Below are 67,600 nucleotides of genomic sequence, written 5' to 3' on the forward strand. Positions count from 1 at the left end.
CCAGTGCCTGTACCCCCACAACTTGTGTCTGCACTAAGGATGGAGCTCCCTGCCCAACCACTGTTTCCATAAGATTTCTCACTCAGATGAACTCTTGGATGCACATTCAGGAACCCATTTTTATTCCCCAAACTTTGGAGGTTCATTCATTGCTATGCAAGGCAAGTCTATTCCCTACATCCTCCACCCTGCCTGCCCCTTCTTTCCTCCACCGCTCTGGCTGTCCGGGCCTGGGATGTTAAAACGGACTGAATTTTTCACGATGGGGGGAAATAATTAAAAGAAAAGAAAAAAAAAGAAAAGAAAAATCTGGAGGTGGAGGGAGAACCCCCGAGTTGTGACCTCCTCCAAACCCACCGCACCAAATCCACACAAGGAAAACAAAAGGCAGTAAGATTTGCATTTCCAAACAGAGCATAGATGGCCCCAATCTTTGAGCTGTTTATTCTAGGCGTTGATTTTCAATATTTAGGATGATTAGCAAGTGAAAGCCGGCTGTTGCCAGAATGGCTCCATGCCAGCCCCGCACTCAATGGAAGGGAAAGAAAGACACGGCCAGAAAAGGAGAGAAAAGAAGGGCTTATGCGTATATTTTTTTTCTCTCTCTGAGAACGGGAGATTGGTTTAAGGTGTCAATGTTTGCCCATCAGGGAAGGATGATGGATGAGGGGGCAGCTGAGGGAATAGCAGAAATAAATAATAAAGGAATAATTGCCATGTACTTCATAACTGTCTGGGGCTGCGATGGCTGAGCGTGCCGGGAGCTGTTGGAGCTGGATCCCGGACCCGCTTGGGCAGATGCCACCGGCAAAATGCCCCGAAACGCAGCTCCCCTGGGATTTCACTGCACGATGCGCAAAGGGCGCGGGGGACGCCGCCAGCCCGGCGGTCCCCAACCCACCCCCAGCCCCGTGCCGGGCGAGCCGGGGCACCGCGGGGCTGGCCCAGCCCCGGCCAGGGGCTGCAACCCCGCCGCCCCGGCAAGCCCGGGCAGGCCGAGAGCCGCCGGGAGCCGGCGCCGCTCCTGGCACCGCGCTCCGCCCCGCACCCAAGGGCCTCGTGCGGGCAGCAGCCGCTCCCCGGCCCCGCACCCGCGGGACGCGACGCTCCCGACCGGCGGCACCCCCAGCTTGTGCGTCTCCTTGGCTGCTGCTTAAAAAAAATAACTCCCGCACGCCCCAAACCATCCCATCAAAAGGAAAAAAAAAATATCACATCCAAGTTGTTTTTGCTGCTTTGACAACCTGAACAAAACGAGTTTGTTTCAGGCCTCGCCTGGTGCCTCCTTTGTACTCACCCTCTCTCACTTTAAAACCCCAACTGGCTCCATCAGGCTGGAATATGTTTTCCTGGCAATGCTGCATCTTTCTTCAAACCCATAGTAGAGTGGGAGTTCTGGGGGCTTCTCTTTTTTTTCCCGGGGAGTTTAAAAACCGGAATTGCACGGTTGTGCCTGGCAAAACAAAGTAAAGAAGTGAACAGAGGAACGAAGGGGCTGTCAGCTTTTTGCTACCTTATTTTAGGTAGCTGCCTTATTTTAGGGGAGAAGTGAAGAGCAGCTCCGCTGGTATTACCAGCTGTGAGCAGATAGAAGAAGCCAGGACAGGGAATTCCTTGTTGCCTTTTTGTGTTTATGGTCTCCAATGTCCCAGAGCTGAAGAAAGAGCCCAGATCTGCCTCCAGAATTTCTTCCCGGACACATCAAAGCCATCCCCCACGAGGCTAACCCTTCCTCATCCAAAGGGCTACATCCTGCCCTCCCAACACAAAGCACAAACCTGCCAAAGCCAACCCCTGCAGAGAGCCCAGCCCTTATTTTTGGTTGAGATTGGCTGGATTGGGAGCAGCTGTGACCACTGAGCAAACTGATTGACTGCTGCAGTGCACCAGGCACTGGTGCCGATGGAATCCAGTAGATCGCTGGAAAAGCGATCTCACATCTTGGGGAGATAGGAAGAGCTGTGTATCCAGCACAAGAAGAGTGGGACATCCTGGAGTGGGTCCATCCAAGGCACCAACCTGGACAAGCCGCAGGCAGTGTCCAGACAGCAATCTCTGTCCCTGGAGATGCTCAGATGTGGTGGGGAGGACCAGGCAGCCACTGAGCAGGGCCCCCTTCCAGCCTCCTTCTCCCACCATCCCAAGTGGCAGCACTGCCCCATATCCTAGCTTCAGCCAGCTTCTTACCCGGCCCATATTACCAAGCCACCTTCTCCTCCCTATGGGTCTCCCCAGGACCCTTCGTCCCCCATGTTGCCTGCACCAGCAGCTGAGCAAACACTGCTCTTCTTCCCTGCCTTGGCAGAGTCCGACTGCTCCTCAGCATAATTGACCTTGCAAGGGCTCAGCTATTTCTGTGGATTCCATGCAGCTCCTCTTGCCTGTCCTGTACTCAGGAGGGTTCAGAAGCCACTTGTGTTTCTCAGGGCACCTACAGGGATGAGTGGGGATATGAGATAAGCAGAGGGATAGTCCCAGGCACCCATACCATGTCACCCCCAGAGGCTCCCCACAGGATGCCCTAGGGGCTGGGAGCAGCTCCCAGGACACTGGACACCAGGCATGGCCACCCTTATGCTGCAGAGGCAAGATGTAACTACTGCCACGCAGGCAGTAGTTTATGCCTCACTTTCCCCACATGGAATTGCTGTGAGGCTGTGGAGAAGGGTGATAGCACCCATGTACCAGGGTTGGTGAGATGTCCCCTACCTCACAGGGAGAGGGGCAGACAGAGCCAGGCAGGCTGGAGGGAAATAAGGAGGCAAAAGGGCTTTTTCTTCTCCATTTTTAAAATTTATTTTTTATTATTATTACTATTTTGTAAATAACTTTCCATGAAAAAGGTTAAATTGCACACAAATCTCTGCAGTTCTTCAGCATCAGTACAGAAGCCCCAAACCAGGAAAATATAACAAAAACAACAAATAAAAAGAAGCATTGCCAATACAGATAAAAACATCTACAGCAACCCACAAAGCCACCCAGACACATAGCCCTTGCTTCCTGGCCTCAGGACACCATCCCCAGCCATGTAGTGGCATGCCAGGAGACTTCAGATGCTGGCACTTGAGCAAAGCTGCAGACCTGACCCCAGCTCTGCTGCTTGCATGAGCTGAAGGTATCAGTTCTCAGCCCACCCCACACTTTACAAAGGGGATACAGGACTTGGGCCCCCACCTCCGCAGCGCCAACCCTCTCCCCAGATTTGGGTGCATATTACTCCAAGGTTAGTTTATGTATTTTTAAGGCTTGTTTATTGATTCTTACACTACAATTATACTCTCACTAAATTATATTGCTCACATTAAAGGTCCTAAATGCTTTTGTAACCAAAAAAGAAACTCTTTACAATCTTCCACTTTTCAGCAAGTCTGACACACCACTAAAATTACAGCTTCTGCTTACTCCTACCTGATGGCTACTCTACCTCTAATTACCTACAGCAAAGGAGAGGTGAAGAATTCGGTTCTCAAGAGCTTCAAGTTTCAGCGCAGTTTGGCTCTGCTCCTGAAATGCTTCTGAGCTCCTTTGCAGAGATCCTGCCATGTTCTCAGTACATACTGAGACAAAGGGCCAAAACTTCAGTCCATGTCAATCCCAGCTGCTCTCCCAGCTGATGAACCGCTCCCAGCTGGATGGGACTTCATCTCTGCTGCTGTCCTCAAAGCCCGATGCACACATAGTCTTTGGCCTGAGCTTCTGGATGGAGCCGGAATATGGATTTCTTTCCTCTTTGGTCCCACCTAGAAGCATTCGATGTGGAGTGGCCCCATTGCCACCAGCTGATGGCTACACCACGGTGTTTCCTTACAGCTCCCCAAAAAGAGCATCCTTAATTAGGGTCCTGCATTGCCCTGGCAGCCACTTGGAGCCTGATGGATGAGCAACAGAAGTAGAGTGAGACAGTCTTGGACCAAAAAAAGGGAGAGGGGGCCCACATCAACTGGTGAAAGACAGGGAGTGTTTGTGGTGGTCTAGACCCTTCAGCAACCGCAGCAGAGGTTTTGGGTACAAAAGATATGAAAATCAGTTCTGGGAGCACCCTGGTCCCTGCTGCTCATCTCCTGTCAGAGTCAGTTCCTGGATCCATAACAAAACCTGTTGCTGCTGCTGCAGGAATCCTCCCTCATGTGGTCTGGGTTTCCAGAACAATGAGCACAAGCCTTTATAACAGTGAAAATATAAAACAACTCCCAAACTGCATTTCCCCTATCCCCCAGTATTTAGAAATTCTAATGCTAAAAATATAGGTTTCTTTGAATATATAATATATAATAGATTATATAAAAACATTCTAAAGAGGCAGACTTGCCCAATTTATAGACCTTTTCTTCTTCCCTGGGCACAAGTCAGGAGGGAGGTTGAACTCGGAGAATCCAGAAGGGACCTCTATTTACCTGCTAGCTAATTATCACACTGTACCTGCCAACAACCCTAGACAGAAACAGGAAAGAGAGAGGAAATTGCACTGAGTCTACTAAGTCCTAAGCCACTATGAATCTCATGTCTTGGATGGGCTTTAGCAGATGCTCTCCTTTAGCCCTGAAGGAATATACACCAGGTCCATTTCCATGGGGAAAAAACCATGATAATTCACATTTCTTCACTTAAAAGTAAAAAAATAAGTAGTGTTATATTTCTTCTCTTGAGGAAACTCATGGACTAGAGACTTCTGATATGTCCTTTAAAGATATATCAAGCAGTGCCTGTGGTGGTGGTTTTTTTTCTTTTCTCCTCCCCGGTGTTTCTGTGACTAATCTTATGAAGCAGCTGGTAGAAGTCACTGTGGATGTCTCTGTCTCTAGGCCCTTGTAAGTCCCAGCAACACAGGAGGATCATCCTACTAAAGTCTGTGTGAGCTTTGAATGGTGACTGGCCTCTTATAAGAGGGATGCCAGACTGCTCCAGTCACTCACATCTGCTGGCAAAGAGGCATCACTGAGTTCAAACAACTGCTCCACATTGACAGAATTGGAGAGGTAATCATTTGTCCCTTCATCCCAGGGATGCTGAAGGAATGAAGTGGCCATGAAGGTTTCATCAAAGTCCAGATTGTTTTGGCTGGATTCAGTGAGGACCTGCTCCTGCCCCTGAGGACAGTCGATGTGGTGGCCGTGTACTGTCAAGTCCAGGTCACGTGTTATGGGGCTCATTGGAGGCGACATCTCTAGGTCCTCAAAAGTGGAGAAGTCTCCGTTCAGGCTGGTGTCGAAGATGGCTTCCCAGTCAAAGTCACCTTTCAGCGATCCCAGCTCAGTCTGCTCTTCCTGGGTCAGCAAGGCAGAGTTGGAAAGCCGAGACACCTTGGCCGTTCGCTTGGGCAAGGGTTGCTTGCGCTTGTGCCCTGCTTTGCCATCTGCTGGATTCCAGTTCTGGTCACCAGTGACTTCTTCAAACTCTTTCAGTAGCTGCTGTGACTCCATATTGATCTCGAGGACATTATTGAAGGTGCAAGCCAAAGCAGCTGGGCTGGGGATACACCGCGCTTCTTGTTGAGATTTTTTGGTGAAGGCTGGGTGGATCTGCACTGGGGGCATCTTCCGCTTTTTGAAGGCACCATTCTTGAGCCTGTCAGCGTATTGAGGGTCAAGCTTCCAAAACCCACCTTTCCCTGGCTCACCCTTCTCTCGGGGCACCTTGATGAAACACTTGTTCAAGGAGAGGTTGTGCCGGATGGAGTTCTAGACCCAAAAGAAGAAAAAAATACAAGGATGAGTGCTTGTTTACTGCCAAAGCACCTACCTGCATGGGGAGCCTGGTGGAAAAGCACATTTTCAGCAAGGACCTTTGGGAAAAGAAAGCAGAAATGGCAACATCAAGACATCTCAGGCTATGTGCCCAGCAGAAACTCCCCTGTCCCTGAGTCACCAGCAGAGTTTTCTTGCCTTCTCTCTAATTCAGCCAGAGATGGCAGGAGCCAAGAGGTTCCAGGTTGTACTTGCCAACCAATGGGAAGGGTTTGGGCAACTCTCCTTGGCTGTAATCCGGGGCCTTGGGCCTTTGGATTGTACAGAGCACTGGGAGAAACCAGCCAGGCTTGCCCTAGGCATGGAGCTAAGCTGGAGGTGGTCAGGTCTTCCTTTGTGGTTAAGGAGGAAAAGGAGGGTCTTTACACAGATGTGGCCATGGCCCCATTGCAAGTGGAAACACATGGCAGCACCATGGGGGATGGCATCATCAGGGCCTTCTTTGCATCCATTATTTCATCTATACATATTGCTAGTGTTGACAGGAAAAGATTTGGAAAAAAAACAGGCACCACACCTAGGCTGACTCAAAACAGAAGGGCAACACCGGAGAGACACATGGGCTGCAACCCTTGCCCCCACAGCCCTGCATGATTCCAGAGTGCCTCCTGACCTGCAGAAGGTCAGTGTGAAATCACCCCATCTTCATCACCCACCACTCAAACAAACGGGGTTGGGGGGTGTGTGTGTGTAAAACAGGGGGAATAAAGAAAGAGAGGAGTTTCTGCTCCCATTTAGCTGTTCTGAAACCATGAATGTGCCTGGAGTGACGTGAATAATCAGAAAGGAAACTCAGTTATTGGGTAAATAACCCTACATTGGACTCCACAAAGCCAAGGCTGTATTAAGAGATTGGATATGGTAGAGGTTTGGTTTTTTTTAATGTTGCCTGGATATCTTTATGCTTATTCATCCATAATCTGTAGTGGCAAATAGGAAAAACAGGACTTGAATGCTTAGAGCTGTTGAAAAACACGCACGCACATACACTCACACACACACACACACAACAAAACCCTCCTCTGGGCTGAAGCTCCTTGGGTGTGTTGGCTACTCTCCAAAGCACTCAGCTCCCACAGGAATATATCCATCTCCCCCCTCTCCCCGAGTATGGGTGGCATGACCTTTCCAGGCTGTCTTCACGTATGGGAATCAGGATAGGGGATGAGAACACAGGCTCAGAAAGAAAGAAAGAAAAAAAAAAGAAAAAGAAAGCAAGAAAAAAAAAGAAAAAAGAAAAAGGAAAAGAAAAAAAGGAAAAGAAAAAAGAAAAGGAAAAAGAAGAAAGGCACAGCAGGAACACAGATATCCCTGCAAACAATCCAGGCAGTGGTAACTCCAAATTTACAGTTTGACAAAATTTTACAAGTGTCAGAGACTTGAAGGCTGAATTCTCTGCTCCCCATCTCCCCTCTCCGTCCCTAGCTTCATTCAGCCTAGGCCGCTCTCCACCATTACCCGCCCAGTAACATATTTATCATTCCTGCCTGCAACAATCCCATGAACCCCCTGCATCTCTGCAAAGGGGGGTTGAAAAACCTTTCTTTTTTTTTTTATAAACACATTTAATTAAAAACTTGGTCATTATCCAGCTGTGAGTTTGCAGGAGAAAATCAACATGTTGGCACACAGCTCCCCCTCTCAAATCGTTTCCACAGGTCCCTCAGCACAGGGGATACTGGGGAACCCAGGTGGCCCTGGAGATAGACCAGTGGGGTACCCTTCCCTGTGATGGGCTTCAAGAGCTGCTGGAGATCCACCTGTCTGGGGTAAAGGTGGGCAATACCTGGCCAGGGGAGTTGTAGGGGTTTTGCTCAGACCTGCCTGGGTGAGCACTGCTGTCAGGATCACTTGTATGCTGTGGATCTGGGCTGGGAATAACCTGAGTGGAGTGACAAGCCACCCAGGTCCCTACTGTCCTGCCACATCCTAGATAGCCTCACATGCTGGAGGTCCTCTCATGTGACAGAGGAGAGCAGCGAGCCAAGATGACAGGGAAAAGCCCCTATGCTGTCCCCAAAGCTGGCGAGCCTGGGGGCTGTCCCCTACCCCCCAAGGACACCCTGATGCTAGCTGGGGACAGCAGCCCTAACTGACCTCTGTCGAGCTTCCCTCTGAGTCCTCACCAGCTCATCACAACTATGAAGACTCCTTCACCTCTCCAAGGGGACAGGAAACTTGACCTCCGCCCTGCTTGGAAAGCAGCACTATTTCTGCTCTGAACCTCCCGAACAAGGCATTTGTTCGGGAGCATCTCTCCATCCTTCTCCTATGGGTCCTCAGTACCCAGAGATGCTCAGCCCAGCAATTTCATACATGCTGAGCTCTGAGGGACTCAAAATGCCATGAAAGCTCCAGAAAGGTGGAGCTGGGGACAGAGGTATCTTTGCCCCAGAGCCGAGAGGAGCCGCAGGTACCAGCAGCCGAACGGGTACCTCCCCACTCCCAGAATGTCCTGAGCTCTCTCTTACAATGGCTCCTTCCCTCTGCTGTCCTCATGGCTGTGGCATTTCTGCACACCCAAGGTCTTCCTGTCACTGCCCTTCCGCACCAGATGCCAGTGCCAGTCTCCTCATAGTGAGATTCAGCATTTCCATGGGATCTTGCCTTCCATGATGGAGGCTGTGGAAAGACCTCTGCAGCCCTGTAGGGAGAGAGGACAAGGCGAGAGGTCTCCAAATCTCCTACCTGCCAGGTGGGATCAGCATGTTGGAAGTAGCAGAAGTTGTCAGTAATCCACTTGTAGATGGCAGAGAGGGTGATCTGAGGCTTCTTGCTGGCTTCCATTGCCATGCAGATGAGGGTGGCATAGGAGTAGGGTGGCTTGATGTGTGGATTGGTCTTGTAGTCAATGTCCTCTGCAAGCTGGGTGTGCATGGCCATGGCATGGTGCACCGTCCTCAAGGTGGAGGAGGAGATGGGCTTGCAGGGAGTGTGGGGCATGCCCATGCACGCTGGGTCAGCAGCCAAGGGTGAGCATGGGGCAGCAACACTGGGGATTCTATGACAGTCATGGGGGTCTGGACCACTGGGGCAGTAGGAGGACTTGCCCATGCTGGCACTGATGATTGAGAAGTCCTGCAGCCACATGAGGCTGGTCAGGCTGTCGTCCAGGTCGTCTGAGTCTCTCATGCTGCCCTCGTGCCCCCTGTCCCGTCCAGCCTGCAGGTGGCTCAGCCACCCCTCAGCCATGCCTCGACGCATCGGCAGCTCTTGCATTCACTGGACGCAGGTGAAGGGGAGGGAAGGAACAGGCAGACCCTGCAATAAAAAAAAAGGGAGAGGGTTGAGACTCCCCAAGGCGCAGCCACTCTCTCGCACTTGGGCAGGGCTGGGGCTGGGTGCTCTCGGTGATGCTGGGTGAGATCCATCCCTGGAGTGCTGCACACCAGAGCTGCAATACCTCCTGGGGTGCTTCAGCAGCCCTGAACCGTTAGGAAATCCCTTCAACCCCTCACCTGAACCCCAGCGGGGCAGCACTGCCCAGCAAGCCTTCGGCCAAAGAAAGTATTTAAAAAAAACCCAAAACCAAAAATAAAACAAACAAACAAACAAAACCAACAAAAAGACATTCAAGCAACCAAAATCCTCCCCTGCCGGTCCTCAGAGCAAGGATATTTCTCCCACTGGCCACTAGCAGGACAAAATCTCAGGATCCAACACCTCGACAGAATATCTTGAAGTCCCCCCCGCTACCAACTTCCCTCGGTTTCGTCTGTTTTCTGCTCCTTCCTTCACCTCATACCCCTAAACCGATCCGGGCTGGGGGAGCACGGACGCCCCCTCCAAGCACTCCCTGACTCAGAACGAGCCGGAGGGTTCAGGCTTCGGTGACTCCCGGGCTAAGGATACGGCGCCTGCCTTTGCTGCCGGGCTGGGACCCCGCGCCTCCGGGCAGGAGGGCCGGGACCCTGCGCCGGGGCCCCGCCGGGGGCTCTGCCGCGGGGCGAGGCTCCGGGGACCCGGCCCCCGCCGCCACCGCTCAGAGCCCCTGCGAGCTCCTGCGCCCGCGGGACGGGAGGTCCCAGAAATACTCGCGGGGGGGCCGATAAAAATGGCAATAAAAGCAACAATAAAAATAATAGCGAGCGCCGCGCGAGGCCCCGCCCCGCCGGGCCCGGCGCCACCGCCCCTTACCCTGTCCCACCGGCGTCTCCCGACCTCCGAAATTCCCGAGAGAGCAGGAAGCTTCTGGAAAAAAAAAAAAAGAAGGGGGACAAAAAAAAAAGATGAGGGACCCCCGAGCCGCGCTGCGGGGCTGCGGGGGCGCCGCTACCGGGAACGCGCCGGGCCTTGCCCGCCCCGCGCCCTTAAGTAGCGGCTCCGGAGGCTTCTCGCGTTGCCGTGGCGACGCCCCGCCCCGTCAACAGCGTCCGGCCCGGTCATTGGCCCGCGTGTTGCCATGGCAGCCGGGGGCCTGCGGCGCGGGGGCCGGGCCGGGGCGGCCCCGCTCGGAGCGGCCGCGCGGGCGCGAAGCCTGAGCTCACCCCGGGTGCCGCTCCGAGAAGGACCCCGGGGGTGTTGGGGAGGAGTCCCCGTCCCCGGAGGAGTTCGAAACCCGTGTGGACTTCGGGACACGGTCTAGAGGCACGGTGGGGATGGACGGGTTGATCTTGGAGGTCTTTCCCAATCTTAACGACTCTACGATTCTTTCCACCGTGCACCAGCCCCCTCCAATGAAACCAAATTATAACCCTCTTTACCTTCAAGGTATCGGCTCCCAGCACAAGTTTTCTTGCCCAACACTGCAGGGATTTCCCCTGCACAAGCAACCAGCTCCTTCGTGCTCCTTATCTCCAGTCCCCTCTAGGTGCCCTCATCCATCCCAGCACCGCCAGGGGCCATGGAGCCTGTGCCACCCGCCCGGCCACCTGCACCCCACGCCAAGGAGATGATGCTGCCCCGGGCCAGACTGTTCCAGAAGAGGTTTGTTTGCATTTGTACCTTCTTCATCCTGGCAGGGGTTAGAGGAGGCAGGATTTAGGATGGTTGGATAATGTGGGTTGGAAGAGACCTTGAAGCCTCTGGGCTGGATTTTTGGAGGTGCCTGGGTGACAGGTGGGTGGATGCTCCCAGCCAGAAAGGGTTTCCATCCGCCGAGTCTCCAAGACCCCAGATGCCTTTGTCTTGTAACCACAAAATGCCTCTGGAAACTTTGTCAACATAAGATGCCCTTTATTAAACATATTCTTAAAATCCAAAACATGCTCAAAGCAAAGTTGTTCAGCAGCAATCTGGTTTCTTTCCTTAAATCCCTGATGGATGGATCACCGGAACAACAGGCTACCCTGTGAGACCAGAGCCTTTCACTCCACAGTGCCAGCACTGGTAGCTCATGCTCACCCCTTGTTCATTCTGGGTGGCCAAGGATGACACTGGTGTCATCCACACCCAAATCCCACCTCCCCTGTGCCATGGCAAAGGATACTCACACCCATGCAGCAGCACACTGCTCAGCTGCAGCATCCTCCTTCCTCCTCTCCATTACAACGTGCTTGCCAGCAGCCACAGTCCCTCCAAGCAAGGGGCAGGTACCTGCACACAGCTGCCCTGGTCTGCAGCCACCCCGTGAGCTTGCTTGGCCATTCCCTGCAGCCCTGGGAACCCACAGCCTGGAGCAGCTGGAAAACTCTTCCAGTCACCTCCTGAACAAGGACCTGACTATTCTGCCCTGGTCTGCTGGCATTCACAAGCACTATCACAGACCTACGTTGTGATGCCCAGCCAGGCCTGGGGAGCTCTTATTGTTTCCTTTGAAACCACGAGGAAGGGTGGACTTTGGTAGACAAACCACTCCTGGAGCATCAGCCTGATTTCTCCCTCCCCTGCCCATGCCGGAGGGTGGGGGAGAAGCCAGCCTCCTGTGGCCCCCTAGTTTTCTCAGCTCCACGTGAAGGTGAACCCCCAAAGCTCTTCCTGTGCCTAGTGTGGTGCTGCTGGCTCCTCAGGGCCAGGACATCCAAACCTGTGAGTTGCCCCACCACAGCACTGGGCAGTTGTGACCCCATGGGGGGACGCAGCACGTCCCCAAATGGGGTGCTCATCCTCCCGACTCCAGCTGTCCCTGCTGTTAGCAGCTTCCATCCCACAGACAACAGTTTGGAGATGTCACTCCACATCAAGCATCCATGCCTGGCTTTCCAGGGAAGAATTTTGAAGCTGTTGAGCTCACAGGAGACACGGTAGGGTGCCAGCTCAGGAAAGGGAGAAGCATGGCGGCAGGACCCGCACGGGGGCCACGGAGCAAGCAGCTACCACAGCCCTGGCTGTTAGCCAGGCAGAGAAAATATACCCTAGGCCCAAAGAGAGCTTCATCCCCATTTAGGAGCCATAGCGATCAGCACAGCCCGTGTTCCACCGTGGGGATGAGCATTTGCGACCTGCTCCTGGCACACACCCTGCAGCTACTGTGGGACATTGCTTTCACTGGATGAACATCTCTGTCCTAAGGTAACTCTGACACATTTTTCTCCTGCAAGAAGATGGCCTTTACTATCACACCTGTGTTGGGGGCCCTCCCCTGGCTTGTGCTGCTGAGAAAACCAGGAAGGGAAAAGAGGAGGGTCCAGCCTCCCACCCTGGGCTGGCCCAAACAGCTCCAGAGCTTGCTAGATTGGGATGCTGGGTCTGATGCTCTCCAAAATAGCTTCTAACTGGCTCTGATGCTCTTAGAGTGGAGCCTGACCTCTGTCAATGGACCCATCAGGTCCTCACAAGGTCTGCAGCTGCATCCCTACTCCATCAGTATCCCTGTGTCTTTGTCCTCTTGAGCAAAACCCACTTAAGCTGTCAGCCCAGTGCTGGCTGGAAGGATAGAGATGGAGGGATGGGGACGGAGGGGTGAGGTGGCAGCTCCTGCACCCTTATCCACCCCCTGCTACAAAGTGCAATGGACAGGGCAGGAGGGTTGGGACAGAGGGGTGATGCTTTTGGCACTTGTTCCAGAGAGAGGGCACAGCCCAGAGCCCCAAGCTCACAGTGGGGCGGAAGACAGTGAGGTTAAACTAGTGATGCCCTGGGGGATTGTGACAGGAAGAGGACTAGGTTCCTGCCCACAGCTGCCACCCTGCTCCATCCCTGGGGAAAAATGACCTCTTGGACCCAGCCCAAGAGCCCACATGCCACCTGGAAGGAGAGTGGTGACAAGGGGAGCTGCACGGGCACCATCATTGCCAGTGCATTAATGCGCACAGTCCACAGCATGGGGTAGCGACCTCCCATGGCACAGTGGGAACACGCACCAGCAAGCTTAGAGGGGGCCAGCCCCCCATGAAGGTCACCAGTTCATGCACCAAGGTCACAAATGCCAACACTTACCCTTAATGTGCACCCATGGGCACCGTCTTCCCATCATCCCACTCCAGCCACATCCCAGGATGCCCTTTGTGGGGTGATCCCATCCTATCTGCTCTATATAATGGATGAGAGGAGCCTGAGGGTGTGAGATGGCCAGGGGCAGGAGGGGACCCCAACCTGTCCCCCTTGGGGCTGGAAGTTGGGAAGGTGCTCTAAGGTGATACAGTTCTCAGCCCCTCTCTGCACAGAGGAGTCTAGGGAGGAAAAGTCGAAGTTACAGTCTTTTCTTTTGAAAATCAGTCCTGCTACAGTCAAGGGATGGAGGTGGCGATGCCCATGGTGCCCAGACGCCAGAGTCCTTCTGGGCAGGTAGGTGGATGCGTGACCCCACTGAGGCTGAGCCCTCACACGGGCAGAGTGGCCGCTGCCTGTTCCAGGTCTGGAGTGCCACGGGGCTGGTGGGGCCGGAGTGCCTGCCATGAGAGCCCCACATTGTTGTTGGCTGCCTCCAGGCCTGGTGGGAGAAAATGAGGGGTTAGGGTCTCTCAAAGCCCACTACGCAGTTGAGCATCTTTCCAGAGGTGATGCAATTCAATCTCCCCAAGTAACACCCACCTCCCCAGCCCCACTTTGGATTTTGGCTGCAGCAAGGGCTGGTGAGCACCTGCACTTACCTCTCTGAGCTGGGGGAGCCCCTTAAGCCCCTAATTTCTGGGGAATGCTGAGGGGTAAACAGGAAACACCATGCCTGGGCTTTAATAACCCAGATGGAAAGGGGCTACCTCTGCCCCACCATGCCCGGCGAGATGCCACACGTGGATGACCCACAAGGGCTGCAGATTAGGCACTAAGGATGTCACCCTGGCCGGGACAGCGAAGGGACAGCCAGCAATGCCGGGGTGAGGGGTGCCAACCCAGCACCAAATCCCTCAGGTGATGGGGCGCGAGGCGGGTGCAGTCTCTGGGGGTCTCATACCTATTCCTCAATGTTAATGGGGCAGGAGTCCGGCACGGCAGCTGCGTGACAGGAGAGACCAGAAGGCACATGGTGAAGGTGGGAGCGGAGGCAGCACGGGGGCACACATGCGAGCAAGCAGACAGGGCCACTGCACAGGGTGGAGGGTGCTTGCTGCCTCCAGACAGCCTGGAAGCCACCACCAGGTACGGTGCAAGGGAGCTGTCATGTGGTGCCCCCCTCCCCGCCCCGGGTTTCCTGCCAAGGAGAACAAAGGGGTGGGCACACTTGTGGCATTGGGGAGCTGGGTGCCCGCACGCCTCTCCTCAGTCTGCAGGCTCCTAGCTCAGGCAGCACCCTCCAGCCAGGGCTGGGAGATGGGCAGGGCTGGAGACTTGCTTGCCTGTGGCTTTTGTCCCACCACCCAAGTGATCAGGGGCAACATGGTGCCCTTAGGAATGGGGTGCATCCCTAAAGCAAGGCAGCTGCTTCCACCAGCAAGGTTAAGCCCTGTGCCCAGAGGTGGGGGCAGCTCCGAGCTGGGGGGACTGTGTAAGGGAACCCCAAGGCCAAGGGCAAGTGCTGAGGCTTTCCTAGAGAGGGAGCAACAACAACCCGCTGCCTGCTGATTTATGTGAAGTGACAGCTGCTGTTTCAACTGGCTTTTCACAGTAGGCTCAGGCTGGAGACCAAGCCATGTTAAGTCTGCAGATCCCAGAGGGAATGGATAATTAAACAGGACCACACATACACACACAACTATAGACACGTAAGCTAAAATCACATTAAGAGCATGACGTTGCATAAGTCATTGCAGTGCTCTGGTGCAGAGACCCAGCTCAGCTCAGTGCGTCCTTGGGAGGCTACACAGGAGCGGGTCTGGGGACAACAGGATATGGTCCAGCCCCACTGCGGGAACCTAGCCCCTTGCCCACCCACCTCTTCTCCCCTTGGGCTGCATCTGTTAGCAGCCATCAGACCTGTCCTGCAGAGCATCATGGCAAAACTCAACCAGCTTGACTGGCCTGCTGTGATATCATTTACAGCTCAGCTCATTCGCAGGTTTAAACCAGCAAAAACCCTTGGAGGATTTCAGCTCCTCTACCACCTCTGACACAGTAGCTCCCCAGCCCTGCCCACCTTGCTGCCAGGCTTTTTTGGCAGGCACCTTCCCTAGTTTCTTTCCAACACTGCTTCTGGCACTCTGTCCCTGGCAGAGACTGCAGCCAGAAGATGCTTTGAGCCATGGGGACAGCCCCCACAACCTGCTAGACACCATGGGGTGCCATGAGATCCACTTAAAACCTGAAGACATGTGTCCTTATTTAAACCTTGTGTCCTAAAATCCTTGGGATGTGGCCTTTCAACTCCTCTCAAAACCATTTCCCATCGCACTGAAATCTGCAGAGGTGTCACAACAGTGCTGGGTATGAGTGCACACTTTTCCACTTTGATGAACCAAGTCCTGTGCCCTCATCCATTACAGATGGGGAGAAAATGAACCCATGGGTCTGATCATGGCAAAACCTCCCCATGAGAGAAATGGAGGAAGGAATAATAGTAATTTAAAAAATCTCTAGTCGAGGTGATTTTCTTTTAAGCTTTGAAGAAAACAGAACCTGTCCCCAAAGTAAGCCTGCCCTATTCTTGCCAGCCCTATGGATGCAGTTACATCCAGATCCGCGAGAAGCCTCTGCCAAAAAGGATTTTTTCAGTGCATGCAAACCATCCCTGTGACTGCAACCCACCACTGCAAGTATCAAACTGTGCCTCAAATCATCTCCATCACAAAGCCACTGAGTCCAAGTAGCAAGTGGTTGCTGACAGGGAGCAGACAGGGCCAGGGAAGGAAGGAGTTGCCCTTAGCCTAATGACCAAAACCAATATTACAAAACACCAATTGTGACCAGGAAATGAATGAGTCACTACAGCCTTGCAGGCAGCTGTTCCCCACCAGCTCCTCAGGCTCTTCCTAGCACCCCAGGGCAACCCTCCTCTGACCCTGCTAGGGCAGAGCTCAGCATCCCTGGAGTTATTCCCTCCAGCCCCTCCGCCATCCTCGGGGGACTGCAGGCAGCCTCGAAGCACCTGTTCTGCACCTCCTCTGCCCCCAGTGTGAGCAGCAGCCCCTCACTTTTTCCAGCAAATGCTGAGGTCAGACCACCCCTATCATGCGGGTGGCAGCACGGCTCCCTGCCAAGGGCTCCAAGCAGCGCAGCTGCCGGATGCATGGACAGACACAGTGGCCAAAGGATGGAGAGTGCATCCTTGGCTGGGCTCAGCCCAGGGGCCAGATTCTGCACCCTGGACCAGGCAAGGGATGAGACCATCACGGTCCTTGCAGCAGAGCAAGAATTTGGCCCCAAGCCAGGTCCATTTGGGCTGTAAAGCTCCCCCTCCCTCATTGTCCCCCTGGCACAATTGAGAGGAATGTGGGCAGGGGTGGCTCTGGTCAGTGCCATGGCTGGGGGATGCTTTGCTAGGACCACCAGCAAAGGCAGGGGTGCTGCTGGGACACCCACAGCCTCCTCCTCAGCCCCTCTGGGCTGGCAGGGCTCAGCCAGGAGCTGCTGGAGGGTGATGGAGGAGACACAGGGCATTTGTGGCAGGTGCCTTTTCCTCCCCAAGAGCCTCCGCCGAGTTTCTCCAGTGCAGAAACTACCAGGAACAGGTGAGGCAGCAGGAAAGGAAACTTCCCAGGAGGAGAATGGGGGCAGAAAAGACTTTGCCCTCCCAGGGTGGCTAGGCTGGTTTCACTCACCCTCCCAGCTCTCCAGCATCCACTGTGGGTCTAGGACCTGCCACAAATTTAGCAGAAGGGGCAAGACAGGGGTAGAGTTGCTTTCAGCTTGTCCACAAATGTATTGATGGAGACCTAGACCCTCAGAGGGCTTCATCTTGGCTTTCCCCCCAGCTCTTGTTTCTCCCACCCTCCGGGCTGATGGAAAGGAGCCAACAGCATTCGGCAGGGTCTCCAGCCCTCTGACCCCTTGGCTCACACAGGAACCAGGGATCATCAATACATTTGTCACCTTTGGGCAACTCTGGGCAAGGAGGGGACATAAGCGTGGGTTGAGAAAATCGTGTTGGCACAGAGCGAACATGAACTTTCACATGGACAAAGGAGCCTGGGAGGGAACAAAAAGAGATGGAGAGAAGACAGGAGTAAACAGAATAAAAAATGGAAGGAGAGTGGGAGAGAAAGCACAGGGAAATGGAAAAGAGGGATGGACTGCAGGGCTCTGCAGAAGGACAACTAGACCTCATGTGCCTCATCTTCTCAGCCTTGGGGGAAGAAGAAGGGGAGGCAGGCAGACCCTATGGCAAGGCTGAAGCAGCTGTGACACATATTCCAACCGAAAACACTTCCATGCCCACCACAAGTCTGGACGAGGCTTTAGTTGTGCCTTCTCAAGAAGGGCTAGTGCCCCTCTGGGATGCCAGCAGCCCCTGGCTAAGGGACAAAACCTGCCAGCAAAGCAAGCCTGCAAACCCCCCAGGAACATCCCGGTGGGGACAGGTCACCCTGACGTACGGCTGCTGAGTGGTGAGGTGCCTGGTGCTCAGCTCTGCAGGGCGGCAGGTGGTGGGGTGCAGCCGGGACAGCCTGGTGGGGGTGGTACCCCACTGGTGGTAGCAATGATGAGGATGGTGATGGGAGAGGACAGATGCAAAGGGCCAGGGCGATGCAGGGAAGAGCAGAACTGTCCCCCCCACAATCCCAAGTTCATGTTCAGCAGATGGCCACTCACCAGGTAAGCAGGCCTCAGAGCACAGTTTATTGTCCAGCGCTTTCACGTGTGCGATGCCCAAGTCATTGTTATTGTCACACCTCAGACCGAGGAAAGTGCCTGTCCTCGGGCCTGGAAGGGAGTTAAGGCAGTTAACGCCGTGGCTTGGCGCTGGGACTTGCCTTTTTAGCAGTGGGGTGTGGGATTTCTGGGTCTTTTCCTCTCCCCTCCCCACCCTCTTTCAGGAAAAATAAAAAAGATAAAAATGATGTGTCTAGATGAGATTGGGTGAAAAGTGGACAATAACGTCTGAGAACGGTCCCAGCTGATCCCTTCCTTTCAACAGCCACATTGGAGGGCAGCAAACCAGCAACGATACGGTGATGGGCACCAACATGCATGAACCGCAACCTGCTCCCCCACTGTCTGCCTGGGGTTCAACCAAACCTTCCCCATGACATGTCTGAGCACTCCCCGATCAGCAGTCGGGCCACAGTGGCACCTGTCACCTCCCACTGAAGCCTCTCCGGCACTGTCACTGCACGTGCAAGAGCTGCAGGGATGCCAGGAGAAGGCAGCAACTGGATGCATGGGGCAAAAGAAGCTGTAGCCAAGCTTTGCAGGGGAGATGGAGGCTTTCAGGGCTGAGGGAAGTAACTCTGCTTCTCAGCATCACCTGTACAAGAGATCAGCCCCCAGGTTGTTACCTGCATCCATTAGAAACAGGCTGACTAGAGACTTGCAAACATGAAACAGGGCACACCAGAGGCCTCTTTATCACCCAAAAGAAATCCAAGGCAGCTGATGGCTGATGGCACAGGGGTGACTACATCTTTCCTTGACTATTTGAGTGCAAAGGAGGAGACAAGAAGATGCCTCAATGCGCATGTGTTGGCTTGTGAAAGCACATTGAGGACAAAACAAAAAAAAATTAGGAAAGCATTCCAGAGGGAAACGTTTTGCAACACCTTCCTACGGGAACCAGCCCAGATAGGGGTCCCTAAGGTGAAGACTTTCAGAGATTCAAGTAAAGGCCTTCCTGGAGAGGGGAAAAACACAGAGAAGCCTCTTTTGCACTGGCCTGCTGGAAACACTATCAGATCCTGCACACCAGCCATTGCTTGCTCCACACCCTCCTTGCTGGGTTCTCTGTGACTCACGGGCTTCACCTGACCCACTAATGTTCAACCAACTCATGGGTGGCCCTGGTGTGACAGATGCTTTCCCAGCCCTGGTGCCTGCAGTCACCTAGGGCTACTCCCGATGGCAGCTGCAAGGCAGGGGAGCCAGGGCCAGCACAGCATCCGCCACTTGCTCGGCTGCAACTGACCAGTGATACCGAACGAAAACAGGGGGACAACAATGACCAGAGGCCCTTTACCGTCTTCCTGCATGGGAGAGGCATCCTCATCCTCCAGCATGTCGTTGCCCTGTGGCACAGTTGAGAGGCAGCAAGCATTAGCAGCCCTGTGGCATCCTGGCCCCATGACAGGGTCTGTCCCTGGGTCCCTTTGGGGCAACATCCCTAGCCCACCCCAGGGAGTGTCCATAGACCAGGAAGATGAGCCTGGTATGGAGGACACCTCCACCCTCCTAACCGTCCCCAGGCTACCCCTTCCCCATTCCAGCCCTGAGGGGATGTGATGCCGGCTGCGCAGCTTCCCCCTCTACGGGCACCCAGAGCCCGGCACAACCGAGGCCCCTTTCCCATGCCAAGTGGCACTCTGGCTCCCAGCCCTGTGCAGGGTGGTTACAGTTACCTCGGCATCATGCTCCTCTGCGGACATGCTGACAAAGTTTAAATCCGGGGACTCCACAGGTGTTGACTGCAGGAAGGTGGGAAAGATGGAAAAAGAAAAAAAAAAAAAGGAAAGTCTGGTGCCAGTGGCTTCAGAGAAGTCACATCCCACGGGGAAGTTCTTGAACCTGGAGGTTATGGATGCCATCAACAAACACCCCAGCCCCTACCTCTCCGTCAGAGGCCATGGCACTGGCAGCCACGGGTGAGGGAAGCATGTTCCCCTCTTCTTCCTCTTCCTCTTCCGTGCCAGGGGCGACGTAGGAGCCGGACATGGAGGACACTGTGTCGGTACTGAGCTGAGAATGCTGGCTCTGGGAGGAGGCCATGGACATGACGGACTGAGCTAGGCTACTGCTGACGGGCTCTAGAAGAGAGTGAGGGCTGAGTGGGGCCACCAGACCACACCAGCACACCAGTGTGAGTCACAGCACCAGCTAATTAAAAATGGGGCTAACAAGGAGGAGCGAGGCACAGAGCCAGGACACACTACACACCACATATAGCTGTGATGATTGGGAAGCTGCCAGCATTGGGTGCCGGGGGCTAACAGCACCCCATCTCTAGGTCTATGGGTGATGAAGCATGGGTGATCAGCACCCTCGTGCTCTCCATCTTCAGGTCTACGGGTGATGAAACAGAGATAACACCCTGGGGCTTTATGCAGTATCCATGGCAAGGTAGAAAGGGACCAGGAAAACCCTCTCCACACCCGCTTCGCAGCAGGATGGATCTGAAAGCATGATCCCAGTCTCCTGCCTTGCCAGCACCTGTGAACCCTGCTGCACCATACCTTCTGGGGATGAGATGGTGGAAGAGAGGGGGGTCCCAGTGCACGAAGACTGGTCAACGGCTCCTGACGATGACAGGGTGAAGTTTTCACTCTCTGGCGTCACACCGCATTCCTGGAAGAAGAGCCCGTAGGAAGGAAGGGACGAGGGATATTCAGCAAGGATGAATCTGTATCCACTGGGCATCTTTACGCATGAAGGAAGAACCAGGAGGGGCAAACCCTGGCCAGACCCTCTGGTCCCAAGCCACCTCCAAACCTGTCGCACTCTGGTGCCTCAGCTCGTCATCAGCATGTTTTAGCAAGCCCTTACCTCCTCATGCCGGGCAGGGGATCTCCTCCTGGAGACCCTCAGCTCTGACTCGGTGCATGACTTCTCATCCTCTTCTTCGGGCAGGACGGAGGAGTTCTGTGAGACAGACCTGTGCAGAGGTGGGAGAGCAGAGGGCTGCAGCCTCCAGACCTCTTCATACTTCCTTGGGCCCCCACATCAACCTTGGTACTCACTTGGAGAGGCTCTTTTTCAGCCTAAGCCCCGGGGGTCCGCAGTCGGGGAGGCGTTCAAGGGGCGAGAGGGCCCGTAGCGGGGGCAGGGGCCCATCACTGCCATAGGAGAGAAGGGTCCCTGCACCCGGGGGATCTCCCAGCACCCGCAGTGGCAGGGTGGCCGGTGAGGGCGTCAGTGGCCCATTGAGGGCCTCCAGCAGCGACACCACCTCGTAGCCCGGAGGGATGTTCTCTGAGGACTGGGTAGAGGGGGAGACAGGGTGAGGGAGCCCCTGGGCCATGTCACTGCCCTGGCTCATCCCTGCTCCCAACAGGATCAAGATGCCCTGGGGAGAAGCCAGACTGCAGAGAACAGACAAACTCCCTGCACAAATGACAGCCCAAAATTCATGGTCTTTCCACCCAACAGAAAGCCCTTTTTTTGCAATATTAAACCTTGCATTTTTTGCAAGGCCCATTTGCATTAAATAAATAACCCAGGGCTCCAGGAAGCATGTGCATCCCCAAATCATCCTGGTCCCAGCACCACAGAGTGGAGGGGGATAGGGTCCCACAGCTGCCCGGGTAGGTCGGGCTCAAACAGGCACTGACCGAGTGCTCCTCAGAGTCAGAGGTCTGCGAGGCGATGATAGGGTTGAAGCTCGTGGGTGAGAGGGGACCCAGCTTTTTCCTCATGGCTCGTATTTGAAGCAAAGCTCGGAAAGCTGCAGCAGTGAGAAGAAGGGTGGGTCGAAAACTAGGTGTTGTAAGGAGAACTCCTCCAAAATGCCACTCCATTTCTCAGGAGGGGCATCCCCTTACTGCACAGCATCACTGCACATAGGGCTGGAGGAACCCAAAAAGCCAAGGATGGGAGAGGCCAGCCCCTCCCAGTCCTTACGCAGCCTGCAGATGGGGCAGTTGTTGGCCTGGTAGCGCAGAGTGTCAGCGCAGGTGTTGCAGAGGCAGAGGTGGCGGCAAGGCAGGATGAGGGTGTCCCGGACATCCGAGAGGCAGACGACACACTCAGCACTGTTATCGCTTACCTCGTCCTCAGCCACCTGCCCCATGGGAGAGATGGGAATTGCTCAGCCTTGGGGTCCCAAGCTGGCACAGCATGAGGGTGGGTGCCCTAAAATACCTGCTGGTTGCCATGAGAGGTTGCTGCAGGATCCTGTCTGTGTCCCTGGCCTACCTGCTCTTGAAACACAACCCTGGGACCTTATCTCTCCCTTTTTGGAGGCTGGGAGATGGGGCTGCAGCCATCAAGGCACACCACACAGAGATTCATCCTTCACTCCAACTTTAACATATATACATATAGCAGAGGGGGAGGCATGTCCCATGTTTCAAGCCCCACAGTCCCCTCCTAAACCAGCAAGATCCAGTCACCACTATCCCAAAGGACCACAAAGCATGGGGGAAAAAAGGCTCAGTCCTTCAGCTTTCTGCCTCTGGCAACTTTGATGTCCATGCAGAGTACACCCAAACACCTGCACTGTCCTGGCTCCGTGCTGTGCTGCAAACTCTTGCCCTGAGCATGTTTCAGTGGTTGTACCCACGCTAGCAGAACGAGCTAGGGAATAAGAGAAGACCTGCAAGGCGGAGGCTGTGGCATAAAGGCATATACCTTAGAGTCCTGTGTGTTGTACTTGTTCTCAATGCCGTAGATCTCCTGAAGGAGGTAGCTTACACCATCCACCTGCAACCCCATGGGGAAGGAGTGAGAAGCAGAGACATGACTTTCCCAGCCACTACAGCTCCCAGTCCAGCCCTCCTTGCCCATGGTTTCTCTTTGCATTGATACACTCAAAATTGCTGGTGGTCCCCAAGGTCCCTGGGAGGTAGGAGCAGGCCAGGGGCAGGCTGTTACCCACACCGGGGGGTATGCTGCTCCCTGAAAGCTTTGTCACCTTGCACCGCCTCGGGGACGCCCAGACACTCACCACTTGCTTCTGCTTGAGTGGCTTCACGCAGAAGGTGCCGTCGCTGTGCTAGATGGAGGAGAGCACATGGGTAGGCACTGGGGCTGAGCACCTCAGGGACCATCATGCTTGAGCACTCACCCACCCTGTAGCTCTCATCACTCCCACCTCACTCCCAAACCGTCCATTTTACAACAATTCTACTTTTATCCTCACCACCCAGTACCAGGCAGGTGTGGCATGTCACACACATCACAAGGCTGGAGAGTTGATGGAGCAAGGAAGATAGAGTTGAGACCAAATACCTCAAAAATAGGTGCTTAAAATCAAGGATTTGGCTGATATTCCTAGAATTTCAGGAGCAGCTCCAAAATAGCGCCAGATCAACAGCACCATCCTGAACCCCGTGGCACGTCTCCAGGGTCTTGTACCCAGTGGGTGAGGGTGTGGGAGGACTGCCCCAGATTGGCACTTACCTTCTCAAAGGTGGCCAGCAGCACATGGCAGTGCCCAGTGTGCTCTGCAAGACACAAAGGGACAGGCAGGGTTTAAGGGTCACGCAGGGCCATGACGGCAGCAAGGAGAATCAGAAGGCTCTGCTCAGTTGGTGCAAGGGCTGGTACCACACTGCCGGCTACTGGGAAGGCCCGAGTCAGCAAGAAACACTCTCCTTACCCTCTCCTTCATTCACCACCGCGTGCACCACCATGGGGTACACCTCCCGGTCAAGGTCAAAGCCCAGCTGGAGAGAGACAGGAGGAGAGCCTTGGTAAGATGAAGCAGCAATGGAAGCCTCATCCCACAACCGTAACTGTATCCAACCCCACGGTCAGTGCCATGGCCTAGTGGGACTCACCTCCTCCTCACTCCACTCAGAGGGGTCAACAGTGTGGGAGGGCATGCAGAACTGCTGGCACACTCCCCGCTTGTAATGCACTGTCTCTGACTGCAGGCTGTTATCCCTGGGGATGTAGCTGGTTCACACAGAGAGAACAGAGTCAGTGGCACCACGGATATCCCCATGCTCCTCCCAGTCCCCCAGCTCATGGAAATACCAGGAAGATGGGAGAGAGAGGGATCACTCCTTGCCTCCACTCTTGAATGCCTCTTGGGACTGAGGTAAGAAGTCCCATAAATGGCTAAAATAATCCACAGGGATAAAATAACCCCAGAGCACCCAACATGGGACAGGAGGGGACAGGGACAACCCCACAGCCAACCTGGTGGGGACTGGGCGGTGAAGTGATGGGGCTGGCAGGGTTGTGGCAGTGGCATCCAGTGAAGGTGAGGAGCACCCCCTCTAGCCTCAGCACCACCAGCAGCTGCCTCCTGCCCTCAGGAGGGGAGATGCTCTGGGGAGGAGAGGCTCCATAGCTATCAGCAGAGCCTTGCATCTTGGCTGGGAGAACATGCTTGGCTTAGGGGGCACAGGCCAGGTTGGGGAGGGGTGACACACACCAGGCTGGGTGTCCTCACCTCACCACTCCATTATTAAACTCCTCGCTCGCCTGGTAGTAGATGGTTATGGCCACGCGGGCATCCGTGTCAAAGGTGAACTCCACATTGTAGTGCACCTTGGCTTTGCTGACTTCTTCCCCTGGGGTCTTCACTTCCTCCGAGCACCTGGGGAGAAAAATGGGTCTGGGAGACAGGCTCCCTTCAGGGATGCCTCAGAATGCCCCGTGACCATTCCCCTCGCATGTGGCTGGCCCTGGTATCATTTGCCCCGAAACGGATTGCCTTCCTCCACCAGGGGAAACTGAGGCACACCAGGAGGGCCCAAGGTTAAGCCTGCAGTCTGGGAAGTGCTGCAGGCAGGTTTCAGCTGTAATCCCAAACCCCCCATTCCAGACGCAATGCCCAGCCTCCTTTCAACAAAGCCTCTGGAAAGTGGGGAAGGAAGAAAAAGCAAAGCACTTCAAAGGCAGCATTAAGCTCTTTTAATCCTGTGGTGGAGCCAGCACAGCCACTGCCTGCTCTCAGGAAGCTCACCCATGTTCACCCTGCTCATCCCCCTCCATCCACCCGTGCTGAGATAAAAGCACCCCTGTGGTCAGCATCTCCTAGGAGCATCCAGCTGTACTCTTCCCTCCCCATGGCTCATGGTCCTGTCCTTCCCCCTGCAGGACTCACTTGACAAGTCGCAGGGTGTCCTTGCGGATGTTGATTAAGCTCCTGAGGGTCTTCACAGGTTCCTGAGGAGGTGGAGCAGCATAAGGGAACTAGGACAAGAGAGACACTGGTGAAGGTAGACGCACAGGGAGGGAGGGAGAGAGGGTTACAGCAGTCATGGACCTTATCCCCAGATGTCCCAGCCCCAACCTGACCCACTGTACGTAGGGATCTGGGATGGGCTGTGCATACTGATGGGTGCTGAGCACCCACAGCTCAGGCTGGCACTTGGGTACCAGGCAGTGCCATGACAGGGACATCCCTTCACAAAAAGCAAGCCTGAAAGTCCTTGCAGGGGACAGTTTCACTGGCGGGGTAGGGGGCACACAGAGAGCGGCTGTTCTTTGTCCTTTCAGCCAGAGGGATGTGGCGCACAGAGCAGCCAGGCAGGCACTGGTCTATTTTTAGGCCTCTAACGCAGCACAGAGCTGCTGGATGAGGCTGGGCAGGGTAGGGCTGGAGCTTCCTCCCTGCCCACCAGCCAAAGGATGGACACACGTCCCTGTTTTCTCCCAAAGATGGATGCGATTTGGGTAGCACAGTCTCTGCCAGACCCATGCTTGGAGTGGGGAGCCAACAGGACAGCCAGCCAGGCAGGCAGCATCAGTATGAGGGAGGGGCGTCATGCCATCCTCCACGTTGACTTTGTCCTTCCTGTCCACCTGCACAGAGGCTCTACAGGGCTTGCTGGGGAGAAGGGGCATGATGGCAGTGGGCAGACATGCTCTCCTCATCACCACAGCTGCCCACAGGAGACTAAGGACAGTAAGGAAGGGATGTAGTATCCACCTCCCCCTTCTCTGTCTCCCAGGTAGGTAGGGTGAGTGCCAGGAAGGGATCAGCCCCTCCGGGGCAATGAAATAAACATGTGTTGAAGAGACAGAGGCTTATGTCAGAATTAATGCCCAGCTCATTGGTGAGTTGTCACCACATGCAAGGGGACAGCCAGAGCCAGGAGGGCATCAGGTGCCATCAGCAGATGCTCACAAGAGCCAAAGAGCTCAATCGCTGCCTGTGGAGAGGGAATAGGTAACCAAGCCAGACTGCTGGGGTCCCTGTGTGCCCTGTGCCGCCCCCAGCCTGAAGTGGGGTTGGGAGGTCTCAGGGATGGGGAGGCACCTGCTGAACCCTGATATGGAGGGGACAAGATCCAATTGCACATGCCCTGCAGGGAACCAGGTGCCGGTTTCCCATATCCTTGGTGCCCTCGTGTGGGAAAGCCATTATCACCTTCCCCATACCCAAAGGTGTCATCACCTTCCGTGTCCCCAAAAGTGCTGCAGTGCAGGATGGACTGGACTGCACAACTGCCCTGGCTGGTGACCTGTGCAGGGCTCAGTGGGGTGGGATGGGATGGGATGGGATGGGCAGCTGGCAGAACCAGGCCTGCCCCATCCCCCCCATCCGCCAGTTGAGCATCACCCACTGTGTCCAACCACCCCACAGCTCTGGTCCCACAGGTGACATTGAAATGGATGGCATGAGGCCCTTTGAGAATACGTTCACAATATTTTGGAATTGTCACTCTCTCCTACCCTCAAGGAGGAGAAAAAGGCAACTGAGTCATTAATGTGGTATTAATGAGCTTTTTAAGGAGTGACGAGCACTAAACAGACACCTGCAGAATTGCCTGTTGCAGCTGGAAGCAAGTGAGAAAAGGCCGTGGAGCTGAGCTATGTCACAACATGCTCTGCTGTATCGGGATACATCCTCTGCTATTCAAATTAATGAAGCAATCCAATTTTGCTCATTTGTACCATGCCTAGCCAGGACATACCCACATAAGCCTGTCGCAAGCAGCAGAGCTCAGACAGGCACAGCGCCCACGGGTGCAAGCTCTCTCCCACCACAGCACCGAAGGAAGGGCAATGCAGGAGAAAGAAGCAGGCAGCAAAGTCCCCTGGGCGCAGCCCTCCAAGGGGCTGGGCAGGATGGGGAAGTGCCACTGGCAAATTTCTTGCTGCAGAAACCACTTTGCTGTCACCATTTGGCTCTTTCACATCCACTTCTCGGCTGATTTTTGGGGAGAGTCTGGCGTTTTTTTGAATGAAATTTTGCAAGTCAGATTTGCACCTGCTTAATTTAATCAAGCTGAAAAATAATAGAAAAAAAAACTCACTGCAATTGTTAACCATTTAAAAACACTGTCCATGCATCTATAGTGGCATTTGGTCCAAGCTAGCTTGTGTTAAAGCTACAAAAAAAACCTAACAAGCACCACTCAAAAATCTTTTTTTGGGGTTCATCTACAAGCAGACCCAGGCAGGTTTGCATGGGCAGGGAAAACCAGCAGCACATTTCAACAGTCTCTGGCTTTCCTGGAATGCCCCATGCTCTTCAGGCGCTGCAGCCAGCTTCTCTCCTTGTCAGTCCCTGCAGGGATGTCCCAGCACAGTGGCTATTGAAACCTGCAATGGCCTTCACAGCCCCTTAGGAGCCTACCTCAAGCTGGAAAATCCAGATTATCATGTATCCATGGAGGGGAGAGTCCGCACAGGCTCTGGGTGCTCTGCACACCCCCGTGGCAAGCAGCACTGTTAATAGCTCAGCCAAGGCGCTCAGCTGAGAGAGGACTTGGGACACACTTTTTTCCAAAACCTCCTGACCTTTGACAGCCAAGAAATCCAAACTAAATCCCCCTTAAAAAAAGCAGTGGCCATCTCTGACAATTCCAGCCCAGCCAGGGCTCTTACAACAGGTCAGAACGCAAAAGCGTCACAGCCAAGAAGCACCAGGACAGGTCTCAGATGTGGCACCAGAGAGACTTGGACACAGGCTTGGGCCAGAAAAAACATAGGACCTCCTGGACCCTCCCTAAGCCACGGAACTGCCCTGACCTGAAAGCCCAGCCCTGAAACACTCCTGGTTCTCCAGAGAGCTGGGACCTCAGTCACAGCTCTGCAGACCGGGGTAATTAAACCAGAGCAATGCAATTTAGTTTGCAATGCTATAATAATTCTTTCTCCTGTTTCCAAGCTGTTCCTTTACATTCCCTGCTGCTTTTGCTGTTGGGATGTCTGACACAGTAACTCCTCACTGGGCAGTTTACAGGTTTTTACTCCACACTTATTGCTGGAGAGAGAATCCAAGTGCTGATTTTTCATTTCCTGAGGAAGTGCACAGTACAGAGAGAAAGGTCCTGGCTTTGCCCATCCAACACTCACAGGTTTTGGGGGTTGCTCCTGCCCTTGAGTCTACCAGAATTCCTTCCTGGCACATCCCAGGGACCAGTACCTGATGAAGGACCGTATGATGCTGCCAAAACACTGCTGAAGTGGATTCCAAGGAGGAAACACAAATTGGATTGGTGGCAGCCTTGCCAGCCCGACACAGAGCAAGCAGCATTCAAGAGCTGGGACATTAGCATCAAGCAAATTTCTCTTGGCTCAACAGAAATGCTTTACTGCCTTTTAATCCCTCACCTTGAATTATTTTTAATACTCGATCCCCACATTGCTTCAGCTGATGCTGAGGAGCCACCCTGCTGAGATGCACCCAGAGGATCGGAGGACATTACCCCCACAGCCAAAACCTCACTTTGGTGACAGCCCTGCTTTCATTTCCTCCCTTTCAAAAGGCAGCAAGCAGAAGAAACAGCTCACGGACCATGGGACCAGGGAACTACCCTGCAGCTGTGTTTCCCCATGCCCTGGGACCAGCCAGAGCCAGCAGCACCCAGCACTGCGAAACCCATCAGTGCTGCCTGAAGCCCCCATCACCCCTTGGGTTTACACTTCTTTGTTGCTGTTGTTTTGCCAGGGCTTGGGGAATATTTCTGCCTGCTCCTGTCCAAGCTACTCTGTTCGGCAGCATGCCAGCACCATTCCCAGCATATTCCCCCACCACGTGTCATCTTGGCTGACAAAAATACATTCAGGTCCAATGGCCCACAACATGGGTATTGCAGATGGTGGAACCCAAGGGCAGAGGTCGCACAATTGCCTGGTCTGTTCGCAACCACCTGCAAAGCTATTTACCCCTTTACAACTCCAGTTTGGCAGCAAGGTGAGAGATACAGCAACAACATTATGTTGCTGTGGAGTGCATGGACATGGGCAGGCAGGCTGAGAGGAGATCCAGGTTAGTCCTTGACGGAAGACAGGCTGCAGCAAATAGCCAGACCTTATACTAGACATCAGAGAATCCACTTGGACCACCCCAGATGTGCTTGGATAGCACTGCCTTAGGCATGTGACAGCCAGTAGCCTCAGGCCATGTACATCCATGACAGACACAGTCACGATCATCTTGGGAAAAGGCACACCCAGCCCTCATTTCTCCCCCCAGCCCTGTGTCCCCCCTCCATGCCCACCACCACAGGACGGTTCCCCAGGAAGTTGAGGTCACTGTTCTCGCCAAAGAGGTAACCCTCAGGGTGTGTGGAGTCGAACTTCTCGCCGCCCATGATGAAGTGGTTGGCAAAGTAGCTCCCTGGAAAGAAAACACATACCGCTTGAGTGGAGGGGGAGGACAGGGCTTCAGTCAGGCAATGGAGCAGCACAAACCCACTGGATTGATGGCTCAAAGGTGGCTTCATCACCAGGGTCACCTTGCTGGATGCCTTTTGGGTTGTACTTGTGCACTGCCAGCCCCCAGGCAGGCAGGAGGAAAGGTGGAGGTGGCTAAGAATCAACCCTTCCTGGCTGCCTTCTGCCTGCCTGCCTTGCCCTCCCCTCTTTCTGCGCACATCCTCCTGCTGCCAGCAACTCTGGCCCTGCTCGGCTGTGGTGACAGCCAAAGCCCAAGCAGAGAGTTCTGCGATGGGGAGAGGCCAATGCTGCTCCATCCTGCAGGGTATAACGGGAGCAGAACTACACTCCAGGGTTCAGCTGTCTGCCTCCTCGAGTGCAGCACCTGCTCTCCTTTCCCAGCCCAGGAAATCCCTGCGAGCACCAGTCTAGTCTGAGCTGCCCAAGGTCATCCCGACCTTCATCCATCCCTGTGTGGGCAGGGGCGGCTGAATCCTGGTCTGCGAGCAGGAAGGACAGACAGGAGACAGCTCCAGGGGTGGCAGAGCAGGAGAGCAACGCTAATCTTTTGCATAAACATCAGCTAATTTCCCAAGGAGGTAAGAGAGGTAGCATTCACAGCCTGTCCTGCCAGAGCACAAAATGCCCTAGGAGTCCCCAGGGAGCCAGGTTGGCTTCCTACACTCCCATCGATGCTGCCGGGAAGGAGCAGCACAGACCAGGCACGCAGCTCTTGAAATGAGCTGGGCTCCTCCTGCCCAGAACCCAGCATCGCAGACCTCCTGTGCCATTCAAGGCAGTGTGTCCACAGGCAGGCACTCACCTAGGCTAGCTGCAGCCACTGGCAGGAAGGCAGTCCAACCACAACTGAACTGAGTTCTGTCAGTTCTCAGCCCACAGCCCTAGGAAGGGCTCAACTGCAGGAAGGAGGATTTGGGGGGGTGGGGAGGGGCAGGGGGTGCAGATACTCCAGGAGGTCTACCAAACATTTTGGGACTGCAGGTAGAAGAGTTCAAGCCTATGTTGCAGCTCTGCTTGTCTGGACTCATGTCAGAGCTTGCGGTTACCTCCCAGCAGTTGCAGACTGCCCAGGGCTTGATCAGGCCTTAATACTGCATTTAAAAACCAAAATCCAGCCCAAGATTCACAGGAGAAAGAGAAGAGATGATCTAATGTCGGGGAAGGAGGGACAAGTGGGGTCACACAGCTTCACCCGAAGGCCCTACCACACAGGGATGCCCGGATGCACCGTGCCTGTTAGCAAACATTGACCATCAATTATTGATGCCTGCTGCTCTCTGGTCCCATTTTCCACGTACATAATTTATAGGCAGCTCCACAGGGAAGGACATGAATAAAACCCAAGATCGAGGTGCCTTCAGAGCTGCCTGCAGCGGCAAAGCTAGGAGAGAAAGGGGCCATTGGGAGATTTTCCTGGCACTGACTTTGGCTGAGAGAAGGAGATGGGAAAGAAAAAAAATTAAAATCTGCAGAAAGCCTTCCCTAGCACTGGGAAAAGCTGGAAAACAGAGCACAGGCTCTCTGCAATGGCCCCATCTGTGGTTTGATGGGTGCTGGGGTCTCCCATAGGATGGGCAGAGGAGTCGAGGACCACGCTAACATCACCCAGCCTCTCTGTTGGGGGTTGGGAGCACCCTTGGGTGCTGCAGGCTCCCAGTGCACCCTGTGCATGGCCTAGGGGCTTCAGCTCTTTACACTAGACAGCACTGGCCCCACAATGACATCACAGGCACAGCTGGGTGGCAGAGGAGGAAGGCATCTTTCCAGCAATAGCCACCTTATTATCAGCTAATTATAAATCCTTAACCAATGCCTGCTCGCAGGGAAGGAAAGCCTGTCAAGGACAGTCACACCGCCGCAGGAAAGCCGGGCTATAATGAGATCTTAAACTTCATAGGCCCAGTAAGCATGTGGGAAGGGCTGAACAGAGCAGCTGCTGGAAGGGAGGAATAAAACCAAATTGCCTGGTGCTCCTGACAAACAAAGTATGTCCTGCACTCCCACTGGCACCGTCACATGGGACATATCCGAGATGGGAGAGGACCCCTTGAGGGCAGACCCTGGAGCATGAAGTTGCCATGCCTCTGGCTCTGGCATGTGGTGGCACACATCCTGCATTGTTCCCCAAGCTATCACGGCCCTGCTGGGGTCTGGCTCAGCTCTGGTAATACAGCCTCTGGCTCTTGAATGTCAGAGCCCTTATGTTTCAGCAGGGTCACAGCCCAGCTCTCCAAAGCAGCTAAAATAGAAAAGCTCATTTTAAACCCATCTGCATGCTTCTGGAGAGAGAAGCACCAGGTTTTGCACAGCCTGTAGTCAGCCCAGTGGCTGTGGCACAGGGTGTGGGGACACCCTGCAGCAGTGGGTGCCAGCACAAGGCACTGTAATGGGTATGGCACTGCCTGGGTGAAGCCCAGGACAGTTAAAAGGCACCGGGTGCTTCTGCCCTGGGGCATCCCATCGCTAGCCAGCGAACTGGCATACTGTGGCTTATTTAATCTGGTGCCCTAAAGCCGGCAGCCAGAACCAGCAGCAACAGAAGTGAAGCCAAATCCTAGCAGCGTCACTGCTTACTGTGCCATGAGTACCAGCACTATGGGGTTGTGCCTCCCGGGACTGGGGTGTCACGGCCTGGTTAACAAATTTGCAGTTGTCCCCAGCCAGGGCCCTACTAACGGTCTCTCCACCCGTATGCCTGGAGAGGAGCTCTATGCTGACCTCAGCCAGGAACAAGGGGCTGAAAGCTGGGTACTTGGGCTGAAAGCCATCCCACTAGCCAAGCAGCAGGCTCCATAGAACAGTACCTGCTAGCTCTCCCTCCCACCACCTTTGCCAGCATGAGCTTAGAGTCACTGAAGTAAACTTGAGCTTTTGCTCGATGAGAAACAGGGATGCTTGATTGGGACAAGCTGTCCTATTCCCATGGGCAGCACCAGCCACCCCAGGTGAGCCTGGAATTGAACAGCCAAAACCACATCCAGAGAGAGAGGGAAATGCCCCAGGGTTCTGTGAGATGCCTCTAGGGCTACATATCCAAAGCTGGTGGGTGTTACCAGGAAGCCTTTGAGGCAGGAGAAGCACTGCCACCACAGAGGAATCTGCTCAACTGCCTTGCACATCCTCCCCTGCCTCCTTCTCAGCTGCTGGCAGCACTGAAGGCAAATCCCCTGTCAGATTAAAAGCAAAAGGGCCATAATCTATCACAGACGCCAGCCTGCCCTCATCCCAGCGCAGATGGCCATGTCACCTGGGCACCTCCTGCCCCTATCCCTGAAGACCTTAGGCAGCCCTGGGACAGCTCCCCCCTAGCTCTGCCCAGGCACCATCGGTGGGGCCGCCATGGCTGAGCACACCTGAAAGCTCCCATTTCTCCCGGAAAGGTGTAGTTAAGCATCTGCCTGGTGTCCTCTGACAGTTGAGATGAGTTTGGAAGAGCTCAGCCAAGTGCACTCACTCCCCCAGAGCAGGGCACAAGACTGGCACTCTTCACTCCTTTGTCCCCAGGTATTTCCAGAGCCCCTAAATAGGAAGCACTTCCAAGACAAAACCCCTTATTGCACAAAGCCATGACCCCTACAGAGAGCAAATCCACGGATGAGGTCATTGAGCTTTGGCTGGCATCAAGGTGACAGCAGCCTTGAAACCACATAAAAGAGGGAGCTGGAGGAGCCCTGCAGAGGAGGACAGAGCGCCAAGAAGGGGCCATCTCCACTCCACAGCACCTCAGTTAACCCCCACTGCTGCAGATCTGCCAGCCAGCTGTGCAACTGATTTTGGACTAGATTTTTTTTTTAAGAAGCCAAGAACAGCTTTTCAGGACAAGAGTAGAGCTTGTTTTGACTGTAATTCTTCCTAAGGAGGTCTTTATTTGTAATTAGTGAGTAATTTGTCACAGCACTAGTGATCCAAGCTTTTACCTTATCCTATTAACTACCAAAATAGTTACCTGTTCATAATATTCAGTGCTGCAAAGATCACGTGACAATCTCCACACTCATACATGGTACTCCAATGCATCATCCACTGGTACTGGAACTTTTGGGGCTCTGAAGCGCTACCCACCCAAGGGCTGAACTCCATCGCCTCTCCCCACTGCAGCCACACCGCATAGCCTCCCCCTGCCTGACACTCGCTCAGCCCGGCCCTTTGCAACCAAAACCAAGGCACTGAGGGGAGGGATGGATTTTCCAAGGTCACGCGCAAGGCTTGAGACAGGGCTGGATTCGGGAGCAAGAGAAATACCACTGCCGAGCCTCGGGGCAGGGCGAAGAGTTGGTGAAGGTGAAGTCTCCCCATGGCACGAGCTGGGGTGCTGCTGTGGGGCAGGGCCCTGGGAAGAAAGGATCCGTTCCAATCCCTCCCATCCTCCCGGGAATTTAAACCCAGGCTTTCCCCGAGCAAATAGCGCCAGAGAGACTGGTTATAAAAAGAGCTCCAGCCTCCCCAAACCAGCGCCGCAGCGCATGAGTACACATAATAATATCATTAAAGTCGCATCAACTCAGCCAAGTTTGGGAGCCGGGTCTGGCTGGCAAAGGCGCACCCGGAGCAGGGGTGACCCCGCCCCTGCGGCGCCGCACGGACCCGGGTGTCCCGCATCCCACCTGTGTTTTTCAGGGCGCTCTCCCCCAGCTGCGCGCGGTCAGGGTTCACTCTGGGCACCCCCGACCGCAGTAAGGTCGTGCCCAGTCCCCCCCGCCCGCCACCGCGACGCGGGACCCCCTGGTCGCTCACCCGATTTCGGGGGGTATCTGTAGACGGAATTAGCGGGGACGTCCACTTCCTCCACGCCTGCGTTCTGCCGGCTGGTCAGAGCCCCCATGGCCGTGCCGGACTCAGCGGGCGGGGTGCGGCGGGGCGCCCTCCCGCCCGGGAGCGGGGCCGGGACGGGGGCTGGCGGCGGCGGCGGCCCCCGCCCGCAGCATCCTCCTCTCTGCGCCGCGCCCGGCACCGCCCCCGCGCCAGCGCCGGGGCTGCGCCACTGCGGGGCGGGGCGCACCAGCACGGCACGGCGAGGGGGGCTGCCGCTGTCCCCCCGCCGCATAGCAGGGGCCCCCCAGAGGAGACACCTACCTGTCCTACCCACCCTCTCGTGGCCACCCCGCTGCCTCCGGTACCGCTCACAGGTCCCCTTTGCCGTCACCTGCCCCCTGTACCACTAATCTGCGCCTCCCAGTCACACATCCCCGTGACACCAGCCCACTCCGCTGTCCCCACCAATATCACCCTACTCCCACCCTTGCCCCCAGCCCGGTGACGCTGAGGAGAAACCCCACCGCAGAGCCCCCCGGAGCAGTCTGGACGCTCCGGGCCGGCTCAGAGCATAGCCTCTCCGCCGCTGAACCACCTCTAACGGGTCACCTGGCACAGGAGGAAGGAGACGGAGCAGCCACCCGCACACGGGCCGAGCCCCTCTGGCAGCAATCCAGGGCTGCACAGCACTGAGGTGAGGGAATGTGAGATTAAAAGCCCCTCTTGTGTACACCTCCATCTTCTCCATGCTGCCTTCCCAGCTCTGCTCTGCGCTAGGAGCAGCTGCATTCACCAGGCAGAGCAGCTGTAGGGCAGGGAGCTGGCTGTCCACTCCAGTGCGCTCCAGCGCAACCACAGATTCCCCCAGTTCCCCAGCATTTCTGGGAAGCACTGCGCACCCTCACTCTTCTCCCTTGTGGGTGAAGGTGAAGGATGGACCCTTTGAATGCTCGCTTAAAACCCCTGGTGATTAATTTGTCCTGCAGTGCAAGTTAGTGGAGCGTGATTTTGATTTGAGTTGATAACCCAAGTGCTATAAATATCAGACGGGAGATGTGCAGAACGGCGGATCAGCTGCACTGATGTCCTTGGCTACTCAGCAGTGACGGGCAAAGGCCATCCACAGGGCTCTCAGGGTCACACCCTCCCTGTAGAGGGACACACGCATCTCCCTCCCTGTTTGCTTTCTGACAGCATAGCCCCAAGGGTGGCTGAGAAAATCCAAACCAGAGAGAAGCCTCTGCCATGGCAAGCTCAGGGGAAGCTTTGTACCCCATTTGTCAGCTTGCCACCTTCACACCAGGATCTGTGGCCTCAGCAGTGACGCCACATCCATGTTGCTGGAGGTGTCACCCAGGCTGGGTGCCAACAGGAGCAGTTAAGAAAGAGGAGCCAAGGGTGACATCAACACTGGGAGCTCTGCCTTTCAGTGCTGTACCCCAGCCAAGAACTTTGAGACCCCAGGAGCTGATTCCTGCTCACCCTAATGCACATATTGTGAAGCCTGTTCCGTGTACAGATAATTTAAAAATCTAGCATAGCACAGCATTGCTGAGCTGCCAGCATCAGCCCCACACCCCTGCCTCAAGTCCAGACAGTGATGATGGCAAGAAACGAGCCTGAGAAAGGGAGCCAGTACGTTTCATTACCAGCACACAACAGACTGCAGGGTTTTAGTGCAGATAATAATTCAAAGTTATCCCTGTGCAGATCCATAACCCAGCAGTCATTACATGCAGAGCTGCTGTATGCACAGCTTGTGAAGGCTTTTTTTTTTTTTTTTAGTGATTACTGCAGCAGAGGACTTTGTAGGACAGTGCTGCAGCTGAGCACAGGAGCACAGGCAGGAAGTGGGTGATGGGATGCTTTCGAGGGCTGGTTTCCCCCTCCCAAGCCTGCCCAGCTGCATCTGTGCCAGATTAAGCCCATGTAAAGCCAGAACAAACACCAGCAGGGCTGAACCGGCAGGGCCACAGGGAGGGAGAATCCAAAGCAATGTTCAAATAAAAAAATGCACCTGCTGCTGGGCAAGATGCAAGTCTGAAGCACATGTGTTGTCTGGCTATGGAATTTGGTGTGTGCATTTGGCAGGGAAAGGGGTTCCCACACCTGCCTCCTCGTGCTAAGAAGGAGACTGAGGCACAGCAGTTTGCTCGGAAGTTAAACAGGAGGATGAGCGTCTCATTCAAGGCAGGAAACGTTTGTCTGCACAACTAGTATTGCTAGTCCTCTTCCACTTCCTCCAGCAATCACTGGCATATGCTGCAGAGCCAATAATCCATCCTGGCACTGGCTCTGATCTCAGCTATGTGCAGCCCTGTGAGGTGGCAATAGCTGGGGACAGGATAGACCCTTAATTAGAGGGTGCTGAGCCCTAACGAGGGCTGCTATGTTGTTAGTCCCCCAGGCTGGTTCCTGGAGCAGCTCCTGCCTGAAAAGGTGGAGTGAGGTGCTGGGAGCCCACACACTGCCTGAAGGGAGGATGGAAGAGCATCTCAGGCAGGATCAGGCCAGAAAGTGAATCAGGTTGCCAGTGAATCCTGCTCCTGCTGCAAATCCTGTTCCTGAGCAGGTCTTCACCACCAGCTAGTTGGTGTGTTGGGAAAAGCTAAGGTGTTATGCAGCAGGCTGGCGTCTCTGCAGCCAGGCTAGGTAGAGAGTTTCATTTTGAAGAACTGAAGGTCCTGCCTGCTCTTCCAAATGTCCCAAACCCTGTTTCATCATGCTTTGGGATGCCCATTGCCTGCACAAGCCCCGTTGGTTTCTGAGCAAGAGCTCACAAGCAATGTTTCCCTGCATTTTCCAGGCAGGCACTAACGCAAGGCCAGTTGCTCATAGCTTTGGTAACTCAGCTGGAAGCCGCTGTACACCTAAGTGTGTGTTTCTGGCAAGTGGGAGGTCCTGAGCGCCCACTGGGACTGCACATAGGAGGCAGGTGAGTTCAGGGTCCTGGCTTCCCCTGGAATTGCTCCTTTCACACCTCCACCCACATCAGGGCTGATTTTGAGGACGAGCTGCCCAAATCCCAGCTGGGCAAGCGGGACCCTCCATATCCATTACTGCACTCTAAGCCTCCATCCCTCAGCCTCTTCAGTATGTCTCCCTTGGCTGACTTTCCGCCACTGCCACATCCAAACCTCCAATGGCTCTTTTCTGCTCAGTTTATTTTCATACTATCCATTTGCAAAGTCCATAGTTTACTCACTGGGGCTTCAAATGCTGCTTTTCCCTTTCTAATTAATCATTTCCAGGTGTGCATCGCACTTCTCTTGCTCAGTCCCCAAACCGGCCGGCGAGGGGAAGCCCATCCTCACCAGCTGTGACTGAAGCCACAAGGATTTTAAATGTTTTGTTACCAAAAAAACCCAAAACCAGTCCCCAAACTCGCCAAACCTGGGAGCTCCGCCTGAGCCCCTCCCGCTTTTCTATGGGAGGGGGGCACCGAGGAAGTCAGGCTGGGTGTCCTCTCCTGCTCCCCGGCCTCAGCCTTGGGTCCCCGCCCCAAGGGCAAGAGGGGTCGCGGGAAGAGGTGGGGAAGCGGGGAAAGCCGCGCAGCAGCGACACCCCCAGCCACAAACCTCCTCAATGAACGTGGCGTCACCAGCGCCTCGCATCGCGCCCGCCCGGTAGCCAATTGCGGCGCCGCCCGCAGCCAAAACACAAGCGCCGGCCAATGGGGCGGCGGCGGGGCGGGGCGCGGCGGCGGGGCAGCTGGAAGATTCGAACCGAACGCCCGTGGGGGCGGGCGGCGCGGCGGCGGCCAATCGCGGCGCGGGGTGGGGCCGTGCCGCGCGCCCCCCGCCCCGCGCCCCCCGCTCCCCCCGCCGCCCCCCGTGTCGCGCGGCGCGGGGCGGCAGCGCGGCGGGGCCGCCCCCGCCATGTCCGTGAACATGGAGGAGCTGCGGCACCAGGTGATGATCAACCAGTTCGTGCTGGCGGCTGGCTGCGCCGCCGACCAGGCCAAGCAGCTTCTGCAGGCGGCCCACTGGCAGTTCGAGGTACGGGAGCCCGAGCCGCGCGTGTCCGGGCCGCGGCCCCGGCGGCCCCGGGCTTCCTCGGCCGGTTCTCGCCCGAGCCGCGCCCCCCGCGCTGGGGCGGCCGTGGATGGGCCCGAGCGAGCGGCGGGGTGGGGGGGGGGCCGCGCTCCCCCGGGAGCAGCTCCTGCGGGTGTGGGGGCCACCGGGCTCCCTGCCCGAGCCCGGGGGCGGCGCGCGGGTGACCCCTGGGGTGGTCCCGCGGGAGGGGGATGGCGTGATTCCCTTCTCCCTTTGTCTCGAGTGGGTTGGGGCTGACGCCTTGTCCCCACAGACGGCACTGAGCGCCTTCTTCCAGGAGACCAACGTTCCCAGCAGCCACCACCCCCCGCAGATGGTAAGTGGGACCCCTCGTTCCCCAAAGCTCCTTTACTCTCCCCGGCTGCCAACCCCCATCTGCCCCCGTCCCCGGCTCAGGACCCCCCGAGTCTCCCGGGACGCGGCGCTGTCAGCTCCCCTGCCAGCCATGTTGCTCCGCGCCCGGCGGAGCACGCAGCCGGCGAATGTAAACACGAGCTAAAATGTCTGCCAGGAAATAGTTTCTCTCTGCAAACATCGCGTTGAGAGTTGGGCTCCCCCGGGCTGGGGGGGTCACCGGTGCCCCCTCCTTACCCCAAACACTGCTTGACCTTGGCCGAGGGCACATTCCCTTGGCCGAGGAGAGGAAGTTATTCCCCTCTGGGTGTTTTTTGTTGTGTTTTTAAATCTGGTTTTGGTTTTTTTTTTTTTAATTATTTCCTAAACGGTGCTGCACATGGGGAAAAGAGCAAATCTGAACTTTGCCCTTTTTCCCCCCCTTTTTTTCCTGCCATCAGGAACTCACCAGCCAGTCCCTTACTGCTGGGAGCAAATCTTTTCTCCAAGAAAGTAATTTTTCTGGCTGGCTCCCCGTTAAGCCCCTTTTATTTTGTTTCCTTCTCCCCCTGCATGTTTTCTAGACATCTCAGGGAGCTGGCAAAGGGTCATTTTACAAAAAAAACTCTTTCGTGGTGGGAAAGGGGGTGAGAGAAGGCAGGAGCTGCTGGCTGGATTCGGGCTTCACTGTGTTTACATGCCAAAAGCTTAGTCGGGGCAATTCCTCTTGGTGAGCGCTGCTGGAAGCAGGATGCAAAGCAGCTCTGATGAAACCTGCTCTGCATCCCTGCGTTCTGTGGTGCTAAGCAAGACACATGTATTGCCCTGAGTACAGTGGTCACTCCATTGCCCCCAGCCAGCCCAGCATCAAGGATCCAGAACTGCTTGGCTCTCACCCTTCCTCCTGTATTTTCTTGGCACTGTGTGCACCATGCGGTGACCAAATACCTTTCACCTCTTCCTCAGATACTCCCATCTTGCATTTATGGCATTTTTTGCTGCTCTACACTCCCCGTAATCCTTATTTCTGCAGCTTAAAATGCCGCACGTGGCCTAGGGCAGAGAATGAGATGAAGGGCTTCATGGTGGCGGTTTGTATTGTGGGGCGGCTCGTCTCACCCTGCAGAGACGAGGCTCCCTGAGCCCTGCAAAACCCCTTCGGTTCTGGGCTGCAGGAAGGGACTCAACAGAGCTGTTTGGCACAGCCGTACTGCAGCCCCTGCTGGGACTGACCCTCTGACAGCCAAGCTCCTCAACCAGAGGGTTGGAGAAGGAAGGTGGGAATTGCATGGCAATTCTTACTTCTTTCCAATTTATGTTTTAAATTCATCCAGCAAACACCAGCCCAGAAGCTCAGAGCACTATGACCAGCATTGACCTCCATTCAGGGCTGGCATAGGCTATTTAGAAATAATAAAAAAATAAAAAAAGCTGGCTTAGCAGTGTTTCAGAGTGGGCTTTGGAATGAGTTCTCCCAAAGACTGTTTGTAGCAAGGGAGAAACATCCTCAGCTCACCATGATGCTGTTCAATGCCAGCCTGGTTGTGATTGCGATTTTGGGGTGCACCAGCTTTGCATGCTGATGAGAGCTCATTTATCCCTCTGCCACTATGGCTCTGCCAGCCGCTGCTTCCCACCAGCTGGGAGAGGCTGGGGAAGCACCCCCTCTTCCAAGGCTCCAGCTGGGACCTGCCCAGATGGGGTTTGGCCACAGCAGTGGGGAGCAGAGAGCACCTGCAGCATGTCTGGCCCCTCCCTTGATCCTGCTGATCACAAAAGGTGGCTGGGATGGGGATGAGGAGGTGCATGTGAGGGGGCTTGGGGATGTTTTCATGGCTAGGGAAGAGGTGGGACTGCTGAGCACCAGCCGGGATTATATCTTCGGATAAGGCCTGGGAAGACGATGCAGCAGCTGTTGCCTATCAAAAGCCTCTCCCCTGTTCACCATTGCTAAAAGCAGCAAAGACCAGAGACAACAGATGCTGCCCTTGCCCCTTGGCACTGCTCGACGTCCCACGAGCAGCACGGCAGCAAGGGGTACCACTCAGCTGCAGCCTGGGCTCTGATGGCAGCCACCTCTCCACGAGGGCAACAGGGATTCAGGGTGGATTTAACCCAGAGGGACTAAGCCACGCTGATGTGCGCTCTCCATATCCACGCATGCCCTCCCGGTGCATCCCATGCCCAGTGCCTCCCCCCTGGCTACACACCCTGCCTGCATATGCACCCCATCAATACACGTACCCCTTCCCTGTGCACACACCCTACGCAGCCAGGCTGTGTTTTGCCTGATGTGGGCGTCCTGCAGGGCCAACACACTCCCTACCCATCGTGCTGGACCCATTTGCATGACCCCCATCCCTGCTGCTCCCCCCACGGGACACCTGGCATCAGAGCAGTGTCCCTCACCCCTCCAAAACCCACCATCGCTCCAGCACATTGAGCGTGCTGGATGGTTCAAAATGGTCTTCCCAAGTTGGGCTGGAGACCCTCCCTGGGCAGCTCCCATGCCTTTAGGGGAGCAACCCAAACCCTTGGGGGCTGCACAGCAGCACTGTGGGCCACAAGACTAGCCAGAGCTAGGCTCCGAGTATGCCCTGGGGCTGGGGATCCCATATGTCGGATACAGTCAGGATCTGCAGTGATAGTTTGGCTTCTTGGCAGGTTGGGATCATAAAAGCACCCGTGAATAATCTGACACCCACCCTTTTCTCTCCCCTGCAGATGTGCACCCCCAGCAACACACCAGCTACACCGCCCAACTTCCCAGACGCTCTGGCCATGTTCTCCAAGCTGCGGACCTCGGAGAGCCTGCAGAGCAGTAACAGCCCCATCACCTCCATGGCCTGCTCCCCCCCGGGCAGCTTCAGCCCCTTCTGGGCTTCCTCGCCCCCCAGCCACCAGCCTGCCTGGCTGCCCCCCTCCTCACCCACCGCCCACGGCCTCCACCACCACCTGCACCCCCCGCAGCCCGCCTGGCCCCCTGATCCCCCGCCTGCCACCCCCTCACAGAAAGCTGTCCCCACCATGGATGGCCAGAGATAAGACTGGGTTGGCAGAGGGAGGGGAGAATCAAGGCGGGGGGGAGGGGGAGGGTGCAGGCCAGGGCGTTGGGAGCAGGGGCTCCCCTAGAAACGCATTGGAATGATTTTCTAGGTCTTAATATTATTTTTAGGGAGGGTCATGCTGCCAGGGAGGGCACCGGCCCACGAGAGCCTCTATCCATTTTTAAAAAAATATATAACTATAATATATAAATATATCCAATGTATATAAAACCAGAGAGAAAGAGGCAGCAGCACAAAGGTTCTGTGGGGTGGGGGCAGTTTCCCTGCACTCTGCCCCTCCAGCATCCCTGCAGCAGGGCAGGCGATAGAAGTGGGGGAGTAATGAAAAATAAGTGGATGGAGGCAGGTGTCGGCACCCTGGATCATGGCCATGGGGACAGGGAGATACTGGACCCACCCCTGCCTCTGGATTTCCTGGACGCTTGTTGCAGTGCCCAGAGCAAAGCGCACCTCTCCTCTGACTTCTGAAATTCAGCCTGGCTTCTTGCACAGACCCCATGGACACTCCCCCGTCACCCCATCCTCCCTCCTTCTGCACCCCTCCAGGGATGGGGGGAAGTGGAACTGGGGGCTGTGGTTGATCAAGGTGGTGCCCCCCTGTCCCTGTGACCTCCGTCCATGGCTCTTCCTCGGGAAGGGAAGAGCTGGGGTGGGGTTTTTAGTTTTCAAATCAATCAAAAAAAAAAAAAAAAAAAGGAAAACATACAATAACAACAGGTTGAAGGTTTGTTATTGATCTAAAAATAATAAAATCAAAAAATCACTTTTTTAACAGCAGCTCTCCCAGCCCATCCCACTCAGCTGTTGGGGGCCTGGATCTCTCCCGCAGGGGCCGGAGGTCCTTTGATGTCCAGGAGGGGTATCCATTAGAGGACTCTGGCCTGTCCTCTGTTAAGGCAGCAGAGCCTGGGGGGCAAGGGGTAGGGCTGAGACCCCTGCAGCCCCCAGATCAGCTCTGCCAACCCAGGACGGGGCCCTTGCCCAGCAGCAGATACCCAGAAATGGGGTCCTGCGCCACCCTGAAGCAGACATGCTGTTTTTTCAGGACCTCCCCACACCACGGGTCCCCTGCACGTTCCACTGACCTCTTCACACCTGTGGGATCCCCACACAAGCCTATCCCAGCTGTACCTTTGCCCACAGGTGCAGGCTGCTGCCTCTTCTGCTGTCCCTGGTAGATGCGGCCATCGCAGCCCAACAGTGCTGTCTCCTTAGCCTCAGAAGGAGAGAGCAGGTGGGCTGAAACACGGGACTGAATGAAGCATCCCCAAGCAACCTTCCACCCCCAGCTCTCCCTGGGGAAACTGAGGCACGGACTCCTCTTTGTGCTCAGCATCACCTACCCAGCCTTGCTTGTCCCCGCAGTATCCTTGCCTTTGACATCCTTACCTGCCTCAGCCATGGGGTGTTGGGTGGCTTGGGCTGGAGGAGCTGGCAGCTCTGCAGCAGGTAGGTGATGGTATGCTGGCCGCCACCGCTGCTCCGTGGCATGCTGGGGAAGCTGTGCTCAGTTGCCTGCTTCCTGGGGGATGGGGGTGCTCAGCACTGCAGTGCACTATGTGCCCCACTCTGCCAGGTGGGAGGCCTAGAGGTGCTCCCTGCTGGGATACGTCCCTCCCAGCTCCCTTCTGGCTGCTGCAGGAGACCCCCGCCCACCCAGTCGCGCTGGCTCTGTTCCCTACAATCCCCGTGAGCTGGCAGTGGCTGTGGGAAGTCCTTGCACCCCATGCAAGTGACACCACGAAACAGAAGCTGAGTTCCAGCAGCAGGGCTTCATTTCAGTGACTAGTTTTGCAGGAGGCACATGACGTCCCTCCCCAAGCATGAGGTCAGGCTGAGCCCAGACACAACTCGTCACATGCAGCTTCAGTGCCCTTGAGACAAGCGACCTGGGCCGGATGGGAAAGCTTGAGGGGATCTGTAAAACCCCTCAGAGCCAGGGCAAGCATAGGTACCTCACCACAGTGTCTCTGCCTACCTCTGCCCTGCCCAGGCTCCCCCCAACCCTGACCCCTCAGCCTCCACCCGGGGAAGAGCTCTCCCTCGCTGGGGTGGGGGCCAGGCCACGCCTGCGCCTACAGGGCAGAGGATGGGTACCTGTCTCCTCTACCTGTTGTGCTGCTGTGTTTCCTGTGGCTTGAGGACAGTGGGGGTGCTCCTGGCAAAGCAGGGGAGCATCAGCGGCAACAATGGGAGGGCCGTGTTTTTGCTGGGGAAGGCAGGAGCCACGTGTGGGTGACAGGGGACCAATGACCCACCCCAGCTTGGGGTAGCACCCCAAACCCATGGGCTTGTACCCGATGGCAGCCCCCTGTCCCTGGGCAGGGGTTACTGTCTCCCTGCTGCCAGACAGGGCTGAGGAGGGGGCATGGCAGGGTCAGATGTTCTGGCAGACACCCAAGCTCTTGTGTCCTGCACAGCAGGGCACTGCCAGCACACATCTCCCCCTATGGTGCTGGGTACCACTCACGGGCCAGGTGCTGGCATGTTGAGGGGATGGTCGCAAGACAAGCAGTGACAATGGGCCAGCGGATACCTGGAGAGGTGAGAAAAAGGCTGAGTGAGCTTCTAGGGGACACAGCTTGCAGGCAGCAGCAAGAGGCTGGGCACCACCCTGTAGCAGGTTATGGTTTTTGCAGGAGGAACCATAGGGGCTTGAGCCTAGTTTATCCCCTACCACCCTACGAGACCCCTACCTGCTGTCTGCTTCCAGAATCAAAGGACTATAGGGAGGGAAAGTGGTTGGCTGTGGGCTCCCACCTGGGAAAATCCTCAACCTTGTACCAGAGAAACCACAGAGAGGAGCGTCCAAACCCTCCTACCACCTCAGGAACTGCTCCCACAGGTACCCACAGCGCTCCAGTCCTATGGAAAATGGGGGTGCTGGCAAGGACAAAGAAAGGGATTCTGGCACCTCTTGCTGGTGTGGGATGCTCCCAGCCTGGGAACAAACGCTGGGCTGGGAGATGGGGGTGGGGAACGCAGTGTTCCCATGGTGCTTGGGATGAGCTTTGTCACCGCTGCCCAAGGACCAGGACATGCTATCCTCAATCCTGCCACCCGCTCTTGGCAGGACTTGGCAGCTGCCCAGCACGGGCAGGGACAGGGAGTGAACCCCAGACTGCCATCTGAAGTGGTCCTCACACCGCTCCAACGGCAGCCCTGCCTGGGGCACAAGCTGCCATCCCCTGCCCAGAAAGCGTTTGTACCCACACCCCAGTGTTGGTTTGGGAGTGCCCCATCCTGCAGGATCCCCCTCCTCATGCCTTCTCTAGTGTCAGGAAGCTGCTGTTGCCTCCTGGTGGGCGGAGAAGACAGCTACTTCCTCACCATAAGGTTCACTGGCTAAATCGGTCCTGTGCCAGGGTACCATGTGGGCTGTGATGGCCAGAGGGCACAAACGGGGTGAGGGCTGTCCCTGAAGGACCCCTTGTCCCCATCATACTCACTTAATCCCAGCTGCATCATCAGCCTCTGTCTGCAGCACCTTGTCCTTCAGCTGCTTCAGGATGTTCTTACAGTGCTTCAGTTGCTGCTGGATGGGCCCCAGCTCCAGGCGGTCCAGCTGTGGACGCATTAACCCTCTCAGCCAGCTGCTCCAGGGTAGAATGTGGCAGTCCCCAGGGGGAGAGCCATGAGGGGGGGACCCTCACACGGAAGCTGGCTTAGGCTGCCAAGCCTTGAAGGTGCCAGCTTTTCATGACCGAGATGAGCCGGTTCTCACCTTGCAGTCTATCACTTCCCTGAGCTGTTGCTGGACCTGCTGCAAGCCCTGCTCCTGGGCCACACCCTGGCTCTGCATCTTCTCCATCATCTCCATCAGCCGCTCCATGCTGGCCTCAAACTGGCTGCAGCTGACTTTGCCACCCAGGGCAGATTTGGTTGCTTTCTGGGAACAGGGAAAGGCAGGAGAGGTGGGGAAGGTCTGATGGGAGATGGGCAGGGCCTGCTGGTGTCAGGAGGAGCTGGAGAAGTGGCAACACAGCCCTGCTCACTCCATCACCCCTGTGGGCTCGGTTGCACCAGCAAAAGGGCCCTGGAGGGAGACAGCGGGGCCTGGTGAGGGACTCACAGCTGGTCTGGAAAACCTCCCTCCGTCTGGTTCTGCCATTGAGCATCCAAGGGACAAGGGGCATTTGTCACCCTGTCTGGGATCCCCTTGCCTGGCACTGGGGCCCCTCAAGGACGTACCACATCAACTCCCAGGTCCTCCTTGTCTGCTTTCTCCTTCTCCAGCCTCTCCAGGGACCGGATCAGAGCCTTTCAATGCAGAAAGCACCCCATGATGCCACGACAGGGTTGAAGCTGCCTCCTAGACAGCTGAGCACACAACACCCCCAAAGAAAAAAACTCCAGGGAGGGTATTTTGGAGCAGTGTAGGGCTGCGAGCAAGTTAGCAGAGGGACAAAACCCTTATGGTCCCCAGCCTGGGGTGGCCTGAAGGATGCTCTGACCCAACAGGGCTCTCAGCCACCTACCTCAATATCTTTCTGCTTTTCCTGACAGCTGTTCTGAAGGTTTCCCACAATGGAGCTGAGCCTCTCGTTCTCTCCTTGCAGCTGCACAATGGTGACCTGGATGTGCTTCAGCAGCTTCTCATCCTGCTTCAGGGAGGAAGATGGCAAGGCGGTACTGTGCAAGGGGGGTTGGCCAGTGGCCACAGGCTATCAGTGCCAGCAAGACATTTGCCCCAAGGTTTTAATTTCCTTCCATGCTGCTGACTTGTACAAACCAAGCTAGGGGGCAGTGAGGGGCTCCGCCACGTCACAGCAAAGCACAACCAATCAGGTTGTGGGCCAGCAGCCCCTTCCCAGGGCCCATACACCAGCATCTTCTTACCTGGCTCCTCTCCTGTGGCTGCCTCGACACCTTGCCCACTGCCTGCTGGCACACAAAGAATTCCACCTGCTCCTGCAGCTTCTCATAGTGCTGCAGGAGCTGCTCCACCTGCGCCCTGGTGTCCCCGCTGCAGATGAGGCGTGCTGTCTGCACCTCTGCCTGCCTCAGGCTCTCCACCATCACCCTCAGCTTGTCCAGCTGCAGGAAGGGGAGAAGGAATGGGCTCTGAGGTGGGATGGATGCAGCCAAAAAGCCCAGGTGCTTTGGAGGCTTGATGGCCCCATCCAGCTCAGCAATGTGGCCAGGAACCCCACCAGGATCACCCCACTGAGCCAGTGGGCTATGGGAGTGCTCCCCCCGGACCTCACCTGTGCCTGCAGCTGGTCCACACTCTTGGCCACCAGCTGCTCCAGCATGGCCTGGGTCTTCTGCTGCTGCTCTCCCATCTCCTGCTTTAATTGCTGCAGCACCAACCTGGTCACAGAGACAGAGGCACGGGCAGGCTTAGCCACCATGGAGAAGTGTGCTGCAATCTGCAATGATTCCAGCCCCGCCCAGGCTCCTTTGCAGCACCATGGGGTAGGAAACCCTCTCTTGTCCTTTTACCCCAGTTGCAGGGTGGCCTGGTGGCTGCCATGCACTGTCCAGTCAGCTTCAGCCACCTGCAGCTTTCCAAGAGCATCCTCCAGCTGCCTGATCTGGGAACAGTGGTGGGGCAGAGTCAGGGCACAGCTGCCTGTGTTAGCTCAGCATAGGGGCCCTTTGGCTGCCCCCTTCCTGCCCAACTCCCCCGTGGCATCCCCGCAGCCAGCCGCAGGCTCACCTTGCCCTTCTCGCCCTGCAGGTCTCCGGACAGGCCCTGCAGGGAAGACATCTGGCCCCAGAGATCGGCCAGGACACTGGTGATGTTCTCCTGACCTAGAGAGACGTGGCCCAAGGGAACACACAGTCCAGTGAGGAAGTCTCAACCTCGGTGCCAGGCTCTAAGCATGGCGAGTCCCTGACCCAGGGTGTTCCCACCCCAAACAGCCCCCGCCAACCCTGCCAGGACTCTCACCTCCCTCTGGGAAGAGCAGGTGGAACTTCTCGAGTTCAGTGCGGTCTGACTTGGTGATTGCCAGCTGAGCCACCTGCTCCTTCAGGGTGGCATAGAGGTGGCTGAGCTGCCTGATCTGGCAAAGAGCTGCCACCATCTCCATGTTGCAGCTTGGCTGAACTTCTGCTCCTTCTTCTTGGGCCCCTGGAAGTACTGCCTGCGTTCCCAGCATGTTGGTTTGACTGCTGGGGGACCTTGGCTGTATTTCTAGGATGGGGGTCTGGGTGCCAGAGAAACCTGGCTGTGCTCCTGGGGTGCTGGCACTGGCATCAGAAGTCCTCGTCTGATCTGAGGGAGCACCTGCCCACTTCTCAGGTGGTCCCTTTGGCCCCAGTGCTGAGCTTGCCCTCCACTGGGTGTCCTTGTCTGACTTGGGGGGCTCAGCAGGGGCTGACTGGCCCTCACTGCCCTGCTAGGAAGAGGAGGCAAAAGGGAGCAGGTTTATAAGCAGCCATGTAGTACCGAGGACAGCCCTCCAGCCCCTCTCATCCTCTGTGTCTCCAGTCCCTGTCCCCAAACCGCTGCCTCACAGTGCCAAACTCAAGTACAGCACCAGAGCCCAAAAGCAAAGACTGCTCCATGGAGACCCCCAGCTCCCATGACCACAGCTGCCCGGCCCCTTCCCAGCCCCCCTGCAGTTTTAGCAGCTGACCCACAGGATCAGCAAACACCTGACTGACTCCACATTCCAGAACAGCAAGGCAGTTTTTGCTTTAGCAACGGGATTCAGTGCTTCAGACTTCCTGGAACAGACCCGCTGCCTAGCACAATGGGCTGTGCCCACATGTCAGGAACAGCAGCCCTAGGAGCGATCTGGAAACAATCTCATAGTGCTAAATGCTGGGATCTGCCCTAAAATGAACCACTGCCATCCCATGCTCCCATCCACTCCAGCTCCAGCGATACTGGGAGGGCGAGGAGCCATGGCCCTGTCCCACTGTCTAGCAAGGATGTGGGGCTGTGCAGTCACCCCAAAGGTTTTGGGTGCTCCCTTGCCCTGTAGAGGGGCTGCTGTAGGATGTCAATGCCACAGGCAATGCAGGAACTCAAAGAGCGGTGCTGAGCAAAGCTCCGCAGAGGCTGCAGGGCAGGCAGTGGCTGGAGGCACTGGGGCTGCGGTCCTGCTCAGTCCTGCAGCTGGGATGCCCCAGCATTCACCACTGCCAGACCTTTCTCACTTCCTCTTTCTTTTTGCTTTCCTGCCCACCAAGTAATCCTCCAGCACCTCCCAGCACACCATGTTGCTCATCTCCTCTAGGGCTGGGTAGAGCCTCAGCCTTTCCTCCAGTCTTTTCTGGGGAAGGAAAGGATCCAGAGTCAGCCTGGCCACAGAGCTGGGGGGTGTGTGTGGAGGATGGGACCTAGGGATGGGACCCAGGCAGCCTGACCTGCAGGCAAGTGCCTGTTTCTGCCCTCCCTGGGGCAGCGATGGCAGGCAGAGGGTGCTGGGCTCCAGGTGGGGTGGGCTGAGCTCCCACAGTCACTTTTTGGGACACCCTTCCCACTTCTACTTTCTGAAGCAATTCATGGCGGGTGGCCACAGGGCAGGGGCTGGGGTGGCAGGGGGATGGGGAGAGGGACAGGGAGGGAGTGAGGGCTCAGCTCCTTCCCAGGGTCTCTGGCAGCAGCTCACCAAGCCAAGCGCCTCCTGGATCCTCCGAATGTCCTCTTCCATGCAGGATTGTGCCGCCTTTATCCTGCTGATCTCCTCGAGGAGAGCCTGGGAGAGGGGGGGTAGCAGGGGTGAGTCCCAGGGGAGGGTCCCTGAGGACAAGGGCCTTCACCCCAGCTGTAGCCTACACAGAGCCTGGGGGCAGCACAGGGTCCAGCCCAGTCGGTGGAGCTAAGGGTTCCGAGGGCTATGTTAGACCCACCACAGCTCACTGATGGCAACATGGAGAGAACCCAGAGCAATTGGAGCAGCATTTCAGCCCCAGCTCTTCCTCTGCAAAACTATTTTTTTCCTGCAGCACAGCCCCATGTGCTGCAGTGAGCTGGGGCTTAAACCAGACTTTGGTCTGAGGGCAGTACAGTGGCAGTGTGGACCCCAGAGGAGCGGGCATCTTGCAGGGGAGCACCAAGGGCAGCAGCAAGAGCCTGTACCTTGGAGATGCCACTCGTGTTTGCGTCCATCTTCTCCATCTGCCCCATGTCGGTGGCCGCTGAGGTGACCTGAGGGCTGCTCATAGGTTCCCGTAGCATGTCCTTTGCGGGGACGAGTGGCTCAAGCCCCGTGCCGAGGCCTCTGCTCTGTCTCCCTTCTTCTCCAGTGTGTCCATTGGTGAGCGGGTGCCCCCCCCGCAAGGGGGTTGGGCTGCGCTCCTGCTCTTGGGCAGGCAGATCCTGCAGCCCCAGGTGCCGGAGCATGGCCTGCAGGAAGCTGTGCAATTCCCCAAAGTCGACGAGCTGGGGAGAGCCGAGGGCGGCATCCAGCATCTGGGACAGGCTGAGTGCGGCCATGGCTGCCGCCCCGCCTGGAACCACCGCGCCGCCCGGGGGGGGACAGGAGCCTTTCTGCCTAGGGGGGTCTTCTCCTCACCACAGGCAGCGAGAGTCCCACGGACAGCGAGCGCCCCTCCGGCAGCGCCACAGCGGGCGGGGCCGCGGCCCCCAGCGCGGCGTCTCCCGTTGCCATGCGACGCCCCGCCCCGGGCCCCGCAGGGCTCGGATGGGGCTGTCCGCAAAACTATTCGGACAGCAGTTAAGGCGAGTGAGATTTCCTGGCTGTAGACAGGTCTGAAACTGTCCCCTCAGTGCTGAAGTGCAAAGCCTGCAGCCGCAGCTGAACGTTAACGCAGCCCTGTTCGCCGCGGGGCTGTCCGGGAGCGTCCGTGCTCCACGGAACCGAACCAAAGTGCCGGCGTCTTGGTCAGGGTCAGCCCGAGGGAGGGCGCGGTCTGCAACGCTCCAAAGCCCAGCAGCGGGTGAGGATTGAACAGGCAGCGTCCTGCGAGCTGCTGCTCCGGCCGATTCAGAGGCTGCTCTTGTCCATCGCAAAAATGGATAAAATGGTAAAAATGGCGACGCTACCTCAGTGCTGCTGCCGTGTGGAGGAAGCTGGTACTGCGGGTGCTCGGGTGCCGCCAATGCTCAGTGCTGTCGCCGTGTGGTCGCAGCGCGGCACTGCAGGAAGGGTTTAAAGATTCTCCACCCCCTCCTTAAAACAGCTGCTTTTTTCCTACACAAATTTGTGGGTGATTCCTCGAGAAAGGGGACTTACCTCTGGAGTGAGCGCTCTTATTAGCCGAGCCATGCGTTGCTCAGAATGTGGTAACCAACCAGCGACAGTAAAGTGCCAAGGGGCGGACGCTGCAGTGATCTCTTTCATTGGCTAAGCCGAGTGTCGCTCAGAGCGCAGTAGCTAATCAGAACTCGAAGAACGCTAAGGGGGAGGCCCTCCAGCGAGTACTTCTATTGGCTGAGGAACGCGTCGCTCACAGCGCGAACGCAAATCAACGCTGGAAGCACAGCAAAGGGGCAGGCGCACACGCTAGCATTTCTATTGGCTGAGCAGCGCGTCGCTCACAGCGGCGGCCAGTCAGTGCCAGACGAGCACCTGGGGGGAGAGCCCTACCCTCAGATCCACTCGGCTTCTGTCGGCTCCACGCGGCGCTGCTCGGTACGGCTCGGCTCTGCTCTTCGCTGCCCTTCCGGCCGCCCGCCGCCGGCTGCGGCCAGTGGGGTGCGGGCTGGGAGAGAGACAGCGCCCCGAAGTCCCCCCCCGTCCCTGCTCGGGGCGCCCGAGTCCCCTGGGCTCGGCTCCGCGCGGCTCGCTGAGGATGTGTTGGGTTCCGCTCGGCTCGGCGCCGACAGACTGCCATTGAAAACGGCCCCGCGGGGAGCGCGGCCATTGACTGAGCGGCGCGGCAGCCAGTCAGCGCCGGCGGATTGCCCGTTGTGGGGCGGGAAGGGAGGAGTAGGGGCGGGCGCGACGCATGCGCCGTGGGTCCTGGAAGGGCGCCGTCATGCTGTACGTACGCATGCGCTTTGGCTCAAAAAAAGTGCCATGCTGGGTGGCACGCATGCGCAGTGGCTCTAAAAGGGCGCCGCCATATTGTACGGTACGCACGCGCATTGGCTCAAAAAGGGCGCCGCCATGTTGAATACCGCGCATGTGCATTGGCTCAAGAAGGGCGCAGCCATGTTGAAATGCACGCATGCGCAGTGGCGCCAAAAGACGCCATCATGTTGTACGGCACGCATGCGCATTGGCTCCAAAAAGGGTGCCGCCATATTGGACGCACGCATGCGCACTGATCTATAAAGGGCGCCGCCATTTTGCATGGTGCGCATGCGCATTGGCTCAAACAGGGCGCAGCCATGTTGGAATACACGCATGCGCAGTGGCGCCAAAAGACGCCATCATGTTGTACGGCACGCATGCGCATTGGCTCCAAAAAGGGCGTCGCCATATTGATGCACGCATGCGCAGTGATATATTAAGGGCGCCGCCATGTTGAATATCGCGCTTGCGCATTGACTCAAACAGGGCGCAGCCATGTTGGAATACACGCATGCGCAGTGACTCAAAAAAGACGCCATCATATTGTACGGCACGCATGCGCATTGGCTCCAAAAGGGCGTCGCCATATTGGACGCACGCATGCGCAGTGATCTATAAAGGGCGCCGCCATGTTGCACGGCGCGCATGCGCATTGGCTCAAACAGGGCGCAGCCATGTTGGAATCCACGCATGCGCAGTGACTCCAAAAGACGCCATCATGTTGTACGGCACGCATGCGCATTGGCTCCAAAAAGGGCGCTGCCATATTGGACAAACGCATACGCAGTGGCTCTAAAACGGTGCTGCCATGTTGCATGGTGCGCACGCGCATTGACTCAAAAAGGACGCAGCCATGTTGAAATGCACACATGCGCAGTGACTCCAAAAGACGCCACCATGTTGTACGGCACGCATGCGCTTTGGCTCCAAAAGCGGTGCTGCCATATTGGACGCACGCATGCGCAGTGGTCCATGAAGGGCGCCACGATGTTGCGTGGCACGCATGTGCATTGGCTCAAAAATGGGCGCTACCATGTTGGAATGCACGCATGCGCAGTGGCTCCTCTGCTCAGCCACCAGCAGCCAATCAGCACCGGCAGAGCAGCTGGGGGGGTTGTGGTGGCAGACCCTGCACCGAGCACACCTATTTGCTGAGATTCCTGCCCTCGGGAATGAATGGGGCATGGACTCAGTGCTCCCATGCCGTGGCCGCGAAGCGGTACTGCAGCCTGGGGAGCGGGGCTCCTCAATACCTGTCTTGTAGCGAGAGGCCCAAAACTGACTATAATCCCAATCATACCCAAGAAGGCCAATGGCTTCCTGACCTCTATCAGAAACTTCTTGGCCAGCAGGACCAGGGAAGCGATTATGCCCCTCTACTCAGCACTGGTGAGGCTGCACCTGAAATACTTTGTACAGTTTCGAGTCCCAGGAGTGCTGAAAAACCTTAAACAGGAACCATATGCTACAAAAACTTAATTTATAACTTTTATTTTTCTTTTAAAAATGCTGCAGATTGTATAAATTAGAGTGCTTCTCACTACTACTTAGCAATTCAGAGGTATGGACATAGTAAGGTGGATGAGGTAGGAGCTCATCAGTGACATCAAGATCGGGGGCAGCCTGGACTGTGGTGATTGCTCATTGGTGCAGTTCAAAGTCCTGAGGATTATGGGACAGGTGATGAGTATAGTCAGGACCCTAAATTTTGGGAAAGCAAACTTCCAGCCCTTCAAGGAGTTAGTCAGTAGGGACCCCATGGGATACAACCCTCAGGAACAAGGAAACAGAACACAGCTGGCAAATATTTAAGGATGCTTTCCATAAAGTGCAAGAGTGCTCATTCCACATTGTAGGAAATTGGGCAGGGAAGGGAAGAGACCCGCATCGCTGGGTTGGGACCTTCCAGTCAAACTGATGAACAAGAGGCAACTGCACAGGCAGTGCAAGCAGGAACAGGGAACTTGGGAAGAGTACAGGGACACTGCCCAATTATGTAGGGATGTGCTCAGGAAGGCCAAGGCATAGCCAGAGCAGAACTTGGCAAGGGAAGCATAGACTAACAGGAAGGGGTTCTACAGGTATGTCAACCAGAAAAGGGAGGTTAAAGAAAGCATATCCCCCCCGACTGATGGATGAAAATTGTGACTTAATATCATAAGATGAGGAGAAGGCTGAGGTACTCAACAATTTTTTGCCTCAGTCTTCACTGACAAGCAAATAATTACTATACCTTGAGATAAATGAGCTCAAATGCCAAAGGTGAAGGAGTCAATTATCCCAGGATAAAGGTATTACCATATTTAAGAGAACACTGGTAGTTTTTTTTTCCAAAAGACTATACTTACGCTTGCCATCTTCCTCTGTTAGCTACTAAAACTTTTCTACTCTGTGTGTGGACAGGTTTTCAAAAACTGCTCATCTATATTTCTTCAAATATGCTTTAGCAAAGTTTACCTTGTCTTTCTGTCTTGTCAGTTTAGCTAATATATACACCTATTTTCTTACCTTTAAATCCATTCTTTTCCACAGAGTAAAAAAAAATTGCTGTTTCTTCACTCTGAAAACTTAAATTCAATGAAGATTTCAATGGCTTTTGTATCTCAAGAAAGATAATTTCCATACGCTCTCAATATGGGTAGGATGCTCCCTTATTTGTTAGCTTTGACAGATCAGCTGCTTGTATGAAGCTTTAGTGCAACTGTTCGAACTTAGACTAACTTCTGTATGCTTTTCAGGTAATGTGATTTTTATCCCTTGGGAATATAGCAGAGTTAACTGAAAGAAGCGACTCGATAGCTTAGCAGAAGAGAAAATAGAAAGCCTTATCTTGCTGTAAGCAAAGCATCCTCTGACAGCAGAGGAAAACTTTTTCTGCAGTAGCTAAGTAACTAATTGGGCAATAACATAGTCTCTCAAATACACGCAGAGAAATGTTTTCTTCAGTCAATTTGTGCCAAAAGGTTTTTCTTTTGTAGCTTATAATTTGGATCTAAACAAAAAGATTAACAAAAACCCCTCCAGCTGCTCTGAATTCTCTTGTGATGTCCTGCTTAGAAATCCACTCTCAAGCCTTGCAGTATATGGCACTTTGTTTCCTGTCAGTCTCAAAGCTTTCTGAAATCTCTAGAACATTTTGGGCAGCAGCTGTAGGCCTGGAGCAGTGAAGGTAATCATACCAAGTCACAGCTTGCAGTTTTTAATTCCTTCTCAGTCTGTTTTCCCAGCAGGAAAGATCTCATTGGCTGCTCTTTTTCTTCTCTCTTCCCCCCCACCTCCCTTCAGCTGTTAACTGATGCACTACTTGAACAATCTTTTGCTGCTCATAGCCCTAAAATGTGAATGTATTATTGAATTATTTGTATGTGGCATCAAGATGCGTCTGCCCTCTGACATAAATAATCGATTTTGTTAGTATGGTATTAAGTCCACGTACTGAAGGATCTGTACTTTTCCACTTGGCAAATAGCAAATAGCTGTAGCGTTAGACCGGTCCTTGGTACTGGCACTTTGGTTCTTGGCCCAAAGACCTATCAGTTGCAGTTCTGGAGCTCAGTTGATTCTGGAACAAGACCTAGTAACTTGGATGCAAGGACCCACTCTGTGAAGCCACGTGGATTCAGCAGCAGTACGTGTGACTGTACCAGTTGACTACTGGAGCCATTTTGTTTACTACTACAGGTGTCAACTAGTGAAGGTTTACTCTAAGTTTGGGCTAAAGCCCATTTCTTTCTCACTCTTTGCAGAGACAACTTTAGCTCTGTCTCCGTTGCTAGACTGAAGAAATCTAATCATTAGATTCACAGCCGAGCAGTTGCATGAAGGGGGAAGTTCAAGCAACATATTAGTAATATTGGGGTAAGAATTCCTCCAGATTGCTGGTAGATGATGCAAAGAGGTTTGGCAAGCACCTCTGCCAGCTCTCAATACCCTTGGGTGATTCCCCTCTAGCCCCACAGACTTATGAATATTGAATTTGTCTAGCAGGTCTCTAGCCCTTTCCTCTTGGACCAAGGGAACCTTGTTCTGTTCTTCCACCCTACCTGCAGCCTCATGAGGTGGAGTATCCAGGGTACATGTTGCCTTACTACTAAAGGCTGAGGCAAAGGTGGCCTTAAGCACCTTATCCATCCTCATCCTTGGTGTAAAGCTGTCACAGAGAAGCTGACCGTAATAGCAGACCCTAGACATAAAAGGAAAGGCTGTGAAACTCCTATATTTACATCAAGGACAGAGACAGCCTGTGCTTCTATCAACTGAGTGGGGGCCCTTCCTCTCACAGAACTAAGTAAATACAATCACTGCTGCAACATCATTAGTCAGGCTCCAGTTGCAGGGGCCTGTGAATCCCAGACACGTACCAAAAGCAAGTCAACTAGGGTCCCGTGACTCTAAGTTACAGAGCGCTGGGGTGGGGAGGGGGAGAGGGGAAGAAAACGCCCTAAAGCTCTACTACTTCAGACATCTTGAAGATATCAACACACAGATCTTTTCAGCAGCAGTTCTCTGAGCGGAAGCTTAGAGGAACATTTTAGCCTAGGGCTCTTATAAAGCCACACATATATGTAAAGAAGAGCTGACTTGTTTGAGAGTAACTAGGAGCACTACATACAGACAGACGAATATAAAAAAGGGCAGGAACTAGCACAAAGATTCAGAAACAGCAAGAAGAGTAAAGGGGAGTGTCAAGATAGAGAGTGAATAGAGAAGCTGGAACAGCAACAGTGAGCAATACAAAGGGATAGAGAAAGAAAGAGAGAGATAGAAAGAGAGAAAGAAAAACAAGGCATTTGCAGGTACAGAGAAAGAACAAACTGCAAGAATCAAGCCAGTGAAATTATGGGGGAAAAGAATGAGGAATGCAAATTGGAACAAAGATTGAAAAGGATAAAAAAATGTATGGGCAGAGAACAGATGCTGAAGACTAGAAAAGAAAAAAAGAAAGAGAAAAAGAGCACAGAAAAATAAAAGAGAAGGGGTATAGGGATACCAGGGAACAAAAAATGTAGCAGCACAATAAATGAAAGGAACCCAAAAAGTCAAGCTCTAAAATGTTTACTACTTAGTCCCATCACTGTGACAACAAGTAATGTTACAGTGAAAGCACGCATACTGTTATTTCCTGGAAGAAGACTTTCAGGCATGTACTAGTGTTGCTCCAGCAGAGAACGTAAAGCAGAGCTAATAAAACACAGCTGCTTCCCAGGACCTATTTATATCTGTGAGGGGGTTCACCACACCCTATTCACAGGTGGTGGGTGGGAAGACCCAGGGGTATATAAGCCACAGGCCTTGCCTTAGGAGGTCATTTAGGTTCTGGTTTTCCTTGAGATGAAGGCTTTGCTGCTATTTCACTTTATTATAGCTTTTGAGCAGATTAAGCTACTTAGGTAAGTTTTTGGGGTTTTTTTTAATTTTTTTTTTTTCCTGTTAAAGAAGCAGAGGTATCTGTTGGAGGTATGAGTTTTGGAAGAGTCCAGGCTAAACAGCACATACAGCTGTAACTATGGGTTTTTTTTGTCAAAAATTTTTCATCAGATGTTGGAGGAGGTGAAATATTTTAACAATTTGATTTCTTTCTTTCTTTGTTTTTTTTTTTTTTTCTGGGTGCTTTGCCTAGAGTTTCTGGTTATGGGATGACCAGAAGATCCAGAGAGGTTATTCTCCCTCTGTACTCAGCACTGGTGAGACTGCTCCTTGAATCCTGTGTTCAGTTCTGGGCCCCTCACCACAAGAAGGATGTTGAGGCTCTGAAGCGAGTCCCGAGAAGAGCAACGAAGCTGGTGAGGAGGCCAGAGAACAGGCCTTATGAGGAGTGGCTGAGAGAGCTGGGGTTGTTTAGCCTAGAGAAGAGGAGGCTGAGGGGAGACCTCATTGCTCTCTATAACTACCTGAAAGGAGGTTGTAGAGAGGAGGGTGCTGGCCTCTTCTTACAAGTGACAGGGGACAGAACAAGGCAGAATGGTCTCAAGCTCTGCCAGGGGAGGTTCAGGCTGAACATCAGGAAAAAATTCTTCACAGAAAGGGTCACTGGGGACTGGCAAAGGCTGCCCAAGGAGGTGGTTGAGTTGCCTTCCCTGGAGGTGTTTAAAGGATGGGTGGACAAGGTGCTGAGGGGCATGGTTTAGCAATTGATAGAAACAGTTGGACTTGATGGTCCAGTGGGTCTTTTCCAACCTGGTGATTCTATGAATATCAGAGACCTTGCTACTTAAAGGTATGACTTGCTGCCTATCTACAGCCCAGGATTCTGCCCCTCATTTCCCTTGCATTTCTCAGGGAAGAGATTGGATATTATTTTGGCTTGTAACAGTTAGCAGCTGAGCAACTCTTCTTCATCTTGTTTGTGGGTATGCAAGCCTCCCTTATTTAGTAGAGTTTTGGACTTTTCCTGAACTTACCCATGAGATTTGCTCTATTATTGCTCTCAGCAGTTGTTACCTTGTCCCTGTTATCCATTGTGGTTTTTTATGGTCATTGAGTTTCCAATTTAGGTCTTAGAATAGTCAAATCCCACTGTTGTGAATTTTTCATTGGCTGACTGCCTCTGTAATTCCAGTCTCCATAGCTGTGTGGTGAGTGTCCTGTTTTTTAGGTCTCCTGTGTTAAAATCTTTACTGGTTTTCGATAAAAATATTTTTTGAAGTTCTTTTTGTTCACTCCTGAGACTAAAGTCTGGTAACATCCGAGAATTTGGTTCACTGTGGCCCATCTTTCTTTTGTCCTGGGTATCAGCATTGCTACATTCCTACAATGGGACCGGTGAGGAGGAGAGGTAAGCAGACGGCACGGAATTTTGGGGTGCCAGTGAGGTAGTCTGGCTTATTCTCACCATTGTGGAGCTGATGGTGAGGAGGAAGTTAAGTATGTCTAGAACAGCAAAGTATTATTTGGCAACATAATATTTACTTTTGTTTGGCAGGCACTGTGCTGGCCAAACTGACCTTGGGAATGGGAAGAGCATTTGAGATGAGCTGGGTAGTAGGAAGAAGGAGCATGGGGCAGGCTTCTCACAGGTGTGACAGTAATTCTTTTAATTTAATTACCCTGTGTGATAACAGCTGCAGCATCTGACATGAGAACTGCTGTGGAGAAAGTGAGCATATTGTGTCTTTAGGCATTTAAAAGGTGATTCTTTCATGTACATCATCCCAGGTTTAGCGACATCCAGTTGTAATGAGGGATCCTTTACAGCATGCTGGACATGTATCAAGCACCATATGAGGGGTCCTGAATGCTCATACTCATCAATCCACTGTTGATCAGGCATTGCATTCCTTGTATAATGCTCCTAAAGCCTGGATCAGTCTCGTGTTTTGGCACTGGCTTTTTCTGTTCCTTTCTCTTGCAGATGTTGTAGAGGAACCCCGTGACCCGCGGGATTATTTCTGTATAGCTGATGTGATTTGAGGTGCTTTGGCCAAGGACAGCTGGAGTCGTGGCCTTCTGAAAGCTAAGTTGAGGGACGAGAGCTGGGAAGCGGGAGGCAGGTTGGGGCTAGCAGGGAGGGGTTTTGAAGGTAGCGTAGGCTGTGCAGGGCGAGTAGTCTTTGGGCAGGTGAAGGCAGAGGGGCCTACTTCTCAGCCCGAACCCTGCACGGGCAGGGCAGTTCCAGCCTGTGTCTGTTGTTGTCTAGTTTGTCTAGTCCCCATGCTGTGTCTCAAGTTTTCTGCAGGTCTTGATGTCCTCTTTGGTGGTCAAGGCGTGCCGGACGAGCCTTGGGCGCCATGTCTAGGGTCCCGAATGCTCGTACTCATCAAGGCAGTGTCGATGGGGCACTACTTTTCTTGCTTCGCGTTTCTAAAGCATGGATCGCTCCTGTGTTTTGGACGCATCCGGTCAGTCGACTTTTGCTGTGGCCTTGGAGCCTGCCAAGCCATCCGGGTTGGTTAGTCTTGCCATTTCTTGGATCCCTGTTCTGGGACTCGTTTCGCGCATCTTCTGCATCTTTAGGCCTTGAAAAGGGGCTTCTTGCTCGCTCATCTTCCCAGCGGCGGCCACACCTCTTTGGAACCATGTGCGGTTCATGGCTTTTCCAGGGCTGCCGTAGGTTCTCCCTCGGAGCCCTGTCCATTGCCTTGCCCATTGGCATGCGTGGTCCCGGAGTCCTCTTTGTTGCCGTGAGTCTTCTTTTGTCCCCGGTTCCTTACGTTGGTCTTGCGTGCTGTTGTTCTGTGTGTATTTGTGTCTGGTTGGAGCTGCTCTGCCTGGTGCGTAGAGGAGGTGATAAGAGTCAGCTGAGATAGAGTGGCCCGATTCTGTGCTTAATGTTGTGCTGCGACTAGACGTTGCGGTCTAGGGGCGTCCAATATTTTGCGGAACTAGCAGCCCTAGGTGTGGCAGGTGAAGTGGGTGTTTTCTGCTCATCTCCGGAGCCACGGAGGGGACAATCAAAACTGCGTGGGAGAAGGCAGTGGGAGTGGTAGTGAAGCGGTTTGCATGTCAAGGAATGGCAACTAGTGTTTGGGTTTGGTTGCAGGCTGGCTTTGCTTGGCTGTAATGCCCAGTAGAGGCGGCCTCAGTAAAAGCAAGTGAGAGGCTTGGATTTCTTAGGGCGTTGCTGAGCGTCAGGGTGATGTCTTTGCCGTTGTGTTTTTCAGATGTAGAGGCCGGACCTGTGCGCCGAGAGGCACGGATGGAGATGCGTGCGGGTTGAGTGCCATAGGGAGGTGGGTCTGCTGCAGTGTCGGGGGGAAGATGTGGCCGGGGGCTGTGCGACTAGATAACGGGTTTTGGTTTTGCTTTGAAGGTACGGGGCCGTGGGCAAAGCAGTCGAGTGGCAGAGGAGGTGGCTTGGATGAAGAGAGCAACGGTGAGCTGCGTGAAGCGGCAGTTGTTGTTCGTGTGTCCTGGAGTCGGTGAAGGTACAGCCGTCCTTGACTGCTTGTGGGTTCCAGGTGGAGCGCGTCCTGGACGTGGCAGCCCAAGGTGACGGAGGTTCGGTGGCCGAGCGGTGAAGGTAACGTAGCGGGAGATGGGATTGGCTGGGAGCTGCCTGTCTATTTGGGTTGTGTCTAAGCAGGTCTCTTCTTGCAGGTTCAGCATGCGGCGTCAGAGGGGCCCAGCTTCGTGTCAGCAAACGGCGTGAGAAGGTGAGGTGGTTGTCCGAGGCGGTGTCTAAGAGCCAAGTGCTATGTAGCAACTCAGCTGAGCGTTTTTGGTTTTGGCAGGTGCTGTTCGGGGAGCCTCTGGAAGAGGGTGAGCGCTTGAGGGGAGACTGGGTCGTCGTGAGGAGGAGCGTGGCGGTGTAGATTTGTCATGGTCACAAAAGCTGATTTTCCTCTTAGAACTGCAGGTGCCCCAGGCCGTGTCAGCTGCTGGTTCTGACGTGTGAGCGAGCAAGGGGCAGGTGAGCAGAATGCCCGGGCGGTTTTGCGGTGGATGACGGGGCGTAGTAGAAGATGTTGGCGGCGAGCGGTGTGGTGCCGACAGCTGGCACTCTGTTTTCCTCTTCGTTTTTTTTCTTGCAGATGCTGAAGAGGAACCCCGTGACTGCAGGATTATTTCCGTTAGCCGCTGTGATTTGAGCTGCTTTGGCCCAGGACAGCTTGAGTCGTGGCCCTCTGAAAGCTAAGTTGAGGGACCAGAGCTGGGAAGCGGGAGGCGGGTTGGGGCTAGCAGGGAGGGGTTTTGAAGGTAGCCTAGGCTGTGCAGGGAGAGTGGTTTTTGGGCCGGTAAAGGCAGAGGGGCGTACTTCTGAGCCCAAACCCTGCACGGGCAGGGCAGTTCCAGCCTGTATCTGTTGGGGTCTAGTTTGTCTAGTCACCGTGCCGCGTCTGAAATTTTCTGCAGGTCTTGATGTCCTCTTTTGTGGTCAAGGCACGCCGGGCTTTTGCTGCGGCCTTGCAGCCCGCCTCGCCATCCGGAAGAGCTGCTCTTCCGTTTTCTTGGATCCCTGATGTGGGACTCGTTCCGCGCATCCTCTGCATCTTTAGGCCTTTAAAAGGGGCTTCCTGCCCGTTCATCTAGGCAGTTGCGGCCACATCTCTTTGGAACCCTGCACGGTTCATGGCTTTTCCAGGGCTGCCGTAGGTTCTCCCTCGGAGCCCTGTCCATTGCCTTGCCCATTGGCATGCGTGGTCCCGGAGTCCCCTTTGTCGCTGTGAGTCTTCTTTTGTCCCCGGTTCCTGTCATTGGTCTTGTGTGTTGGTGTTCTGTGTGTATTTGTGTCTGGTTGGAGCTGCTCTGCCTGGTGCGTAGAGGAATTGATAAGAGTCAGCCGAGGTAGAGTGGCCTGATTGCGTGCTTAAGGTTTTGACGAGACTAGACGTTGCAGTCTAGGGGCGTCCATTACTTTGCAGTCTAGGGGCGTCCATTACTTTGCAGTCTAGGGGCGTCCATTACTTTGCAGTCTAGGGGCGTCCATTACTTTGCAGTCTAGGGGCGTCCATTACTTTGCAGTCTAGGGGCGTCCATTACTTTGCAGTCTAGGGGCGTCCATTACTTTGCAGTCTAGGGGCGTCCATTACTTTGCAGTCTAGGGGCGTCCATTACTTTGCAGTCTAGGGGCGTCCATTACTTTGCAGTCTAGGGGCGTCCATTACTTTGCAGTCTAGGGGCGTCCATTACTTTGCAGTCTAGGGGCGTCCATTACTTTGCAGAAGTAGCAGCCCTTGGTGTGGCGGGTGAGGAGGGTAGTTTCTGCTACTCTCTGGAGCCACGGAGGGGACAACCAAAACTGCGTGGGAGAAGGCAGTGGGAGCGGTGGCGAAGGGGTTTGTACGTCAAGGGAGCGGCAATTCATGTTTGGGTTTGGTTGTGGACTAGCTTTGCTTGGCTGTAATGCCCAGTAGAGGCGGCCTCAGTAAAAGCAAGCGAGAGGCTTGGATTTCTTAGGGCGTTGCTGAGCGTCAGGGTGATGTCTTTGCCGTTGTGTTTTTCAGAGGTAGAGGCCGGACCTGTGCGCCGAGAGGCACGGATGGAGATGCGTGCGGGTCGAGTGCCATAGGGAGGTGGGTCTGCTGCGGTGTCGGGGGGAAGATGTGGCCGGGGGCTCTGTGACTAGATAACGGGTTTTGGTTTTGCTTTGAAGGTACGGGGCCGTGGGCAAAGCAGTCGAGTGGCAGAGGAGGTGGCTTGGATGAAGAGAGCAACGGTGAGCTGCGTGAAGCGGCAGTTGTTGTTCGTGTGTCCTGGAGTCGGTGAAGGTACAGCCGTCCTTGACTGCTTGTGGATTCCAGGTGGAGCGCGTCCTGGACGTGGCAGCCCAAGGTGATGGAGGTTCGGTGGCCGAGCGGTGAAGGTAACGTAGCGGGAGATGGGATTGGCTGGGAGCTGCCTGTCTATTTGGGTTGTGTCTAAGCAGGTCTCTTCTTGCAGGTTCAGCATGCGGCGTCAGAGGGGCCCAGCTTCGTGTCAGCAAACGGCGTGAGAAGGTGAGGTGGTTGTCCGAGGCGGTGTCTAAGAGCCAAGTGCTATGAGGCAACTCAGCTGAGCGTTTTTGGTTTTGGCAGGTGCTGTTCGGGGAGCCTCTGGAAGAGGGTGAGCGCCTGAGGGGAGACTGGGTCGTCGTGAGGAGGAGCGTGGCGGTGTAGATTTGTCATGGTCACAAAAGCTGATTTTCCTCTTGGAACTGCAGGTGCCCCAGGCCGTGTCAGCTGCCGGTTCTGACGTGTGAGCGAGCAAGGGGCAGGTGAGCAGAATGCCCGGGCGGTTTTGCGGTGGATGATGGGGCGTAGTAGAAGATGTTGGCGGCGAGCGGTGTGGTGCCGACAGCTGGCACTCTGTTTTCCTCTTTGTTTTTTTTCTTGCAGATGCTGAAGAGGAACCCCGTGACTGCAGGATTATTTCCGTTAGCCGCTGTGATTTGAGCTGCTTTGGCCCAGGACAGCTTGAGTCGTGGCCCTCTGAAAGCTAAGTTGAGGGACCAGAGCTGGGAAGCGGGAGGCGGGTTGGGGCTAGCAGGGAGGGGTTTTGAAGGTAGCCTAGGCTGTGCAGGGAGAGTGGTCTTTGGGCCGGTGAAGGCAGAGGGGCGTACTTCTGAGCCCAAACCCTGCACGGGCAGGGCAGTTCCAGCCTGTATCTGTTGGGGTCTAGTTTGTCTAGTCACCGTGCCGCGTCTGAAATTTTCTGCAGGTCTTGATGTCCTCTTTTGTGGTCAAGGCACGCCGGGCTTTTGCTGCGGCCTTGCAGCCCGCCTCGCCATCCGGAAGAGCTGCTCTTCCGTTTTCTTGGATCCCTGTTGTGGGACTCGTTCCGCGCATCCTCTGCATCTTTAGGCCTTTAAAAGGGGCTTCCTGCCCGTTCATCTAGGCAGTTGCGGCCACATCTCTTTGGAACCCTGCACGGTTCATGGCTTTTCCAGGGCTGCCGTAGGTTCTCCCTCGGAGCCCTGTCCATTGCCTTGCCCATTGGCATGCGTGGTCCCGGAGTCCTCTTTGTCGCTGTGAGTCTTCTTTTGTCCCCGGTTCCTTACTTTGGTCTTGTGTGTTGGTGTTCTGTGTGTATTTGTGTCTGGTTGGAGCTGCTCTGCCTGGTGCGTAGAGGAATTGATAAGAGTCAGCTGAGGTAGAGTGGCCTGATTGCGTGCTTAAGGTTTTGACGAGACTAGACGTTGCAGTCTAGGGGCGTCCATTACGCTGCAGAAGTAGCAGCCCTTGGTGTGGCGGGTGAGGAGGGTAGTTTCTGCTAATCTCTGGAGCCACGGAGGGGACAACCAAAACTGCGTGGGAGAAGGCAGTGGGAGCGGTGGCGAAGGGGTTTGTACGTCAAGGGAGCGGCAATTCATGTTTGGGTTTGGTTGTGGACTAGCTTTGCTTGGCTGTAATGCCCAGTAGAGGCGGCCTCAGTAAAAGCAAGTGAGAGGCTTGGATTTCTTAGGGCGTTGCTGAGCGTCAGGGTGATGTCTTTGCCGTTGTGTTTTTCAGAGGTAGAGGCCGGACCTGTGCGCCGAGAGGCACGGATGGAGATGCGTGCGGGTCGAGTGCCATAGGGAGGTGGGTCTGCTGCGGTGTCGGTGGGAAGATGTGGCCGGGGGCTCTGTGACTAGATAACGGGTTTTGGTTTTGCTTTGAAGGTACGGGGCCGTGGGCAAAGCAGTCGAGTGGCAGAGGAGGTGGCTTGGATGAAGAGAGCAACGGTGAGCTGCGTGAAGCGGCAGTTGTTGTTCGTGTGTCCTGGAGTCGGTGAAGGTACAGCCGTCCTTGACTGCTTGTGGATTCCATGTGGAGCGCGTCCTGGACGTGGCAGCCCAAGGTGACGGAGGTTCGGTGGCCGAGCGGTGAAGGTAACGTAGCGGGAGATGGGATTGGCTGGGAGCTGCCTGTCTATTTGGGTTGTGTCTAAGCAGGTCTCTTCTTGCAGGTTCAGCATGCGGCGTCAGAGGGGCCCAGCTTCGTGTCAGCAAACGGCGTGAGAAGGTGAGGTGGTTGTCCGAGGCGGTGTCTAAGAGCCAAGTGCTATGAGGCAACTCAGCTGAGCGTTTTTGGTTTTGGCAGGTGCTGTTCGGGGAGCCTCTGGAAGAGGGTGAGCGCTTGAGGGGAGACTGGGTCGTCGTGAGGAGGAGCGTGGCGGTGTAGATTTGTCATGGTCACAAAAGCTGATTTTCCTCTTGGAACTGCAGGTGCCCCAGGCCGTGTCAGCTGCCGGTTCTGACGTGTGAGCGAGCAAGGGGCAGGTGAGCAGAATGCCCGGGCGGTTTTGCGGTGGATGACGGGGCGTAGTAGAAGATGTTGGCGGCGAGCGGTGTGGTGCCGACGGCTGGCACTCTGTTTTCCTCTTTGTTTTTTTTCTTGCAGATGCTGAAGAGGAACCCCGTGACTGCAGGATTATTTCCGTTAGCCGCTGTGATTTGAGCTGCTTTGGCCCAGGACAGCTTGAGTCGTGGCCCTCTGAAAGCTAAGTTGAGGGAGCAGAGGTGGGAAGCGGGAGGCGGGTTGGGGCTAGCAGGGAGGGGTTTTGAAGGTAGCCTAGGCTGTGCAGGGAGAGTGGTCTTTGGGCCGGTGAAGGCAGAGGGGCGTACTTCTGAGCCCAAACCCTGCACGGGCAGGGCAGTTCCAGCCTGTATCTGTTGGGGTCTAGTTTGTCTAGTCACCGTGCCGCGTCTGAAATTTTCTGCAGGTCTTGATGTCCTCTTTTGTGGTCAAGGCACGCCGGGCTTTTGCTGCGGCCTTGCAGCCCGCCTCGCCATCCGGAAGAGCTGCTCTTCCGTTTTCTTGGATCCCTGTTGTGGGACTCGTTCCGCGCATCCTCTGCATCTTTAGGCCTTTAAAAGGGGCTTCCTGCCCGTTCATCTAGGCAGTTGCGGCCACATCTCTTTGGAACCCTGCACGGTTCATGGCTTTTCCAGGGCTGCCGTAGGTTCTCCCTCGGAGCCCTGTCCATTGCCTTGCCCATTGGCATGCGTGGTCCCGGAGTCCCCTTTGTCGCTGTGAGTCTTCTTTTGTCTCCGGTTCCTGTCATTGGTCTTGCGTGCTGTTGTTCTGTGTGTATTTGTGTCTGGTTGGAGCTGCTCTGCCTGTTGCGTAGAGGAATTGATAAGAGTCAGCCGAGGTAGAGTGGCCTGATTGCGTGCTTAAGGTTTTGACGAGACTAGACGTTGCAGTCTAGGGGCGTCCATTACTTTGCAGAAGTAGCAGCCCTTGGTGTGGCGGGTGAGGAGGGTAGTTTCTGCTACTCTCTGGAGCCACGGAGGGGACAATCAAAACTGCGTGGGAGAAGGCAGTGGGAGCGGTGGCGAAGGGGTTTGTACGTCAAGGGAGCGGCAATTCATGTTTGGGTTTGGTTGTGGACTAGCTTTGCTTGGCTGTAATGCCCAGTAGAGGCGGCCTCAGTAAAAGCAAGTGAGAGGCTTGGATTTCTTAGGGCGTTGCTGAGCATCAGGGTGATGTCTTTGCCGTTGTGTTTTTCAGATGTAGAGGCCGGACCTGTGCGCTGAGAGGCACGGATGGAGGTGCGTGCGGGTCGAGTGCCATAGGGAGGTGGGTCTGCTGCGGTGTCGGTGGGAAGATGTGGCCGGGGGCTCTGTGACTAGATAATGGGTTTTGGTTTTGCTTTGAAGGTACGGGGCCGTGGGCAAAGCAGTCGAGTGGCAGAGGAGGTGGCTTGGATGAAGAGAGCAACGGTGAGCTGCGTGAAGCGGCAGTTGTTGTTCGTGTGTCCTGGAGTCGGTGAAGGTACAGCCATCCTTGACTGCTTGTGGATTCCAGGTGGAGCGCGTCCTGGACGTGGCAGCCCAAGGTGATGGAGGTTCGGTGGCCGAGCGGTGAAGGTAACGTAGCGGGAGATGGGATTGGCTGGGAGCTGCCTGTCTATTTGGGTTGTGTCTAAGCAGGTCTCTTCTTGCAGGTTCAGCATGCGGCGTCAGAGGGGCCCAGCTTCGTGTCAGCAAACGGCGTGAGAAGGTGAGGTGGTTGTCCGAGGCGGTGTCTAAGAGCCAAGTGCTATGTAGCAACTCAGCTGAGCGTTTTTGGTTTTGGCAGGTGCTGTTCGGGGAGCCTCTGGAAGAGGGTGAGCGCCTGAGGGGAGACTGGGTCGTCGTGAGGAGGAGCGTGGCGGTGTAGATTTGTCATGGTCACAAAAGCTGATTTTCCTCTTGGAACTGCAGGTGCCCCAGGCCGTGTCAGCTGCCGGTTCTGACGTGTGAGCGAGCAAGGGGCAGGTGAGCAGAATGCCCGGGCGGTTTTGCGGTGGATGACGGGGCGTAGTAGAAGATGTTGGCGGCGAGCGGTGTGGTGCCGACGGCTGGCACTCTGTTTTCCTCTTTATTTTTTTCTTGCAGATGCTGAAGAGGAACCCCGTGACTGCAGGATTATTTCCGTTAGCCGCTGTGATTTGAGCTGCTTTGGCCCAGGACAGCTTGAGTCGTGGCCCTCTGAAAGCTAAGTTGAGGGACCAGAGGTGGGAAGTGGGAGGCGGGTTGGGGCTAGCAGGGAGGGGTTTTGAAGGTAGCCTAGGCTGTGCAGGGAGAGTGGTCTTTGGGCCGGTGAAGGCAGAGGGGCATACTTCTGAGCCCAAACCCTGCACGGGCAGGGCAGTTCCAGCCTGTATCTGTTGGGGTCTAGTTTGTCTAGTCACCGTGCCGCGTCTGAAATTTTCTGCAGGTCTTGATGTCCTCTTTTGTGGTC

General features: G+C 55.1%; 4 protein-coding genes across 6 annotated transcripts; 1 reads left to right on the forward strand and 3 right to left on the reverse strand.

The window, feature by feature from the left end:
- Positions 1–3,415: 3,415 nt before the first annotated feature.
- Positions 3,416–9,960, reverse strand: FOXJ1 (forkhead box J1). The gene is made up of 3 exons (XM_069872817.1): positions 9,885–9,960; positions 8,436–9,008; positions 3,416–5,681 (listed from the first exon to the last, which is right to left on the reverse strand). Exons 2-3 carry the CDS (start codon positions 8,964–8,966, stop codon positions 4,881–4,883), a joined length of 1,332 nt encoding a protein of 443 aa, XP_069728918.1. The 5' UTR covers positions 8,967–9,008; positions 9,885–9,960; the 3' UTR covers positions 3,416–4,880.
- Positions 9,961–10,886: 926 nt separating this feature from the next.
- On the reverse strand, positions 10,887–34,419 carry RNF157 (ring finger protein 157). Of its 2 annotated transcripts, XM_069872815.1 has the most exons (20): positions 34,125–34,398; positions 29,213–29,331; positions 24,862–24,950; positions 24,205–24,351; positions 23,585–23,702; positions 23,404–23,470; positions 23,205–23,248; positions 22,750–22,797; positions 22,434–22,505; positions 21,705–21,864; positions 21,416–21,528; positions 20,825–21,063; positions 20,631–20,739; positions 20,321–20,432; positions 19,698–19,894; positions 19,490–19,555; positions 19,111–19,159; positions 17,751–17,861; positions 14,020–14,060; positions 10,887–13,557 (listed from the first exon to the last, which is right to left on the reverse strand). In XM_069872815.1, exons 1-19 carry the CDS (start codon positions 34,210–34,212, stop codon positions 14,020–14,022), a joined length of 1,989 nt encoding a protein of 662 aa, XP_069728916.1. In that variant the 5' UTR covers positions 34,213–34,398; the 3' UTR covers positions 10,887–13,557. The 2 variants fall into 2 exon arrangements, with proteins under 2 accessions (XP_069728916.1, XP_069728917.1); XM_069872816.1 differs by lacking the exon at positions 14,020–14,060 and having other exon boundaries at positions 34,125–34,419.
- Positions 34,420–37,943: 3,524 nt separating this feature from the next.
- Positions 37,944–42,370, forward strand: UBALD2 (UBA like domain containing 2). The gene is made up of 3 exons (XM_069872226.1): positions 37,944–38,140; positions 38,451–38,513; positions 41,255–42,370. Exons 1-3 carry the CDS (start codon positions 38,021–38,023, stop codon positions 41,573–41,575), a joined length of 504 nt encoding a protein of 167 aa, XP_069728327.1. The 5' UTR covers positions 37,944–38,020; the 3' UTR covers positions 41,576–42,370.
- Positions 42,356–50,089, reverse strand: QRICH2 (glutamine rich 2). Of its 2 annotated transcripts, XM_069872224.1 has the most exons (17): positions 49,637–50,089; positions 49,167–49,253; positions 48,771–48,827; positions 47,495–47,933; positions 47,261–47,355; positions 47,044–47,135; positions 46,806–46,911; positions 46,438–46,635; positions 46,077–46,202; positions 45,790–45,858; positions 45,323–45,487; positions 45,048–45,163; positions 44,069–44,134; positions 43,709–43,807; positions 42,988–43,120; positions 42,730–42,814; positions 42,356–42,504 (listed from the first exon to the last, which is right to left on the reverse strand). In XM_069872224.1, exons 1-17 carry the CDS (start codon positions 49,991–49,993, stop codon positions 42,359–42,361), a joined length of 2,436 nt encoding a protein of 811 aa, XP_069728325.1. In that variant the 5' UTR covers positions 49,994–50,089; the 3' UTR covers positions 42,356–42,358. The 2 variants fall into 2 exon arrangements, with proteins under 2 accessions (XP_069728325.1, XP_069728326.1); XM_069872225.1 differs by lacking the exons at positions 42,356–42,504; positions 48,771–48,827 and having other exon boundaries at positions 42,519–42,814; positions 47,495–47,945.
- Positions 50,090–67,600: the final 17,511 nt, after the last annotated feature.

The sequence above is a fragment of the Phaenicophaeus curvirostris genome, chromosome 19 (assembly GCF_032191515.1).
Source record: "Phaenicophaeus curvirostris isolate KB17595 chromosome 19, BPBGC_Pcur_1.0, whole genome shotgun sequence".
Lineage (NCBI taxonomy): Eukaryota > Metazoa > Chordata > Aves > Cuculiformes > Cuculidae > Phaenicophaeus > Phaenicophaeus curvirostris.

Excerpts from the sequence above, each read along its gene's own strand:
- RNF157 (XM_069872816.1), bottom strand. The coding sequence starts at position 34,212 with ATGGGGGCTCTGACCAGCCGGCAGAACGCAGGCGTGGAGGAAGTGGAC. Across the intron at positions 23,249-23,403 it reads GGTGGTGAATGAAGGAGAGG|AGCACACTGGGCACTGCCAT; the intron begins GTAAGGAGAGTG and ends TGTGTCTTGCAG. Across the intron at positions 22,506-22,749 it reads CACTCAAGCAGAAGCAAGTG|GTGGATGGTGTAAGCTACCT; the intron begins GTGAGTGTCTGG and ends ATGGGGTTGCAG.
- UBALD2 (XM_069872226.1), top strand. The coding sequence starts at position 38,021 with ATGTCCGTGAACATGGAGGAGCTGCGGCACCAGGTGATGATCAACCAG. Across the intron at positions 38,141-38,450 it reads CGGCCCACTGGCAGTTCGAG|ACGGCACTGAGCGCCTTCTT; the intron begins GTACGGGAGCCC and ends TTGTCCCCACAG. Across the intron at positions 38,514-41,254 it reads GCCACCACCCCCCGCAGATG|ATGTGCACCCCCAGCAACAC; the intron begins GTAAGTGGGACC and ends TCTCCCCTGCAG.
- FOXJ1 (XM_069872817.1), bottom strand. The coding sequence starts at position 8,966 with ATGCAAGAGCTGCCGATGCGTCGAGGCATGGCTGAGGGGTGGCTGAGC. Across the intron at positions 5,682-8,435 it reads ATGCTGATCCCACCTGGCAG|AACTCCATCCGGCACAACCT; the intron begins GTAGGAGATTTG and ends TTTTGGGTCTAG.
- QRICH2 (XM_069872224.1), bottom strand. The coding sequence starts at position 49,993 with ATGGCCGCACTCAGCCTGTCCCAGATGCTGGATGCCGCCCTCGGCTCT. Across the intron at positions 47,934-48,770 it reads TAGAGGAGATGAGCAACATG|GGCCAGTCAGCCCCTGCTGA; the intron begins GTGTGCTGGGAG and ends CAGGGCAGTGAG. Across the intron at positions 44,135-45,047 it reads GATGATGCAGCTGGGATTAA|GTATCCGCTGGCCCATTGTC; the intron begins GTGAGTATGATG and ends TCACCTCTCCAG.